The 70441-nt window shown below is 45.3% G+C and overlaps 2 protein-coding genes across 12 annotated transcripts in view; one reads left to right on the top strand and one right to left on the bottom strand.

Annotated features, from left to right (window-relative positions):
- Positions 1-4070: 4070 nt before the first annotated feature.
- MORC2 (MORC family CW-type zinc finger 2) lies at positions 4071-56306 on the top strand. 7 transcript variants are annotated; one of them, XM_053994299.1, is made up of 26 exons: positions 4071-4196; positions 10364-10417; positions 11870-11904; positions 12877-12945; positions 21297-21387; positions 22962-23070; positions 24277-24436; positions 24518-24629; positions 25872-25997; positions 30205-30284; positions 36135-36217; positions 37109-37194; positions 40119-40259; positions 40689-40843; positions 40971-41099; positions 42339-42444; positions 49611-49743; positions 50090-50164; positions 50277-50651; positions 51092-51232; positions 51326-51380; positions 52155-52296; positions 52622-52813; positions 52908-53001; positions 54351-54539; positions 55395-56306. In XM_053994299.1, exons 1-26 carry the CDS (start codon positions 4111-4113, stop codon positions 55461-55463), a joined length of 3087 nt encoding a protein of 1028 aa, XP_053850274.1. In that variant the 5' UTR covers positions 4071-4110; the 3' UTR covers positions 55464-56306. The 7 variants fall into 7 exon arrangements, with proteins under 7 accessions (XP_053850274.1, XP_053850275.1, XP_053850277.1 ...); XM_053994300.1 differs by having other exon boundaries at positions 24277-24427; XM_053994302.1 differs by lacking the exon at positions 54351-54539.
- Positions 56307-60168: 3862 nt separating this feature from the next.
- The window catches only part of LOC128816579 (coiled-coil domain-containing protein 81-like), a 13769-nt gene continuing 3496 nt past the window's right edge, over positions 60169-70441 (bottom strand). For 3 of the 5 annotated variants that reach the window (XM_053994312.1, XM_053994309.1, XM_053994307.1), the window contains exons 10-11: positions 60493-60698; positions 60169-60349 (exon numbers count right to left, since the gene is read on the bottom strand). In XM_053994312.1, the coding sequence (XP_053850287.1) occupies positions 60563-60698 (136 nt within the window). In that variant the 3' untranslated portion in view covers positions 60169-60349; positions 60493-60562. Of the gene's footprint in view, positions 60350-60429; positions 60699-70342 lie in introns of those variants that run through there. The other 2 variants (XM_053994308.1, XM_053994311.1) reach the window with 2 other exon arrangements.

A 70441-nucleotide genomic window follows, 5' to 3' on the forward strand; every position in this document is an offset into this window, starting at 1 on the left:
ATAAAGACAGGACCAGTAAATACCTGAGGATTACTGGTAATGTCTCAGATTTATTTTTCACTGCCTGCTTATTTCACTCTGACACTGAAAACCTAATTTCTACAATGCAAAGTTTTACATTTCTTCATGTACATAAACACAGAATAAAGCTACAAACAGTTAACTTGGGAGACCTCACAGGCATTTGAAAAAGACACTTTGCTGCACTCGATTTATGGCACTTGTCTGGTGCAGAATCTAGTACTTACCACTTTGATGACTCCGGCATTAAGTACTGGCTTAGCAGGCTAGTTTCTTAAAATATAGGGAGAAAAAGAACAATTGTTGACTCAAGGCCCACACAGGTGTAGAAGCAGTTACCTTCAACTTGCAGAACAATGGCCACATAAATAAATTCTTCAATGACCTCAGGTTATGGCCTGGACTCCAGTGGAAAGAGGCTTAACAAAATGCTATGCCAGAGTAACCACACGCAAGTAATCCAGCAAACACCACATGGGACAGCATGGGAAGTCACACCACAGCCTAGAAACATAGATTTTGAACAGTGTGGAACCAAAAGACTAGTTTTACAAGGGGACTTGGGGATTATTTCAGAATAAGAAACTCAGCCTTAGGGTTAAAGAAGAGCAGTACAGTTTGCCCCAAGCTCCACTTGTACAGGCTGGACAAACCACCAACTCACAGGTCATTTATGAGGAAAGTTATGTGCACCAGAGCAAACTGCTGCCTTCTACTGCACTGGAGACTTCAAAAATGAGGGGGTACTACCTGTGATACCTGAGCAGCCAGACTTGTTTTGCTCATTGCAAGATGCAGAGATCCTGGGACTGAACAGAAACTCAGGGAAATAGTGCTGGTAGGAGAAGAAAAAAAAAAAAAAAACAAAAAGGGAGGTTGCCTGTCATACATAACCAGTATAACTGAAACATCTAGAACAATTTAAACAAAGTTTAGGGAGACAGTTTCCAAGGAAAAACAGCTGCCGCAAAGGAGGATAAAGATGAATTTCCAGTGGGAAGACTTTCATGTCTAAAGTACTGAGAAATTCAGCAGTTTGCAGCAGTGGGACACAGGCCAAACAAGCCTGTTATGTCTCCATGCATGGACAGAGAGGTTCCTATCAAAGCATGGCTCTGCCATGGCCAAGGCAGAGCTGTGATGTAATCTAAATGCTGCTTTGCAAAAGGTTAATTCATTTAGCCAGTGAAGGTATAAATCTTTCAAGACTTGGGCAAGAGAGACCAAAGAATGGAAGTCAAGAACATGTCTGAAAGCTACTGCAGAACAGCGAGGGAAAGTGTAAGAATTAAATTCTCACTTCACTTTTGTCAAATTGATCACCACCAAATGGTGAGATGGTAATGAGCAATTTCCTGCCTGGGCTGGCCAAATGAAATAGAACTGCATTGTACTGGTCTTCTACCAAGGGCCAGATGGAAAGGACAGGCAACCAACCAGCCCATCTGCAAAACAGGTCAGATCCCATAGGAGCAGCAGGAAGGTGTTCAGCTGCTCTGTCCACAGAGCTGCAGTACTCAGATAATGTTGCCAACCTCTCTAACACCAGGAAAGAAACATTGGTTCCTCCCTGAAGGTAAGATGACGAGACAAAGTTCCTGGTAGGCACAGAGACACTCACTACGTAAGAGGACAAGGTTGATATGATGCATAAGTTCAGGCTCACGTTCCTCAGGAACACATATTTGGGTAATTACCTGCCCTTGCACTGATACAATTTATATTGCTTTTGAACATCTGCTGCTGACATTGACTACAATGTGACAAAATAAAAGCTGAGCACAGCAGATGATGCTATAATCTGTAATAGACTCACTGATTGTCATAAACCTAACACACCAAATCACAGTTCTCAGCAGTAATTTTCCTAATTCTTTCATGCAGTTCAATGTCCTGCTGTGTACAGCTTTTCAGACATAAAGCCTAAAAGAGCTGCTGCACACATGCACAGTGATTTTTTGATACCCTCACAAGAACACACAGAGAAATCCATGCCAGGAGGAATGATACAACTTGCTGGCCTGAACAGGCCAAACTGAGGGTAAGCAGAGCTAAATGCTGTTCTGGGAAATGAAGTTCTCAGGCCAAATCTGCAGACTTGTTAGCTCAGGCTCATACACAACTGGGGATGGGGGTCAAACAACTCAAATACGAAACCCAGGTTTTAGCCATTTACCAATCATGAGTAACAGATTTAAATTTAACTTTTCACCATATGTCTTGGATACCATAGAATCACAGAATCATGGAACGGTTTGGGTTGGAAAGGATCTTAAAACTCATCTTGTTATACCTCCTGCCAGGTGTATATACTCACCTACAGGTGCCCCTGTAGAAGGGACACCTTCTTCTAGGCCAGGTTGCTTCAAAAGCCCTGTCCAACCTGGCCTTGCACACTTTGAGGGATGGAGCAGCCACAGTTTCTCTGGGCACCCTCTGCCAGGGCCTCGCCACTCTCCCATGGAAGCTCTTCTCAGTATTCCAATAACCCTGCCCTCTGACAGTGGGAAGCTATTACCCCTTGTCCAAAGTCCCTCTCCAGCTCCCTTGGAGTCCCCCCAGGTATTGAAAGGCTGCAGTAAGGTCACCCTGGATGCTTCTCTTCCTCAGGCTGATTAATCCCAACTCCCATAGCCTTTTTTTTTTTCTCTAATGAATTAGATTCTATTGTTGGAAAATGATCGGATAAAATTAAAGTGCTTCTCTTTTTTTTTTAACAAAACCATTACCTTTTCCCCTTAGTGCCCTATAAATAAAGTATCAAATAATGTTTATCCTTTTTAAATCTGCAGATCTGCAGTCTTACATGCTTCATTCTTGCTGGACATTCTTCAAGAAGAAGTACATCACAATAATTTCTGCACAGACTGAATTCCTTCAGATTTTGGATATTAAGTTCAGATTCCTATTATCCAAGACACGGCCATGCTGTTTCAGTGTCCATTTCAGAAGAACGATTGGGAGTGTTTTTCCACCGGACAAGTTAGGTGCTCAGACAAGTATTCCTGGCCTTCACCTTCAGGGTTCCCACGTTCAGGCTGCATTTTGCAGGAGGATGGGGGAAATGATCGGTTCAGAACAAAGGTAAGACAGCCCCTGAGCTCAATCCTTTCACATTTCAAGATGAACCAAAAGCACAGAATCGAAGCAAGAATATTTATGAATTTATATACCCTTTACGTTGATGTTTTTTTTTGTAAGTACGGGCACTTTCAGGAGTCACTCCTCGGTGACTTCGCAGAGCCTTCACCAGCGCAGCAGGACCGGCACCCGCCGAAATCCGCGCGGAGCCTCCGTAAGAAATCAGCGGCGGGATCCTTCCATCCAGATGGGTCCTGGAGCCGCTCCCGACGTTCGGGACCGGCGGGCCTCACCCACTCCGACCTGGCATCCAGAAATCACCGGCACCGCGGCAATCGAGCCCCCCGGCTCCGGCGAGTTCGCCCAGGGTTGGAGGGGTCTCCCGCTCCCAGGCCACCTCACCGCGCAGCCCGGCCCCACTACAGCCGCTCCCCCGCCCTAGGAGGCCGCGGCGGCCGCTCCCGCGGCGCTGAGGCGCTCGGCTGCCACCGGCACGGAGCGCGGGGGAAAAAGAGGATCCCGCGAAGGGCCCCGGAGCGGCCACGCGCACCGCACTCACCAACCTCTGCCGCTCCCACCCGGCCGCGCGCGCTCGTCACGCGGCGGCGCAGAGCCCACATTGGCCGCGCCGCGGCACGTACATCACGTGCCTCTTCTTGGCCAATGGGGGGCAGCCGCGTGTCTCCGCCCCGCGGGGGCAGTTGCAGTGCCGGGTGCGAGCCCAGCGCGGCGGAGACAAAGCAGGCCCGCACCGCACCGCACCGCACCGCACCGCACCGCACCGCACCGCACCGCACCGCACCGCACCGCACCGCACCGCACCGCACCGCACCGCACCGCACCGCACCGCACCGCACCGGCGGGGCGCGGCACGGCATAACAAAGCGCAGCGCCGGCTGCTCACCCGGCGGGGGCCGTGACCGGCAGGGGGCGGGGCGGGGCGGGGCGGGGCGGGTTGGGTTTGAGGCGTACACGGCCGCCGGTGCATGCGGCGCGGGCGCAGGCCCGATGGCGGCCACTGCCGCCATGTCCCTGGGCAATTACAGCAGCCTGAACCGGGCCCAGCTTACCTTCGAATACCTGCACACCAACTCGTGAGTACCAGCTGGGGTAAGGCGGGCCCGCGGCACCCGGCCTGCTTGGGGCCCCAGCGCAGTGCGATAGGCCTGGCCGAAGCCACGCGGGCCGGTGGGCCCTGTCCCCGGCCCGGACGCTTCGTGGTCCTTCCGGGGACCGGCTGTTGTACCGCCGGCAGGTCCGCCGGTCACGGAGAGCCGTTGTGTGGGGACAAGAGGCCCCGCGAGGAACGGGGAGGCCCCTTGAGCAACCAAACCCGCACGGCTGGACCTCTGCAGGGCAGTGTATGCGCTTTCATGCTGACCACCATCCCTCTGCAGCATCTGGCTTTGCGTGTGACTGAGTGTTTTGCAGGTTTATTTTTAACAGGATTATGATACTCTTTTTCCAGTCAGGTTGTTGCATGTCGCCAATGAATCTCCCAAAATAACACCTCTTGAGAAGAGGCAAAGCCATTATTTAAGATGAGTTTCTTGTGGGCGCATGTCTAGAAAATGAGAAGCACCATCAGGGAGCAGCGCTTAAGTGGGGTCAGGCGCCCATCAACACCTGCCTGCTGCTCCTAAGCCTTGTAATAGCATGTATAGAAGAGATGGAAGAGCTCGTTCTGCCCAAACTGGAAGAACTCTGTGGAAACACTCGGCATTGCTTCATTTTGATCAGCTGATCATAGGCTTAAGGTTGTCTGGTGATGTTCTGTGGAAGAGTTGACTTACTGTTATCCATCAGTAGAAGAATAAATAAAGTGCAGGTTTATCTTTTTGTTTCCCTTTTCAATATGTGAAGGATCACAGTGGTCTACAGCAGTCTAAAGGAAGCACAGAAGCATGGGCAACTTGGTTTCAAAGGATTTTTGTCTCGTTTTGTTGGTAATGAGATACATCTGCAAAAGCAATGCAAGAGCAGTTAAGACTAATTTCATGTATGCGAAGACCATTACAATCCATTTATATTTAGAATCAGGAAAGTAATGGGCTTTGAACAGGGAAATAAACCTAGTACTGGCTCCAAGTCACATTTGAGTCTGCTCTTTAGTTTGGCTGGTAGCAGTTGTATATGGATTGACCAATCTGGTGCCTGAAGATGGACAATACTGAGCCATGTTGTGGTGCTGTTGTTGATTTGTGAAATTCTCATGTCCAGCTCCAGAAGACAATATTTTTTTATGGATAAGAAGACCATGCAGATGATGGCAGTGCTCTGTCAGCAGCTTGTGTTTGCCTGCAAAGCTCCAGAATTCTGTCCATCTTCATAAGAAGATAAAGCCTGTGCTAAAGACTGAGTTGTTGCTGCTGCTCTCAAGTATATTAAAGCTACTCCATGTTGTCATTGTGCTTATGCTGCTGTCTGCTTGTAGTGTGCTGCATGTGTGCAGTAATACCTGCATTACTGAATTATTGGAAAGAGCTGGAAGCCAATGCTTGGATAAGACAAAGCTGGGGCTCCTTGTCTGTCATGAACAAAGAGCCTTTTGAGGTTATGGGAATCAGTGCATAAGTGAAATGCTTCCCGAAGAATGGCAATGGGAGTAATGGAAGTCACTATAAAAACAAAGAAAGTACCAAACTAACCCATAACAAACAACTTCTCCTGCTCCTCCAGTAAAAATAAGCAAAAAAGAAAAAGAGCCAATCTCCAAATCAACCCAAGGCCAGTATAGGGATTTTGATAGAGGAGACTGGTCTCCTGTCTCCTCTGGACTGCTCTCTTGCTGAGGAAGGTCATCCCATCTTCAATAAATTCTAGTTCAATGCTGAGTGTGTTCTCATAGTCAAGGAGGTGGAAATTCTTTAAATTACAGTGAAAGACCAACCATCTGGCTGCTAGGGTGCAGAAGAAAACAATGCTTTTTTTCCTCCCCCCTTCCTTTTTAAGACCTTCTTTCAGAAAAGTTTCCATACATCTGACTCAGAGCACTCAGTCTGAAGTGCTTTACAGGAGACAGTTGATCAGGTCCCTGAGGTTGAGGACCTGCAGCAGTTCTTTCCAATAGCAGCTTAATGCTTACATATCTGATGGCACGTGGAGCCAGAGCATCTACAGCATCTACATGAATCGATTCAGTTGCAATATTTGTTAAAAGTAGAAATATCGCTGTGCTTTTCCAAATGCTTTACTTGATGAATAGCGGAGTGGAGACAGACTTTTTAGTAAGATCTATAGTGATGAGACAGAGGGCAATGGCTTTAACCTAAGAGTGTAGATTCACACTAGATAAAAGGAAGATGTTCTTCCCTGTGTGAGTGAAGGAGGCCCTAGCACAGGGTGCCCAGAGAAGCTGTGGCTGCCCCATCGCTCAGAGTGTCCAAGGCCAGGTTGGATGGGGCTTGGAGCAACCTGGCCTTGTGGAAGGTGTTCCTGCCCATGGCTGGAGGTGACCTTTAGATGACCTTTAAAGGTTTTTTTTCAACCCTTATGTTTCTATGCTGAAGTTCTTTTAAATCCTAGAATGAAAATCAGTATGCATAAGCACATGAAAATTACATGCGCATTGTTTTATGACTTTCCAGTGTCACCTGCTTGCCTTTCTATTGGTTTTCCTTAACAATTAAATGCTGTTACATTAAGATACTTCCAAAGTTATTCATTGAGATGATGCCAAATATGTAAGAGACCAGCCAATTTGTATTTGCATATTTTGAATATTTATAATAAAATAATTTAATGATTTTTTTAAAAGTTGAGGACCTGTAATTGTCTTCTAGCAGTAGGTAGCCTTTAGCTTGCAACTTATGTGTTGTTGTGTAACTAGAATTGTTATCCAACTGGTGAATACAGTTGGAGTGGAAGAACGTCACTCAAATAGACTTCAAGATGACTAAATGATGGACTTGAGGAAAACTAGTAATAACAGACCAACAATATTTCCCTACCCCCCTGAAATTCCCTCTTCTTGTGCTTTTTGTCTGTTTTGGACCGAAACAGAGTGCATTACTTAGAGAATGGCTGTTGTTCCTGATGCATGTGCCAAAATAAAACATCTTCCCAGATGTGCCCTCCTTCAGAAGAAAAGTGAAGTGTTAAGTCTCTCATTAGTAATTAGGTACTTGTCTGCAGAGGGAAGACCAACTAGGTTCAAGCAAGAGATTCCTGTAGGAACTTCTCACAAAACAAGTTTTTCTTCCCTTGGGACATTACTCCAAGTGATTTTTTTTAGAGGTGTTTGAAGTTGGTCGTGTTTTAGAGCCATCTAACGTGAGCTTTTGTCACCTATATATCAATAAATTGCCAGTGTTGGACTCCCCTTTTAGATTCCTTGTCAAGCCTCCAGTTCTGCATGGAGCTGGCTCAAATGGAAGATGCACATTGTGGGATGATCCAGGCCAGTCTTTGTCTACCCAGATGAGCTGTTGTTGACGCTATGGTTTTTGATATTACTTTCCTCCCTTCTGTATGGTGTTTCACCCATTGTATGGCAGTAATAGTTGTATTTTGGATACTCTGATGCATGTTGTTGCCTCTGATGATGCCTATCTAAAATAAGCTCACCGTGTTTGCAGGTTACTTGCAAGCTCTGATAGGCTTCATTTTGCCAACAGTTTGTCTTGTTTTTTTAAAGTTGTGTTGCAAGTAAAATAATCCCAAACTTTTTTGAGGAGGTGGAGAAATGGTCACTGGTTGATCATGATGGATGTGAAATATTTCAGGCACTTTTGACTGTAAGGCAAGACCACCAATGGGTTTGTTTGAGATTAGCTGATTAAATCAGGCCAAAGCACTTCATCTGACTTAAGTTAGATATTGACAAGTGTGTTCAAATTCATAAATGGAATAGAAGACTTTTATAGTATATATTAATTTCTGTTAGTGATAAATAGCTGGAGTGAATTTCACTGGCTTGTAGCAAGGTTTCCAGCAAGGTTTCCCTTTGCTTGTGTCAGCACAAGAGGTTGCAGTTTTGGGAGATGGTCGAGATCAGTAGTGTCGAGATATGTGGAGATATTTTGTTTTGCCTTTCTTATCATCTGTAGCTATGCTATCAGTTATTTCGTTCCATCATCTTTATTTGGAAATCCTTATTTGTATCTTATTTGCATCTTTGCTTTGAAGTATTCCTAAAATTGTGGAGTAAAAGGTGCTCATAAAGCATAGTTACTAGTGCTAAAGCATCCATTTGCTTATGGGTTACTTCCTAAATAAACTTCTGTGATGTTGACCTGTGGAACTGAATAGACACTAGTAAACTCAAGAGAACACTTGAAATCTCCAATCATCTTATATATCTGCTCACTTACCTCACCAGTGGAATGGGGAGGTGAATGGTACAAGACTAATACCCATGGGCTGAGATAAGAACATTTCAAATACTGGAGTGAAGAAATATACTATTATAATAACAGGAAAAAGAGAGAGAGGAATAAACCCAAAAAGTCAATTGATGCTCAATACAATTGCTCAGCACCTACTGACCCATGCCCCACCTGTCCCCCAAGAGTGATTGACCCCTCTTGGCCAGCTCCCCCGGTTTGTAGACTGAACAGAACATTCTGTGGTACAGAATATTCCCCTGACCATGCTCCCCTCCAGCTTCTTGTAGAGCTGACTAGTGCAGGACTCTGAAAAGTCCTTGACTTAGGTATGCGTGACTTGGCACCAGACATCGGTGTGTTATCAACATTATTCTCACACTAAATCCAATCACAACTCTAACACCTGCTGAGAAGAAAATTAACTCTATCCCTGCTGAAACCAGGACAGCAGGAAATCTTGTTCAAAGGAAGGAACACCAAGATTGTATTTCTGTGGAAGCTTTCTGATTGGGTAGATAGTCTTCCACACACTGTTCCCATTGGTTTTGTCTCTACAGGAGAGTGGAGATATGGAAATCTCTGTTCCCATGGTTTTAGTGGTAACTTTAAAGCCTGATGTGTTTTCTTCTAACTGGAGCTGTGTTGATGGGTTCAGTGTGATCACCCTGAAGATGAATATGAAAGCTTGTTTTATGGTTATTAACAATGTGGACAGCTATATATTTTATGTGTGGGAAGTACCTATGTGTCTGTTCTTGGAAGGCTGAAAATATGAAAAAATATCTTTTTGGTCACCCGTTGGCTGTATGTGAGGGTTTTGTGCAAACTGAAACATGTTGATAAAACTGGTTTCTGAGGTCTTGGTCTCTTCATTGAACAACCTAGAGGAGTAACAAATCCCATCAACTGTTTCTCCATGTCTTTGCTATTAACCTTATGGTGGATGTGGCTCATCTATGTTTGAAAAATTGTTAGATTTTGAAGTTAGGTTGCCAGCTTGGGCATGAAGTGGAGATACGGCATTTATGTCAACAGACAATGTATTATAATGATTTTTATTAGCTGCTTATGTTTTCCTCACTGTCTATATTCTTTCAATGTTGAGGCATATAACTAATGGCTTCCAAATGGGAACTGCTTAAAAGAGGTGGCAGTTAAGAGGCTGGAAACTAAACGTATCTCTTGAGATTGTGCTGAAGTCGTAGCTGGGTTCATTATTTTAGTGTTAAGTTGAGAAGGTGATATGGTACAGTGGTGTCAGAAGACTCTTTCTCTGGATTAGTAGCAGTTGTACCTGCTGGATGTTAACCAGGATCTGGAAGCATTTTTCTGTCACAAATAACTTCTGCAATGGGACTGTGTGCAGGGACTGTGCTTGTTCATAATGTTGTTCATGTCTTTTTGCCCAGAGCGGCTGTGGCTACCACATCCCTGGAAGTATTCAAGGCCAGATTGGACAGGGCTTGGAGCAAGGTGTTTCTACCCATGACAGGAGAATTGGAAATAAATTAGCTTTAAGGTCCCTTCCAACTCACACTGTTCTGTGATTCTATGACAATCCTCATCTGGCCATATTTACTTATAGGCAGTATTTAGTTGCTGTGAAAAGACCTGTCATTGTACTGTATAAGGACTTCCATGAACTGTTGACTAGGTCATAGGCTGGTTCATTGGATCATCATGTTCTCTTACCATATCTGTGTAGCTGCGATATATTTTAGACCATAGTGAGCTGCAATTTGGTGCAGACTGGCTGCTGCATGGCTGCCTCTGGCAGACAGTAAATCACTCGTTCTTAGTCTGCTGTCAGCCAAACCATAGTATTGTACCCATTTGACTGGATTTGTTTAAAATATAGTTGAGATTCTCGTTTATTTAAAGGTCTCTCTTTTTTAAGTGTTGGTGTAACTCTGCTGATTTCTGTTTCATTGCAGAACTACCCATGAGTTCTTGTTTGGTGCCCTTGCTGAACTTGTAGATAATGCCAGGTATGTACCTGAGACTGTCTAATTCCCAAGATAACTTTGGTTAAGATTTAATTCACCTACGTATTAGTTGATCTTAAGCAATTTTCACTTCTAGTAGACTTTACAAGAAAATAGAAGACATTGCTGCAATATTAAGTATGAGTATTTCACTTGCTTCTCTTACATTGCCACATCAACCCCTTAAAAAAATATTCCTGGAAAGACAGGTTTGAATAAATCCTGGAACAACTCGTATTGGAAAGGAAATTGATAGCAGACACAAGACAGATTTGAAGAAAAAACTGCCTTTTTGTGTAAAGAAATTGCTAAAATAAGTATTACAGGAGCTGTGACTCTTCTGATATCTAAAAATCATAGTATCAAACATGACAATGAAAATCAAATCAGAAGCGGGATGCTGAAAAGTAGAGCAAGAACTGCTGAAGGAATTTTGACACTTCAGGAGATATGGTCTTTGGAAATTGCAGGTGTTGGGTCACCTGTCTCACCTCTGTGTGGGGGAGTCCCTGCTATAGCAGCCTCCCAAGTCTTGTGTGCTTTTGTCTTGAGCTAGAGGAAGTACTGTCATGAAGCACTATGGAAGTATTTTGGGATTGTTTTCTCTCAAATGTGATTTGTCACAGTGTGTATTTTGTGATGTAAGGAGCTGAAACTGGGGCATTTTTGAGTTGGAAAGCTTCTATTTAGGGAATCAGCTCTGTGTGTGTGTGTGCATGCATGTGAGCTGGTGCTGTGTTCAGGGTTGCAACAAGGTAAGGAAAAGTAGGGTCTTTGGGGGTGGTTTTTCCTTCACCTCTTGATTCCCCTCTGGCTGTGGAGAGGTTGTCTTCTGGGAAGAAGTAGCTAGGCTGGGCTGGAGGAACAAAATTGAAACAAAGTGGCTATGGCATTTGTCAAGTGGGGTTTTGTTACAGCTCTATAGCGCCACGTCTCTAGTCGGCAAAGGTTGGTTTGGGAAGAGGGCAGTAGTGCTGTACATGCTGTACTTTCAAATACAGAGGAGGATGCAGTGTGTGAAGGGTCTCACTTCAGTGATCTTGTAATCACAGTTTCCTGTAACAATCTTGAATGTATTGGAATGAAGCTTTATGTGGAGTTAATAAACCTTTTGTAGACAGCTCGACAGAAAAACTATAGGTGTTGTTTGTTTTGTACAGGAGGGAGCTCAGAAGTGTGTACTCATTTGATTCCCAGCCCCAGAATGACTTTTATTAGAATGCCAGTGGTACTTCCTGTCACCAGAACTGTTTGTGTGCTAGCAATGTCTTATGCTGGAGTTTAGGTTCAAATAGACAAAATGTAGGACAATGTTTTCTGTCATTGATGACTATGGGGCCTCTGTGGACTTGATCTGTACAGCCAGTTATTTTGGAAATGCTTATGTATGCCTGGATTTTTAGCTTCGTTTCTGTTTAACGTTTGGATATCAACTGTGGTTTTATTTCTTTGTAGAGATGCAGATGCCACGAGAATAGACATTTATACTGGTAAGTCACACATGCTGCTTCCTTGCATGTCAGCAATTAAGTTAGTAGTTAACTTAGATTTAGGCTGCAAATGTATGTTGTCCTGGATTGAATGAGAGCGAGAGTGCTTATGCCCAATCTTGGGGTCAGTACTGGGCCCTTCCAGACAAGAAAGACGAGAAAGATATTGAGTGGCTGGAGCATGTCCGGAGAAGGGTAAGGGAGCTAAAGGAAGGGCCTGAAGCACAAGTCTGATGAGAAGTGGCTAAGGAAGCTGAGGGGCTCAGCCTGGAGAAAAGGAGGTTTGTGGGGGGCCTTCTTGCTCCTACAACTCCCTGACAGGAGAGTGCAGCCAGGTAGGGGTTGGACTCTTCTCTTGCTGACAGGAACAAGAGAAAACAGCTACAAGTTGTGCCAGGAGAAGTTTAGATTGGATATTAGGGAAAATTTCTTCACTGAAAGTGTAGTCAGACACTGGAACAGGCTGCCCAGGGCAGTGGGGGAGTCACTATCTACCCATATTAAAAAAATGTGTAGATCTGGTGTTTAGGTGCATGGTTTAGTGAACTCAGCTGTGTTACATTTGTGGTTGGACTTGGTGATCTTAAGGGTCTTTTCCAACCTGAATAATTCTATTGTTCTACCATTTTTTCTGTGCCATAGTGCCTGTTGTCTTTCAAAAAGGAATGCCTTTACAAATATCTTGGGGAAGCAATTAAGTCAACCTTCACCTGAGGTCAGGTGAAGTGAGTTGCTCTTTGTAGTGGATGCTAAAAAACTCCACTGACACAATACAGTTTTGTAGTGCAGTTTTGTAGTGAAGAAGTTCTTAGTCATCCTGTAACAAAAATCTGGTGCTCTTTCTTACAGCTTAGCCATATTGCACGTTTAAAAGTCCTATTTGTTGTGTTACTTTTGTTGTTAACACCAATCCCATTTTATGGAACTTTTAACTTCTGCTTATGGGAGCAGTGACTTACTCTTCTCTTGCAGAGCGACGAGAGGACCTACGAGGTGGATTCATGCTATGTTTTTTGGATGATGGAACAGGAATGGATTCAAGTAAGTGACAGAAAGTTACACCTGCATTTGCAAGCTGAGGTTTCATGTTGTGGTTTAAGTTGAATTAACAGCTTAGTTCCATTGAAAAGGACATGTTCCATGCCTGTATACATGTTTCTGCCTCTCCACTTGCTCTTTCACACCATATATACATATCAAACCATTTACCTCTTCCATTGCAGAAAGCTAATCTGGTCAAAAGAAAATTGTTTTGCTGCATTATAGAGTTGGGTCAGCCTGGCTTGAAGTTTCCCTGTACACTGAAGTTGGCCTTGGGGCTGAAGGGAGAATAGTGGAGCAAGAAGGGGAAGAACAAGCACAAGGTTTGATAGCATAAGCCTTTTCCCCATGTGGCTGCCAGATGATCATTGTATCTCCGCTCTAACCAGGTGTGCCGTGGCAGAAGTTAAGGTTCTACTTTGAAAACAGTTTGCCATTGTTTCATCATGGACATTGTGTTTGAGATCAATACTGGACAATATAAAACCTCAGTAATATGAGAATATAGCAAATGTATTTCTGCCTTGTAAGTATTGCTGTAAATTAGTGTTGTATCTGGCAGGAGAAAGCTAAAAGCTTTTCTGCTTTACTTTAGCATCAATGAGCAGCACCGTCAACCCACCTTTGAGTCTTGAGGACTGGTAAGTCATCCTGTGAGGAGTTCCGTGCAAGGCAGAAAAATTAGGTGAAATTGGAAGATGAATTTGTAGAAGACAAAGGAAATGGGTAAATAAACCAACAACTAACATTTTTGCACTGATTCCTCAGTACTTTAAGTTCCTCTTGTGATATTTTCATAGTTCAATCCCAGCTGGCAACTCAGCCCTACACAGCTGCTTACTCCATCTCCACTGGGATGGTGGAGAGAATCAGAAGGGTAAAATGTGAAAACTTAATGGCTTGAAATAAAGACAGTTCAGTAGGGAAAACAAAAGCTATGTATGCAAGCACAGCAAACCAAGGAATTAATTCCCCACTTCCTATGGGCAGGCAAGTGTTCAGCCACCCCCAGGAGAGCAGGCCTCCATCATGTGGAACAGTGACTTGGGAAGGCAAATGCTGTAAGGCCACATGTGCCCCTCTTCCTCCTACTTCTCCCTACTTCCCCAGCTTGTCTGGTGGGCACTACACCAAGTTGCATGAAGCTTGGAGCAACCTGGTCTAGTGGAAGGCTTCCTTGCCCATGGCAGGGGGTGGAACCAGATGGTCTTCAAGGCCTGTTCTAATCCAAACCATTCTGGGATTTTATGATACTGTTTGGTATCCCTTGGGTCAGTTGGGATCAGCCATCCCAGACTTGTCCCCTCCCAACTTCTTGTGCAATCCAGCCTGCTTGCTGGTGGTGCAGTTTGAGAAGCAGAAAAGACATTGATGCTGTGTCAGCTGTGTTAAGCACTTATGAAAACCCTGTGTTAGCAACACTCTTCTCTAAAATACAGTCCCATGTAAGTTAGCATGGAGAGATTGAACTCTGTCCCAGCCCAAACCCATATAGATATGAGCATTTAATTCAATTTAATTTGTGCTTTGATACACAGATTTGTGACTTCTGTGGATATTCTCAACTCAGAGAGAAAGAGAAAGGTTTTTCTAACCAGGCGAGAGCCTGGGAAGCAGTTGGGAAAGAATGTAAATAATTCTCTAATCTATCTTGTTGTTCACATTGTTTATAGATATGTTCTGCCACCGTGCGTCATTCACTGCACACAAATGGTGTGAGATGTTTTTACTCTAAGACCAGTGAAATTAGTCCACACAATGTTCTCTATATATAGAGCGGTACATTTAAAATAAATCAGTTCATTCTCTTTGCCTTCTAACTTGGAGTCTTTTTGTTCCCGTCCTGCTCAACAGCGACAACTTCCATAAAGGAATTTGGTTTGAACTCTAGATACCTTCTGTATATTCTTTGGAATGCAATTAAGGATGCTAAATGGGTCTCCCAAGAGAACTTTTTTGCCACCAGTTTAACTGAAGGAAACAGTAAAGCCCCATCGATAAAAAAAAGCTCTGAGATTGAAGTGTGGCCTTCTGATAATCCTTAGGATCAGGGAGAGGAAAATAGAACCTTCTCTGCCTGTGTTGAAAATTGCGTGTTTCTCTGGAAGGTGCCAGATGTTTGTTCTAATGCCACAGAATTTCACGGCAGCTTGTATACAGTTATTGCTTCTGTAGTGCTGGTATTGTGACAAAATGGGATTTAAGTATTGACTGTTGTCTTGGTTTAAAAAGACAATTTAAGGTGGATGCTCTGAAATGAGTTTTGTCCCCTTAGTTTTAACCAATCCCTTTCCACAGGAAATAAATGTGTAAAAATAAGTGAAAAAATGACAGTTTACTAACAAGCAAAACAGCAACAGGCACAAACTAACAGTAAATAGTGACTAGATACAAAACCCTTAAATGTCATGGACTCCCTGGGAACAAAGAGAAACTCAAAATGGCAGAGTGACATCTTTCCCCAAGATGACACTTGCCGTGGGCAACCGTGTGTGGGGAGACAAAGGCAAAATGGCGGCAGCCCCTCCCTCTTATCTCTCTGATGGCAGCATCTCCATCAGTGTATACAGCTGACACGCTCTGGCAGCTGGTACTCCGTCAAGGACTAGAACCTGTGGGAGAACTTCACCTTCATCTTGGTGGAGGATGGCAGGGCAGCCAGCTCAGACTCTGTGACTTCTCGCATCAGCTCAATGCTGCTGGCAGCTGCAGCAGCTGCAGGGACTGGGATCTCTTCACTCCTTCTAGTACTATGCTACAGCTGCAGACAGATGTTGCAAAATTCACTCTGAAACAGTTTTTGATTGTGACATAGAGTGTCCCATTTTGTAGCAACAGTTGCTACTGTTGTGAGCACAGAAAACCTACCTGAAACAACCTCCTCTGGAGGTCAGAGAGAAACAGAGGGAAAAAAATCCCCACAGTAGAGCCTCTGCCTTGAGCAAAAGCTATGAGAAAAAGGTCTGCCTGAATGCCTCGACTTTAAAGAGCTTGACACTCACCTGCCCCCACCCCAAACCCTGTGGTTCTGATTCTGGCCACACCACTGAGTCTTAAAGAGACTTTCAATTTTGGGCATAGATGGATATGAAATACAATATTTGGGTTACCCGGGACAGCTATTAAGTGGCTTCTTTTGACTAATCTTTCAGCTAAATGTTGAAGAATTTTATCCTGATAGCCTGAAATGCTCAGTAAAGAAGATTGGCAGATACTGTGTGTTGCAGGGGTTATTTCACAGCACTATGCATTGTATATAGCAAGTACCATGTTATTCATTCCTTTGACTGTCTTGATGCTTGACCAAGGGCAGCCAGGTGAAAGCTCTGTGTGCTGCACCAGTTGCCTGTCAGCATGGATGGAAGCAGCTAAGGAGAGTCTTTCATTTAAACTCGCTGCATGGGGCTCTCTGGTTCTGTCCCTGGCTATAGGGATATGAGCTTTAATTTCTCATAATGCAGGGTCTACCAGTTTTAAAGATATCCTGAAGATCTCCTATCTGACTTTAAGAGATGTCAGCATAAAACTTTTTATTGGACTTTTCTCCCTCCATACAGACTTTGCTTCAACAGAAATAATGGATCTTGGGAGTGTTTTATTTTTGTGCATGATAACTTTTATTAGAAATTGTTTTTATCGTACATAAAGCTGACATGTTAAAAAGAATACCTCCATGACTTGCTGTAGTGCTGTTGGAGCCCATGCTAGCATGGGATCTTCCCAAGTCAACTGGAAGGATGGCTTGGAAGGCTGCATATAGCGCCATCTGGGGATGGTGAGTGAATAAACACAGTTGCATTTGGGCACTTCTGAACTGAGGGAAGAGCTGAAGGGCTCAAGTTAACTTTTCCAGTAACACATTCTTTGTGTTACTCTGTCTTGTTGCTGTTCTCTTTGGTCTTGTTCTGTCTTGGGCTATTCTAGATTTGTCTGGCGGGCTCTGAAAATAGAAGGATATAGTGAGGCAGTTGGTCAGATTTGATTGCTCTGTCTGATGGCTTCTGATTAGCAAGCCAAATGACAACTCCTCATTTCTAAAAATTAGGGGTGTTTGTCAAGTGATTCCTGCTACAGTTGCATTCAGTACTCACTGCATTGGCTCTCTTAATGATCACTCTGGGTTGTGTGGTCTCAAGATCAAAATACTCATGCTGAAAACATCTCATGAGTTACCATAAGGTCCAAGGATTCAGTGATGTTCCAGGACAGCTCTTTTCAAAGGAACCATCATGTCCTGCAGAGAGATATCAGAATTATAGAATCTTCTGAGTTGGAAGGGACCCACAAGGATCATGAAGTCTGTCTCCTTGCCCTGCAGAGGACACCCCAAATTCCCACCCTGTGCCTGAGAGAGTTGTCCAAATGCTCCTGGGGTTCTGTCAGGCTTTGAGACCATGACCACTGCCCTGAGGAGCCTGTTCCAGTGCCGGACCACCCTTTTGGTGAAGAACCTTTTTCTAATTTCCAATATTAGTAAATATATTATTATCCAGTAAATACTCTCTGCCCCCAGTACAGACAATAATAGTACTGGTCCAAAACTTTGGCTCTTTTGTAAGGAACTACATAGGAGTCCATAGAAAACCAAACAATAGATCTCATGCAGCATATCAGATTTCTCATACTATCAGTGAAATCACTACTCAGGCTTGAAATTTTACCTAATGCCTGGCTCTGGAAGATCATTTGTTCCAGCCTTTCCTGAGAAAGGGAAGAGATGATTTAGCACCCTGTCTCTCCAGTGATGGGGAACTCCACCACATACCTGGGGAGGTTGTTCTAGTGATTGGTTAAATGACTGATTGATCTCTAAAAAATATCTTACTTATTTTAAGAAGAAACCTCTCCCAATGCAACTTTTTTTTATTGCCTCTTTTTCATGTGGCTCCTAGGGAAGGGTAGCCTTTGTAGCTACCCTTCAAGTACTGTAATACTATGATGAGATTCCCCCTGGGCCCCCTCTTCTCAAGGAAGGAAACCTACTTCTTCTCATAGGGCAGTTTCTGCAGCCTTCTGATCATCTCCTTTGCACCCTGTTCAGTCTGTCTGCATCTTTCCTGAATTGAGCAGACAGAACTGGGCACAGTACAGCATGTAGGGCCTGACAAACACAAAGTTGAGTGGGATAATCACATTTCCATCTCTTTGGCAATGTCCCTGTGGATACAGTCCAGGATCCTGGCTGTTGTGGGACACTGCTGGATCATACTCAACTTGTCCACCAGGACCCTTCCAGCAAGGCTGCTTCTCCCAACCTGCAGATTCCAGTCTGTACTGGGCTCTTGGGTTATTTAATCCAGGTGCAGGACTTTACAGTTCCCTTGAACTTCAGACACAATGTTGCTTGCCCACTATTCCAGCTGGTCCAGGTGTCTTAAGAAAGCATTCTTTATGTGCCCAATCGACAAAGCTGGTGAGGATTCAAAAGCACCCCTCTGTCCAGATCCTGTCTGGAGATGTTGAGCAATGCGAGGCACTTCTTACTGACCCCAGTATCAGTCCCTGGGGTCTCTGCTTGTGACAGCCTGCCAGCCGGAGTGAAAACCATTGATGATCACTTCTGAGCATGACCCATGAGCCAGTTCCCTACTTGTTTGGTATACTACTTGCCTGGTCTGTTCCCAGTTTGTCCAGGAACAGGCTGTGTTAAACTGTGTTCAACACTTTCTTGAAGTCCAGCCAAACAACACCCACTACTCTCTCCATATGGACAGAAAGTGCTGCCTTGTAGAAGGTGACCAAATCAGTCAGGTGTGACTTGCCCTTGTAAACCTCTGAAGACTTAGCCCAGTCACCTGCCTTGTCTGGCTTTTGATACTTTTTAAGAGGGCTTATTCTGTTGCTTTTTGAGAGATTGAAGCAAATAGATCAGGTCTTGCTTTTTTTCAACTGAATTTTTGAAGTTTGGAAGCTCAAAACAGCTTTTGTTTTAATGGAAGCAGTTAATTAAGTAGTAGTGTCTTGGTTGTTTTATTAGTATTTTAGTATTTAGTATGTGGCATTTTAGTAGTTGCTTTATTTGTATTTTAAAAACACTGTTTATCCAAGGCTCACAATGGTGAGGAACACTGTTTAACTGGAACTCCAACTCCTACTTTTAGAGTGTGTACACACTTGTGTGTGTGGACAGTGACTCTTGGGGGCCACTTTCAGGAGAGCAGTCTACACAATTCTCAGGAGAAAAATGTCTCTTTAATCTTGTTTGAGGTTAAATCTTTAACCTAAACATTGATATTTCCTCTAAAGTTAACAGGTTTTAAAAATAAATTACAGGAACATATGTCAAAGTGATTTGTCAGTCACTGTCTGTTTCCAGTCATTGCCCCATGTGGGGCTGGTTTCCTGTGTTTGTTACAGTGACAAAGGACCTCACAGCATTTCCCTTGTTCCCCTCTCCTTGGGAAAGTTCAACTTGGCTTTAGGCTAATTTCCCCCAGGTAATGAATTAAATCCTGCCATTTTGAGTGAATTTCTTCAGCTTGTTTTTTCTCTTCTTTGTTTTTGCATAGATCTCCCTCACCTATTTTTCTTGCTGGGGAGTTTGGCTTTTTTAAATCCAGTAACTCTGAGATACAACAAAACAAAAAGAGTGTGACTAAAATAGCCTTAAGTGAAACACCCTCCAGAGCTTATAAAGAGCTGGGAAAAAAAAACTGTGTCTTGATTCTTGGGAGGCTATAAGTATTAAATCTCTCCTAAAGACAGCCCGGAGAGAGGTGCTACCTCACATTCCCCTCTGCTCAGCATCACCTTCATCCCTCTGACCTGAAAGAAGAGTCATAATAGGGTGGTTTCAGACATCCAACATTGAGTGATAAACCATCTGGTCACCTTTCCTGAGAGGGGAAGTGCTTTGGATAATTACTCTTTATCCTTTTTAGGCTTCTAAAAGTTTCTTAAAAATAGATACTGAAAAATGCTTGTAGAGCAAAAAGATTCCAATAGTCCTTCTCTTTTTAATATCCCCTATCTACTTTCCTTACCAGGCTTTAAAAATAACATAGTAATAGTAGTTAGAGTAATAATAATTGGATGATGATGATGATGATCATCATCACCGGCATCCTTACCCAGATCTCAAATACAAGACATTCCAGTGTTTTCTTTCTTTGGCTAGAAAATGCTACAGTAAGCTGAAGGGAAGACAGAGGTACCCTTATCCAGTCCAAAGCTGTTTCTGGAATAGCTGTGGAGCTCCACTGAGAACAACTGCAGTTGAGGCAGCGAGGTGTTTGCACAGATGTTCTCCTGTATTTGTGTATTTGAATATAATTTCAACTGCAAATGGCATTCTGACACCAGCTCAGTGATGTCATGTCAGACCAATAGTGTTAGTACTGAATATTTTACTGTAAAACTGGTCAGTGCTGATAGGCCTGTGTGAGTCTCCCGCATGCTGAAATCTAGCTTGTCCATGGGCTCAGCCTCCCTGTAGTTGCCTTGTGGGGTGAGTGATGTCTTGTGCTCCCTTATAGCTTGTGTATGCATTTGTTTTTAGCCCTGACATTAAGGCACTTTGTGTTCCTTGTATCTGGAATTAAACTCGCTGGTAAAATGATTACTATCTCTTGGGGGAAGGGAAAGGAATCATTCTGTCCTAGTGGTGATGTTAAAAGGCTTTATCCCTTGAACAATAGAAAGGCTGGAACTAAAAATGACAGACCCTCTCAGCTGTAAAGACATTGTGTCCTTTCATTTTGTCCTGTGCTAATGAAATCCTCTGCTAATTGCTGTAGGACCTGCTTATGTTGACTTTCTCTCCAGCTGTCCTGCTGCCAGGGCTCCAGCAATCTCCTGCCAAAGTTAGCTTGTGTCCTACTAGTGCTTTAATTAACCAGAGTGTTCAGTTCAGCACTGTGAAGAAATAGCAGTGTTTATTCTGGATTCCTGACCTTTTTAATAGTCCTGACATATGCTCTAGTGCTCTCAAGTGTGTTGTGTCAGTGGGACATGGGATACAACAGACCCACTGCATCTTAGGGTCTTAATTTATGAGAATTAACAACTGTGGTGGACACAGTAGATAATTTTTGTGGATTTTTTTTTTTCAAAAAGAAACATCTTCATGCAGTTCAGATGGGACAGTGAACTAGGCTGAAACCTAAAACTCTTTCTGTCAGCATCATGGCACCTGTACAGATCTTCTGGTAACATCAATGCCCTCAAGCAGCATGTATCTCACAGGGCTCTGTAGTACAGCTTCAGGATGCAGCTTCATCTTGGGCTTCTGGCCTCTTTTCTAGCCTATTTCCAGTGGTGAAGGAGTTATCTTCCTTCTCTATCTAAAAGATGTGTCTGTGTGTGTCTGTACACTGAAATAAGCCTTTTTTGTTCCCTGTCTCTTGTTGCAGATGAAGCTGCCAGTGTTATCCAGTTTGGTAAATCGGCCAAGCGATCACCTGAGTCCACTCAAATCGGGCAGTATGGGAACGGCTTGAAATCGTAGGTACAACAAGAGCCAGCCTCCTGAGGTTGGGGAGGTCATAGTCTAGGTGATCGATGTACTTTTTGCTCAGAGGTGTGTAGCTTTTTTCCCAGGAGAAAAAAAAAAAAAACAAAAACAAACCAGATGAACTCTAAGATCCTCTGGTTTGGTAGACAGGAGCTCTCTCAACATCTGCTGTAGTTTTCCAGCAGCCAAGAAGGCTCTCTACAGCTGACAACAGTGATTTGGCACTATGTTTGCATAAGGCAGAGGGTACAGGTAAGAGCTTGGGGAAAATAATGGAAGAGCTTGGGGAAACAAAAGAGCTGGAAACAAAATGGTCATCTCCCTGTTACAGCCAGGTAGTAAAATTTGAGCAAAACAGTGCTGCAGCCTTCCAACAGGAAAGTTGTCTGGTGCAAAGCAGATGGACTTAAACCTTTTCTTTTTGTTCTTAAACCAAACAAATGCAGAGAGAAGGGGAATGATGGAAGCAATGTGAGGAAGAGTAGGATTAAGTGCAGAGGAGCACAGGTAGGAAAGGAATCCTACTGGTTGGAGTGGATTTGCTAGGAAAGATAAAGAAGTTTGCTGTGTTTTTGGGAAAGTTACAGGGCTTTGTGACTTATTCCAGCTGTTCTGCTTTGTGCTCACCCACGTGGCTTGATTATATGCATCCTATTGGGAAATCAGTGGGACTCTGTAACCTGGGGGGAAAAAATTAGGGGATCTTGAGACACTGTCGGTTCAGCTGCAGTGCAGGACAGATCCCAGATCCTGATTGTATGCTTCCAGGACAGATCTCTGTCCTTTCTTAACCTTGAGCAAGAGGTGTGCTTTATTACATCTGAGAAATGCTGCCTGAAGCCCCAGCATGCAAAAGGTAGGTTGTGGTATCGCTGTGGTATAGACTTAAGCCAGTCTGAAGAGAAATGCACTGACAAAACACCAATACTTCTTTCGATACAATGTTAATTGTTACCTGTTAAGGTGTTTTGAATGAGCTTGGTAACAGGATAACTTGGTAGAGAAGACAGAGAAGAGGCAAAGACACAATTTGGGATAGGAGAGTGGGGAGGAAGAGGGGACTGTCCCTTTTTGTGACAACAAGCTGCTAAGCTGCCTTAGCTGAAGTGTCAGTAAGGCTTTAGTTAGGTTAGGAAATTAATTTTCTGTCTCCAGACTGCTGCACTTGATTCTGGGTACAGTGAAATGAGGAATGTGCTTGCTTTCTCACTGACATTTCTGCTCAGAGATTTGAAGGTTATTGCCACATCTCACCTCAGTTGTCTTTTAATTTTTTTTTTTTGTTTAAATTTTCTACATAGTATGAGTCCACAATGGTGCGCACCTTTTAATTGTGACTGGTGTTAAATGTTTTGAAACATTGTGAAAATGCCCAGATTGATATGCCTTCTGAAAGGAATGAAATGTTTAGAGAGAAATGGTAGTTGCTGTTTCAGCCCTTCTGCCTAATTCTGGTTTTGGCATCTCATAACTGAACATAATGGGAAGAAAGCTCAGTAATGTGGCCTGCATTCTGAACAGTGTGGTACATCAGGTGTAACACATAGTTTGACCTCTTCTACAGCGGTTCCATGCGGATTGGGAAGGATTTTATCCTGTTCACAAAGAAAGATAGCACCATGACTTGCCTCCTCTTATCACGGACATTCCATGAGGAAGAAGGCATCGACGAGGTTTGCGTGTACTTCTTGTAATGAAATAATATAGTGAATGCTGCCTCATCTGAACTTGCCCAGCTCTCACATAAAAGTCTGTGTCAGGGCTGGTTTTGACTCTGGTGGGATCAGTGTATGGTTTTCTTTTGGCATTATGCTGTAGGGCTTCTGCAAAGTCAACAATTTTTTTTTTTCCTTTTGGTTTTAATTCTAATTGAGAAATCTCTCTAGAGGAAAGCAAGTTTGAAGGGCTTGTTTCAGTCACTTAAAGGTGTGCTTATGCTAAGTTCAGGACATGCCCAGACATCTTGAATTTTCCTTTTCCCACAAAATTTGAGTTTGAGAAGTATTTAATTTTACTGCTCTAATTTGATTTTGTGTAGAGAATTAAAGGTGTTCGAAGTTGCTACCCACAGGTCATTAACTGCAGGTGTGTCTTCTTGCAGATATTTTTGATTTTTAATAAAAAGTCAGTGTAGTTCTACCTATGAAAAACTTGTATATTTTAATAGATAACTCAGGCATTGTTGTTCCAGGCAAGGTTGATAATTTAAATTTGTACTGGGGTGGTATCTCAGAAAGCATCTTCTGGTATAAGGGAGGGATTGAAGGGAATTGTGCAGAGAAGCTGGGGAGGGGCAGTGCATGCTGGCAACCAGCCTATGACTGAAGCAGGTTGGGAAGAGTAAAGTAAGTCTAATTCCCACAGCAGCTCTGCCTACTTTTTTGGCTTGACCACAGTTCTGGAATGGGATTTGTGTCCTTGATGTGCAGCTGCAGTTTATAATTCTATCTATATTTTTACTCTAAATGGCAGAAACTTCCTTGCTAGCATCCTTTAAAAAAACAAAGACTGAGATCAGGATAAATATGAGTGAAGGATATCTGAGTTCAAGAGAGGAATTAAGCCAGAGTGGTTTTTTTTAGTGTTATGAAAGTTGCTACATGGGAAGCAGAAAAAAAGCCATTGAGTGTGTGAGTAGCCAGTATTATACATGTGACTTGGGAATGGTTCACTCTGAGATTGGTATTTTAAGAAGGCAACTCAGAGGCTGGCAAAGAGGGTCTGTGAGCATTTGACAGATATGCAAACTACTGAATGAGCTGGAAAGGGCTCTCATGGTGACTTAGGGGGCTGTCAGGAGGAGTAAGTCACTGGACCTGCAGGAGGGGCTGACTGGAGTGGGAGAACCTGAGTCACTCTCAATACAATGGGATTTGCAGGTCATCGTTCCTCTACCCACCTGGAATGCACGGAGCCGTGAACCTGTGACGGACAACATGGAGAAATTTGCTATCGAGACGGAGCTCATTTACAAGTATTCCCCTTTCAAATCAGAACGGGAAGTGATGGACCAGTTCAATAAGATATGTGGTGAGAAAGGTACATGTGGATGGTGCACGTCACAAGTGAGGTATTTGGGGTTTGGTTGGGATTCACCTGGTTGACTTGTTACTTGCTCAGGCACCCTGGTGATCATCTTTAACCTCAAACTAATGGATAATGGAGAGCCAGAGCTGGATGTGACTTCTGACCCTCAAGATATTCAGATGGCAGAAACACCCCCAGAGGGAACGTAAGTGTGACTAGTATAACAGGCCCTGATCAAATTTGGTGTAGGGCTTGGCTATATACTGTGTGCATGGGTATTTTTTTAAGATTCTCTTTTTGTAGTGAATTAGAGAATTTAGAAGATGTTTAGTTTGTTCTTAAGCAGTTTGGGGTTCATATATGCATCAGCCCCTGGGTGTTGTGGCTGTGTTTGGGGTGAATGCCTGCACTGCTGATCTCAGCTTAGCCAAAGCAGAAGACTCAGTGTCCTGTAGGCACCATAAAAAAAGGAGCCCTAAGCTTCATGTTTCATTTTCTACACCTATCAACGATGTTTTCATCAGAATGAGAGCTGGTTGTGAGTCAGTGCTGCTCCCAAATTGCTGTTCAGTTTTGTGGCAAAACATGAGGTGCTGTGCAGGTCAGCCTCTGTGGGTGGATGGTATGGAAAGCAGGTGGGGTGTATCATCACATCTGTCAGGGAGCAGGGAGCATTTCTCCCTGCAGAGGGGCAAGAAGGATGTGCTTAGAGAGCAGCTGGAAGAGCACAGGCCCCTGTTTAGAGAGAGCTGAGTGTTTGCTGAGTTGATCACCTGTAACCTGAAAACAAAAAACTGAGCTGAAATGAGCTAAATGCTTGATTAAGTCCCAGAGCTCCATGGGCACACCTAGCAAGCTTTACCTTTTTGATGAGATTACATGCTTCTTCCCTGCAGTGCTTGAATTTTCCATAGGAAGTTTCAGACCCTGTAAAGCAGCTCTGTTTATGTATTAGAGTGATGTCACTGAGCAAATTCTTGGGGCCCTCCAAGGGATATCAGCATCTTTAATGCCTGTTTGTAAGGCAGGCATAATTACCACTGATCATTGCCTCTTCTTTCTGGTGTTGTGGTACCGTGTGTGTCAGTGAGTAGTGCAAGTTCTATGGCAGTGTACTGCTGACTCACTGAAGGGTGGAAATGCTCTGGTAGGTGGGCACACCTTTAGTCTTAAATAGTCCAGTTTATACCTTTGGCCATTATTATCCAGATGTATTCAAACTCCCTCTTCAGGTTGCAGTAACATCAGTATCAGTGTCTTGTAGCAGTAGTTATGATGTACAGCTCAACAAAGAGTCTGGAGAAGCCATAGGTAGAAGAAAAATTAAAGAAAAGCTTTACTTAATGTAGCTTCATGGTAATTAAAACAGAAAGACCTTTTCTTTCACCTGTCTGTTTTGCTAAGGGTATCTCTTGGGCATATTCTGAAGTACATGGCTCTCTTGTAGCAAGCCGGAGCGCCGCTCCTTCCGTGCCTATGCTGCTGTGCTTTATATTGATCCCAGGATGAGGATCTTCATCAATGGACACAAAGTACAAACCAAACGACTCTCATGCTGCCTCTACAAGCCAAGGTAAGTGTTGGATCCAAGATCTGCAGGTGTGTGGCACCATTTGGAGTTAGAGAAAAGGTGTAGTGTTTTGCTCTCCAGGTGTATCCTGCATAATTCCATTTCTAACCCTACTGCCACAGAATCAGACCATAAGAGAATGGCACGTGCTGTTGACATTACGGGAAGAGAGATACATAGTGGAAAATCTAATGCCTTTGAAAATTGCATGAGTCATTGGTGCAATTTGGCTCCCTTTCAGAGCAAACAAAGAAATAAAGATCATGGTTGTATGAAATGCCATATTCACACAAAACTGTTGGGTAACTGTGTTGATGTTTTTGAGCGGAAGAAGGAAATGCATATGGTGAGTGTTAGGATTATTTCCAAAAAGAAACTAGACTGAGTGCTTTGAAACAGTTGCTTTTATATGTAGCTAATCCAGGTTTGAATAGAGGTTGAGAAAAAGCTTTCCCTATATTCCTTTTAAATCTCCTTAAACAAAAAATGTGACAGTGAGCTGGGGTGTGCTGTCAGTTGGCTGAACAGAGACTGGAAAAGGTTACTGGGATGGGAGGGGAAAGGGAAACCTGTATTTCAGTCTGCTTGAGGCAGACTCTCTTTGGGAGCACACAGTCTGCATTCTAGATACCCTGGCATAATTTATTTGAATCAAATAGTAGTAATTTTGTAGAGTATTTGTAGATTTTTTTAGTATAGCATTTTGGGCTCACTCTCAGCATACTAGGCACTGTTAGCAGCCACAGGCCAGGTGTCACGCCACTGACAGTGCCTGAAGAGCTTGACTGGTTTTTAACTTAGGCTTCCTCAGCTCCTTACATGAGACTGTGTGAAATGGTATCAGAAACCTGAGCAAAATAAAAGAATGTTACACCCAGTGCTCCTCATGCTGCCCAGGCCAGTTGTTTCCCTGTGGAAGGCAGGGAACTTACCACTGTAAATCCTGATTTGCTGAGTAGAGAATATCTGGATTTCTGGATTTTTGACTGTATTTTACCTACATGTGAGGGCCTTGTGCTGCTTTTGCTTGTGCTGTAGTCCATCAAATGTACTAGGGAGAGAAACCAGAGGAGGACACAGATTTTTGTCTCATCAGAGACAACCTTCTTGCGAGACTCATAGACAGGACGCCATCATTGTGAGTGATGTTGCCAGCATCATGACAATATTAGGTGTCCCAGGTTACCCAGGATGTTCATCTACCTCAGTGTCATCTCTTCAAGTGGTCAGTAGTCTATTCTAAGAAGCCCCAAGCTGATGTGTGCTAGTGGCAGGTGTATCTTGCAGATCTGCCTGTGCCACATCTGAGCAGATTCCTATAGATCTGCTTATAGTGATAGGCCAGTACAAATTCCTGAACATTTTAAAGGCATTTACATTTAAAATCCCTATTCATGCAACAGAGCAGTAAAGACTGTGCAAGGTCTTCCTGCAGAGCACAGTGTAAATCTTCTCAGACTTATGGCAATTATTGTGGCTTTACTGGGCCTCTTTGGAGAGTGTCCATACCGCTCCCTTCTGGCTGGACTTCCCAATGCCAGCTTTGGGCTCCAGAAGCTGCGTGGCCATCAGGACAAGCCATCAAAGCCTTCACTGTGGGTTCTGAGAGCCAGCACAGCTCTTGGGGAAGATACCATGCTGTCCTCTGGGCAGGTTGAGGAAACTCTTTTTCCTCAGGAGAGCTCAAATCTGCCTTGGGTGGCTCTTTCCAAAGGGAAAATCAGTAAATCAGTCCATTCTGAAAGTGGTTACTTTGCTTTTACTGCCATAGGTGTGGGGTTTTTTTACATTTTTCTCCCTGAACCTGCTGAAAAGGGTCACTTAATGCCCTCGCTTTCCCTTTAGAGCTGAAGTCAGAGCTCACCATCCTCATTTATCTACTAGGCTTTGAGTGCTCCGCAGGTTAATACTGGGTTAATCCCTTGCATTTGTGCTGGCACTGTTTTGTGTGTGAGTGCATGGGGGAAGGGACCTCCATTATGGTGCTCCTTTGGGGTCAGCTGATGCAGCAGTGATGCTCAGCTCTTTAGGATGGCTGTGTTTCTGGCCCATTAGCCTGGGCCAGGTAAATGTTGAACCTTCTTAGTCAAGCAAAGGGATGGGGAACAGACAGTGGAGGTGCTGCTGCCTTACAGCCTGCTTGTCTGGGACATCTGAAGGGCTCTTTTCTTTCAGAGGGGGCTCCCTCCTGCTGTCAGTCAGGTTGTCTTTATCTCTGAAGGAAAAGCCTGTACAGTGGCTTGTCTGCAGGTTCCAGTGTTGGTGTTAGTGGACAATGAATGGAAATCTGCTGTGGATTTAGGGTATGTAAGTGCCTCTACTGAAGAAAAGGTTTTGCAGCCCTTGCACTTTTTCAGGAATAACAGTGCATTTCCTGAGCAGGACACTTATTTTCTGTTCGTCAGCACCCATGTTTCTGTGGGAGAGGCTTCTCCTCACCTTTCTGGAGCTGATAATATCCTGGTGGCAGGGGCTGGCTGGTTTTGTGGGGATCCTTCACCAGCCTTTGCAGTTGTGTTACTACATTCCCAGCTTCCCTGGGAGTGGCCTGTGTGTCCTGCAGGATTGCTTCCATTTCTTCCCTGGTATCTGTTGGAGCTTATTTAGCAATATGGGCTGTGCAGGTAGAAATAGCCAGGCCACATGCAAGGCCTGTGCCTCCGTGAGGACACTCCAAGGCAGTTGGAATGAGTGTCTTGAAGCTCATGATGGTTCACAGTGCCATCATCTAGGACGCCCCAGAGTTGCTTACAGTGCTTCCTACAGCAAAGGAGTGCTGAATCTATGGTCCCCACCAAGTGCTGCCCTTGCCTGCTGAGCTGGGCATGAGGGGGATAATTCAGCTTCACTCTGCTTCTCAGTCTTTTTATTTTCCCCTTTGAAGTCAGGCAGATGTGGGTGAATTAATGTAGTTATGCCAACATGTTGAAAGCAGCCTGGCTTTCAGAGTATGCTGTCTTCTGGCCCCAGGTAGCTTTCATCAACCTTACATAGGTTAGAGATGATGCCACCTGACTCTTTAGCTCCTGACACGATGAAATCACCAACTGTGATTTCTGGAAGTCTTAGCACCTGCCTGCTTTTTCCCCAGGGAGGAAATCCTTATGTTTAGCAAAATATATTTCTGGGAACTGTGCTTGTGGTAATAATTTTCTAGATTTGGGATCAAGGGATTCCTGTTGGTGAGACTATGTCTGATGTCAGCACCAACATCCATGTGTGCTCACCCACAGAAACAAACCTAAACAAAACTTTTCATAAGTACAAGGTTGTTTCTCACAAATCCTGACAGTTTATCTGCCATTTGGGGGGAATTTTGTCTCTCATTAGGATCTAAGCATGATTCCAATCAGTTGGTCAGTCAAATGTTACATCCCCATGTGTTTTTACCTCTATGTAAAAACAGCATTTTTAGTGGCTTTTGCTTTAGCTAAATACTGGAAAAGTTAATCCCATCCATTTGGGATGGGATTTTCCTCTTGGTATATCCAAAACCTTGTGTCTTAAAGTGATCTGAGTTCCCGCAGGCTCTGCTTGTCCTAGGTGTCATCTTTCCTTGTGACGTGCTTGGAGGTGATGCACATTCATGAGTTTCTGCCTCACGAACACCAGTCTCTCGCTCTGCAGCAGTCAGTGAATTTGGGTCTGTATTTGGCATGTTAGCATGGCAGGTTAGGAAGGTGAAACAAGCTGCTCCATCTCTAGCACAATGTACAAGGTTATGAGTCAGATACAAAACACACAGAAGTGTCCTGAAACTTGAAGTTCTGATCAAATTGTTGTTTTGCTTTGAGATAGCCCTGTGTGAGATGGACTGATCAGACTGCATATGTGGACAGCTGTTCACAGGAAAGGTTATTTAGCTGTGGTGGGAAGGTTTTGAGAAGCTTTCCATATATATTCACTCTTCCTTTTTACTTCTGAAGAAATTATTTCTCTAAGTCTTGATATTTGCTACAAGAATATGGATATATTTCACCCCCGCTGGATATTGTGGTTGGAGCTACTATTAAAACATCTCTGACTTAAAAAGATTTTGCTTAGCTTCATCCAAAAATGTCCACTTCATGATATGTAAACCTCCTCTATTTATTGAATCTATTGGGAGGAGTAGAGTAGCATGTGGGGACCTTGTTTTCTCATGCAGTGATGAAATTTTGGTTTGACCTTACTGCTGAGTTTGCTGATTAATAAATTTTGATCATCACAGGATGTACAAATACACTTCAAACCGTTTCAAGACCCGTGCAGAGCAAGAGGTGAAGAAAGCAGAGCACATGGCAAGGATAGGTGAGTTGTCAGGGTGTGCATTCATCTGTTGCTAAGGGGAGGACTAAACCCTTGATTGGTGTGACCTGGGGTTGCCTGCCTCTGGGATCACTGGAATTGCTCAGGAACCGAATTATTGCAGCAACTACACATGACACTGACTTACATTCATGCAATGGAAGGAATTTACATTGTTCCCAGAGACCATTTCATCTGAGTAGCGGATGTACAGGATAACCCTTGGAGTCCCAGCAGTTTGCCCCCACTCCCAGCAGAAGCCTGGCTGAGCCCTGTCATCCTGCAGTTCTTCTCTCACCTTTAAGATACTATGAACTTTTGGTTGTGTTTTCGTTCTTCACCTTTCCTATTAAGGCAGTTAAAAAAGTAGATTTTTATTCTGTCACTTAATGTAAAGGGATTGGTCTGGGTGTACAAGGGAGCCCTGGTTTGCTTGGTTTTAACCCTTCCAGGCATACCTTTTGCCCATCTAATCTTCCTTTCCTGTTAAGTCGGGTAATCCTCAGGGAAAACTCAGTTTGTCATAATTGGATATTCAGCATAGAGAAATCACACAAGCATATAAATACAGCATTAAGTTGTATTATAACTGCCTTAAGTCTCCAGAAGTGTAACACAAAAAGCAATGTCCCTCCCTAACCCTTGATGCAAAAATACTGTAGTGAAGGAAGAATCTTGGAAGTTTTAAGTGATTTATATGTGACCTGTATCTTCTGGTAGGTTTCATATAAATCAACTACATAAATCACTTGGAGGCACGTGTCCTCTGTCCCTGTGTCAGAGCTGCTTTAGGCATGTCTGCGTGTGGCTGCAGGTCATATACACAAGTCACGGTGCCACATTCAGCCTGTACAGCATCACAGAGGGCAGTGTGACTGTGACCCTGCCCCAAAGAAAAGCAGCAGAGTGAAATGGTGTGAATTGCCATGTTCCCTGTTCCTCCTTTAGGAAGTACAGCCTGGCAAAATAGACTTGGTAAGATGAAGCTTAAGCAGATTTTATTGTGTGCCTCAATCCTCATAGGTGAATTTATTTTTTCATTGAGTCCTATAGCCAGGGCAGGTCTTAAGCACACACTCCCATTGCTTTTCAAGAAGATGCAAAGAGCAGGATTTAGAGAAGCTTCTTCCCTGAAGCAGTCTATGAGGCTTTCATGGCACTTAAAAGTGAAGTTTAGTACATGGCACTGAAAAATGGTGTCCATTGTTGTCCCAGTGCTGAGAACAGATCCCATTGACACTAAAATGTCACACATTTCCATCACCAAACCAGCCTGATGTTTTTGGGTGTGCAGGGATCACTGAAACTGGATGTGTGTGCCCAGGGGGCCAAGGAGGCCAATGACATCCTGGCCTCTGCTAGAAATAGTGTGGCCTGTAGGACCAGGGAAGTGATTCTTCCCCTCCGCCTGGTACTCATCACTGTTGAGGCCACACCTCAAGTACTGTGTCCAGTTCTGGGCCCCTCATTTCAAGAAGGATGTTGAGGTGTTAAGAGTGAGTCCAGAGAAGGGCAATGGAGCTGGTGAAGGGTCTGGAGTGCATGTCCTATGAGGAGAGCTGGGGTGGTTTAGCTTAGAGAGAAGGAGGCTCAGGTAAAACTACCTGAAAGAGGCTGTAGCCAGGTGGGGGTGGGTCTCTGCTCCCAGGCAGATAGTCACAGGATGAGAAGACATAGTCTGAAAGTGCACCAGGAGAGGCTTAAGTTGGACATTAGGATTAATTTCTTCACAGAAGGGATCATTAGATATTGGAATGGATTGCCCAGAAAGGTGGTGGAGTCACCGTCCCTGGAGGTATTTAAGGAAGGACTGAATGTGGCACTTAGTGCTGTGGTCCAGTTGACATGGTGGTGTTGGTCACAGGTTGGACTCCATGATCTCAGAGGTTTTTTCCAACCTAATTGATTCTGTGATTCTATAAACTGTCCCAGTGCTTTTGGTGTGCAGGAATCACCAAGCCAACCCAGTGCTTCAGGGAGTGCAGGGGTCACTGAATGGGCCTGGTGCCTCTGGGGTATGGTGCAGAGGATCACAAATGGGACATCATGCTGTTGGGGAAGATGAAATAGCAAGGCCCTATAAATATGATGGCCTGGCAAAAGAATCAGAGAATACAGATATCGAGATGAAAACAAGGTTTGAAATACCAAACCTTAATCACTGAGCATCTCGAAAACAATAATATAGCCAAGCTGAAAGCAATCCCCCCTTCTGATATATCCTAAGGTCAAATGGAATGTCCTGTCTCACCCCCCAATGTATGGTTCATCCCATACCTGTAACCCTCCCCTGAAGTATCAGGTATCTGCAACCCCATTGGCCCAAGTCCTGTCCCAGCCCACCTTGAAGCCCCCTGATAAGGTGTGGCCGAGGGACCGGACGCTCTCTCTTGGACCCTCCTGCTGGGACGCCCACCTGGCACCCTCTCTCTCTCTCTCTCTCCCCCCCCGCTCTCCCTGGGCCTGCCACGAGTTGCGGCTAGCAACTCCAAGCAGGGCCCTTCATCCTTTACAATAAACCATATGCTCTAAAGACCGGGCTTCAGAGATCCTTCGTTACCACCCATCCAAACCGTCCTGGAGTCCAGCAGTCCCCGCAGATGGGGTCACTGAATGGGCCTGGTGCCTCTGGGGTATGGTGCAGAGGATCACAAATGGGACATCATGCCATGAACAATATGATCAAGTGAAGCCAATTTTATTGTACAGAAGCCTATATTTATAATAAGTTCTGCTGTTCACGTGTCTCTAGCTAATACATGATTGGTTAATCCTAGCTGTTTATGCGTCTAAAATTAAATGCTGATTGGATCACCCGATTCTTTACTTGTCCTGCTTTGGTCGTCTGGCCCACCCCAGGTTCTCTTTTTTACTTTCTTGAACTTTGCTGGCAACTTTTGCCGACTCCTCTGACTCTTCTTTTTCCTGTTGTCAAGGATTCACTGACCCCGTTTCTTGAACTGGTTACTTTGTTACCAGAAGGCTGGATTGTGCATCTGCTGAATGTGTCCATTGTCCTGCAAAAAATCCTCAGCACTGGGGGAAAGAGGGTGTTGAGCAAAGGGCTTAGGACACTGTGGTGAAAACTCCCAGCTGACCTCAGACTGTTACTGCAAGATTGGAGCACACATGGAGCCTCCAGGACTAAAATATGCTCGGGGCATTATCCTCAGGGGCCTACGTCTCATTGCTTTACTTGTAGGAAAATACATTTAATCTGTAGCACCAAGCCTTTTTGTTCTCCTGCTGGTAGAAATGATTAATTTCTCATGGTCTCCAGTACTCCAGAGGGATCATCACCCAGGAATGATTTGCAGTTTGCTCTTTTAAACCCAGGAGTACATTGTGACAAATGGTGGGTCTCAGCTGAGCAAACAGCAGTTCCAGAATGCCAGAGATACCTGCCTACAAGGAATGTTTTGGAATCAGTCACACTGAGAGATTGCTGAGTATCTGGATATAGCTTATGAGCTTGTGTAATCAAAACAGGATAACCAAAAAATAGCTGGATGGGGAAGATGTGTGAGCAGCAGTGACATGGTGGCAGTTGGTGGCATGGCTTTGGCATATCTAAAAAGAAATATGGCTCAGGAGTGAAGACATACATATATTTAAGATGAGGAAAAAACACTTTTCATTCCCCAGGAACGAACTTCCTTCCTCATGCAATAAGCTGTAGTATCCAGATTCCTAAGTGAGTGAGTGGACTTAGGAGAAAAGTACCATTCTTGGGCAAGGTGGATGTGAAAGACCATCACTTGCTTTCTGTGTTCTTCTGAACTGAGACTGAGTTCAGAAGAACTGCACTGAGGCACCTTGGCATTGCCATTGCCTCGCTTCTGGAAATCCCCTTCCAAAGTTGGGTAGGCAAACAAATGGAAGAGGTGAGGAGACATGCAGATATCAAGTACTGGAAACTAACAGCTCTGTGCTGCTCTAGGTATTATTTCAGATTATTTTGGTGTATCCAGTGATGTGCTTGGCAGTGCCATGGGTACACCATGCCTGTTGTCACCTGGGAGGATGTGTATATGGGTTCCATCTGCTGTGTGCTCACTGTCCTGCATAGGAGATGCATCTTTACGCCTTGGGACCTCACCCCTGTAACTGTATCAGTCCCTGTCTGCTGGCTCAGTTGTCACTGCATTAGTGGAGCAGGTTTGACCTGGGTTACCTGCCCTTCTGGGTTACCACTGTTCTCTCCACTAGCCACAGATATGTTCAGCCCACCAGCAACTTCCCTACAAGCTCTGATTGAAGTGGACCAAATATATTAAGCAGCCTCCAGCCTTTGTTGGCTTGATTTAGCCAGACTGTCTCTTGATGACGGCTAGTCACACAACACAGTCCTTGGTAAGCAGCTGTGAACCCCAGACCATGCTGCTCTAGGAATGAGGTGAACGAAACTCCAATGGGACAATGTGTAGAAAGGAAAAGGGATTTGTGTTGTAGTCATCTAAGTGAACTGACTGGCTATAGACTCCAGTTTCCTTCTGTCTGGTAACCAAGTGCTGCTTTTTGGAGAGATACCGGTAATCCCTAGCTTGTCATCTTCTTGCTTACCTCATCCTATGTGAATCGTAGGCAAGGTCGCTCCTCCACTGGTGTGTTTCCTTGTTTGGAGTGTCTCACAGCCACAATTTATCTTCCTGTGAGGAGAGCAGGAAGGGAGATGGCTTCTGGGTGTGCTGTTAACCAGGCTGCTGCACCCCCATCTGTGGGGGTGCAGGCATTGTTTGCCTTGGCGTGAGCTACGCCATCCCTCAGCATGCACCCATTGTATTGCCAAATTACAGAATCACAGGATAACTTGTATTGGAAGGGATCTTAAAGCTCATCTGAAGCCTTCTCCAGGCTAAGCACCCCAGCTCTCCTATCCTGTCTCCAGAGCAGAGGTGCTCTAACCCTTGGAGCATCTCCATGGCCTCCTCTAGACGCCCTCCAGCAGCTCCACAGCCTTCCTGTGCTGGGCCCCAGGGCTAGAGGCAGCTATGCAAGTGGGGTCTCACCTGGACAGGGCACAGGGGCAGAATCTCCCTCTCCCCTGCTGCGCATGCTGTGGCATCAGCCCAGGGCATGGGAAGTTTCTGAGGGCCAGTGCAAACAGCTGGGACAGGTCCAGCTCTCATCCACCAGCACCCCCAATTCCTTCTTATTCAAGACTGTTCTCAGTCTGTTCTCCTTGCAGAAAATGAGGTTTATTGAATGAATCTTAAGGTGGTATGTGCCTCTCGTCAACATTCCTGTTTGTTTAGGAGAGAGGCAAAAAGGGGAGTTCCTTTTATGTTGTAAGTTTCTTGCATAGGAGGATCACATGCAGGGTAGGTTTTCCAAATGCTGGGTCCCATGTAATGTGTAGATTTGTCTTTTTTCCAGGCAAAATTTAGCAATTATCAGAGATAATAGCGTCTCTGATAGTAGTCCTTTCCCTTAGTCTTTGCAAAAAAATTACCTCTCTGGAACTCATTTTCAAGCCTGAACTTAATCCTGGTTTTGTGAGAACCTTTCTCTGAATCACATTACCAAGCAGAGCAGGCAGGGCCACAGGCATCCTTAGACTTTCCAGTTCCTTGCTGACTTCCTCACAGATCCTTCCTTCAAATGTGCTTTTGCATAGTATATCCCTGCTATTGTGCCACTTTTGACTGTGACCTCTGAGCATGTTTAAGATGCCATGTCAGTCGGACCACCCTCTCAGGTAAAGCTTGATTTTTGTACATTTTTGTGTTCCCTTTGTACCCTTTTACACATCAGTGCAGCAAAGGCTCTCTGGAATTGCTGTCTTTGGGTGAATGCCTGACAATGTCTGTCTGTACCAAATGGCTGAAGCATCCTTGTCCCTGTATGTTTCAGCGGAAGAGAAGGCTCGTGAGGCAGAGAGCAAAGCCCGTGCCCTTGAGCTACGCCTCGGAGGGGATCTCACGCGGGAGTCCAGGGTGAGCCTAGTGCTTTTGGCAGCATGTCGTGTTTTGGGCACCAAGGGATATTCGTAACACTGGCGGTGGAGGGATGCTGACTGGGCAGCACCCCGTGGCAGCATGCCGTGTGATGGTTAAGCAGGTGGTGGCTCCAGTTGGCAGTGAACTTCCAGCAACATTTAGGCATCTCCACGGCTTCATCACCACTGGATGCGTTTCACCATCTTCACATGGTGTGCAGCCCAAGTGAGAAGTGTGCTGGCATTCCCCTGCCTACACCCCCAGTATATCCTGCGTGGGAAGGTGACCTCCAGACTCCAGGTGCTGTTTGCCGACAGCCTCTGTGGAAGTGGCCCGGGGAACAGAACTAGAGCTACAGGCTTTTTGGCTGTTCCCTGCTGCCTGTGCAGCTGTCTCTGCAGCATTTGGGCAGGGGCTTTTGGAGAGAGCCTCTTTGCTTCCTTCCAGTGGGACTTTGGCTTTGAGAGGGGCAAGGCTGAGCCCTGGTGCCAGGAGTTGGGAGGAGGGCTGGCAGGGACACCAGGAAAGTCAGCAAGTAAAACCAGTTTAAAATCACTGAGCTTCCTATTGGTATGTCATGGAAACAATAGTATCCAGGTGTCCTGGATGTTTCCTTGTGCTCCATTGCCACTGTTTTCAATTTCCTTAATCCTTTTTTTACATGTAGACATTTTCCTCCAAGCAACTGTGTAGATTAAACAATGCTTATGCTTAAACAACCTAGCATAAGTTTGCCCTACATGTGGAGTCACACTGATTGTCACTGTCTACCAGTTGTGACTTCTTTACATTTAAAACATTTCTCAGCTCTTCCTGAAAGAGCAGAAAATCATAAATTGAGTGAATTTTATTAATTTCCCAGCTTGACTATGCAATGCCTGTTTGCAGGTGACATTGCGTCAGGTCCAGAACTCAGCTATCACCATGCGGCGGGAGGCTGACGTCAAGAAAAGAATTCAAGATGCAAAGCAGCGGTGAGTGCAGGGGCTTCCAAACTCTGGAGTACCTAGGCTGTTTGCTCCAGGTGCTCATATAGCTCTCCTCTTTTGCGTGTATTTTTGGTTCGCCTCAAAGCTTAAATATCCATGGGTGTCTCGTATGCTTGGGCTTTTAAACTGAGCAGCTGGGGCGCTATTATGGTTACCTCTGGTATTCTCCTCTTACCTGCTGGAAGACATGAGGGTCTCTGGATTGGGCTTTTTTTCTCTAAATGCTTACCTGGTTTTCACATCAGTTTTTTTTCAGTCTTGCTTTTTCACCTGCAGAGAAGATTCAGTCTGATGAACAAATGTTTGCAAATTACAATGAAACAGCTTTTAGGAATTTTAGGGATGCTTTCTAAAAACAGGCTGAGTTTTGGTGTAGTCAGTGCTGTGAAATCCCAAGGCATTCTTCTAGCTTAGTTCTGGTGGCAATTAACTTTGGTTTTTGATGTACTCACAGGAATATTTCACTCTTCATATACATTTGTTTTGCATTTCTCAAATGGAGTGAAAACCAGAAAAAAATGCTCTTAAAACAAATACTGAGTTTGAGGAAGTTGGAGATTTAGATACAGAACATCTCCATTCCCATCTATGTGTGTGCATGCCCATCTACATGGCTGCCTAGGTCAGAGCTATCCCAGACTTGTTGCCAGAGGTAGATCTAATGCATCTTAAGATGCTAAAAAGAAATAAATAAATACAGCTTTAATTTAAAAGTGCTAAAGCTAGGATCTGAATGATACAGAAGCTTGTGAGAGAACCTCTCTCCTTCAGCTTCCACATACTTTTCCATCTACACCTTTGTTCTTTAATTCTTGGGTTTGGTGACATTAGCGTGCAACGAAAAATTTTGTGAATAGTCTTCTGGCCTTCCTGCCCATGGGCAAAATACTTCTTCCTGTTACTAAGCTGACCAGCAAAAAAATGTTCTGGGCAGGTACATGGCTTTCTGTGTGTCCCTGCATTCATCACTAGTGATCAGCAGCAGTTCAGAGGATCATGCTGTTCCGCAGCATTGTACTTCATTCAGAAAACCAAAAAAAAATCCTGAAAGATGTGTATAATAGGATAGCTTCTGTACTAACCAATCCCTGTTGTCTGTTGGAAAATTCTTGAATTACAGAGGATGTCCTAGGACAGTTTTCTGCTGTTTCCCTGATGCTGGGTGCATCAATGAAAGAAGTGCTTTCTGGTTTCCAAAGGCTGTGTAAGATCAGGTTGGATCTGATTCCAGACAATAGGACAGGTACTACATTTCTAGTAATTAAATCCCTGGCTTTTGACCCACCACTTCATTTTCTGTGGTTTGGATGATAATTTTACTTCTTGTTCTCTCTGATAAAAATGAGATGTCCTCTTTGTTTTGTAGGTGAGTACATGCTATTACTTGAAGTATAAGGCTCTACATTCTTTTCCAGAAGTCAGAAAAAGAAAATTAGTCCCTGAGATGGGTGTTTTGCCACACTTGCTCATGCTCTTGAATCATGGTTTTCTACCTCAGTGAGCTGAGACCAAAGGGTCACATTTCAGCTCAGCAGTTGGCAGTGTTCAAAACCCCTCTTGGCAAAGGTTTAGATTTAAAATTACTAAAAACTGCTATTTCAGGTGTTTTCCCAATAATGTATTACAGTCACCTGTTTTAAATGAAGTTGTGTCACAGGGTACCATTGCATTTGTGTGAGGGGAAGATGGCCTTAAACAAAAAGTGAATATAAATTTTATTTATTTTGGGATTTATTTTGCAAAGTTTCACTATTGAGATAGATTCAGATCTCATATTTGCAGGTGATCATTGTGTAGAGTTCATGCATGCATGGCTCAGGTCTTCCTAATATTTGATATTAGTAGACAGTCAACAGAACATTTTAAAGAATTCCACTATCTTCAGCTAACCATTTAAGCAGAAGTCAAATTCCTCATTAAGATAAAGTACATAACTGCAAAGGACTTGATGGGGGCAGGTGGGCAATATAAAGCAGGTCAAAATTGAGAGGGGTGGGCAGAACCATGGTATAGGCTCTGCTTTGCAGTAGTTACTGGTTTGGACCTCACATTTGAGGATACCTTCATCCTGAGGCTAAGGATCCTTCTTACGAAAAATCTTCAGCATGGGTATCAGGAAAGCTGTGGAACCTGATTAATTTAGTATGTTGAAGAGCAGGACTTGTTTGTGAGACACAGGGATTTTGTTTGATTTATAGCACAGAGAGATCAAAATCTGAAGGTTTTTGGCCTTAATGGATATAGAATTCCTGGTAACCAAATATTCAGATTGAGAAATCCCTATGGGTTCACAAACGTACTCAAGGCCAACTTTTGTTGGAGTCATCTGCTGCATAGATAGAGAAATCATGCAAATTGATATCCTGACATTCCAGAAAAAATAGCTCTGCTTGGGCTGCATATTGTATCCTTCAGCTTTTGAACTTAAGGAGCAGCTTTGTGAAATTTGGAATTAAGAAAACTTTCTAGAATCAGAATATCAAGACTATAGTTTTGTATTGAAATCTGAATTTCCATGCTTTATCTAGAAAGGGATATGTAGCTGGAAAATACAAACCAAAATAGCATGGGAAAGGACCAGGCTGGATGCAACAGCGCTCTCATAAAACTAATTCACTGAATAAAAACATCTGAAGTAAAAACCAGAATCTGTTCTGAAGGAGAAAACATATTCAAATGAAAAATTATCTGTCCAGCCTAAATTAGTATCTGTATTGCAAAGGTTTTGTATTTTGTTCAGATTCGGTTGTAATGCTCTTTCAGTAAATGTTTTGTATTTTTCAGAAGTAGCAGTTTACCGGATTAATTTAATGCTCAAGGGTGTCAGATTTCCATACCCTCTCTCTAACACCAGAAAATAGTATGCTTTATTTTCAGCATCCCTAGAGGCTCTGTTTTGTCCCCTACAGGGCGCTGAAGGAACCCAAGGAGCTGAATTTTATCTTTGGGGTGAACATTGAGCAGCGCGACCTGGATGGCATGTTCATTTATAACTGCAGTCGGCTGATCAAGATGTATGAGAAGGTGGGCCCACAGCTGGAAGGTGGCATGTGAGTCCTGCAGATTTTTCTGCAATCTTTTTGCTTAAGCTTGGCATATTTCTATGTCTGACTTAGGCTGTACAATAACCATGTTTTGCATTAACCATTCTTCATGAGCCTGAGGCCTGCTCATTTTGTCAGCCTTCAGTTTGCATTCTGACAAATAAATTATATTTAGTAGTGCCTACTATTGCCCTGGTTTCTTGATAGAGAGTTCTTTACACAAATTTTAGTCATCCCTGCAGCAGTATGAGGTGCTTGGCATTTGGTGCTGATGAGTGCTGGTAGTACTAGTGCCTCATTCTAGAGACAGGCAAAATAGGTCTTGACAGCAAGTACAAATATCTGAGCCCATCTTACATTTTGCATGACAGTTCAGGTTTCCAGCTTGTCAGTTTAATCTGTGTCCCTCTGTGTCACTCTGTATCCCTCTTCCAGGGCATGTGGAGGAGTGGTAGGTGTGGTGGATGTGCCCTATTTGGTTCTGGAGCCAACCCATAATAAACAAGACTTTGCTGATGCCAAGGAGTATCGACATTTGCTGAAGGCCATGGGAGAGCATTTGGCTCAGTATTGGAAAGATGTTGCAATAGGTAATGAAGCTTCATAATTACCAGGGTCTGGAAGGAGAAATTTGGGTGGCTGGAGGACAGCCAAGAGTGCAGATGGTGATTTTGTGATAATGGCTCCATATTGAGCAGGATGTGGTTTGTTTTCCAGCCCAGAGAGGTATCATCAAGTTCTGGGATGAATTTGGTTATTTATCAGCAAACTGGAACCAGCCTCCGTCTAGTGAACTGCGCTACAAGCGTAGGAGAGCCATGGAGATCCCCACCACAATTCAGTGCGGTGCGTCTGATGCGACTGCTTCTCTCTGGGGAAGGGGAGGGACACTCCTGGCTGCAGAAGGAGACAGTTAAATGCATAGGAGATTTGGGATGGACTATAATTATCCTTTCCTAGGGCCTGTCTCCTCTGCAGTTTGCCTTTGCACTCAGTGGTATTCTGTGACATCCTGGTATAAGGCTCCTTTCCAGCACAGTTCACTAACTGATCTTCAGGTGCCCTGACAGTAACTGTGTTGAGAGCAGGCTTAGAAATGTCATACAAACTGGAACTCACCAAAGGCGCCCATCCCAGCACCAGAATAAGATCTGAAACATCCTCACAGGCAATGGGAAGTGGCCAAGTAATTTGTACCCTGATGCACTGGCCTGCACTATGTCAGCACAGAGGGAACCTTTTACAATTACCTTGGAATTTAATGCAAGTTCTCTTCTGTGCACCTCTAAACAGCTCTGGCTAAGCTCTTGTTAGAGTAATAGGAAGCTGCACACCATCACTTTGTCACCTGGTAGAGGGACACCAAACTCCCTTATTTTCTCCCTGGGACTTGAGGATGTGGTTGTAGGAAGGAATGTAAGGCCTCTCTTGTGAAATTATTTGTTAGGCTCTTCTGCCTTGATGGTTGTCTCAGTCTTTTCAAGGTTCTTCTGAAGGAGGAGGGGCTTTGCTCTCCTTCTTGTCTTCCCTTGTTGATATCCTTCCAGAGCCTGATCTAAGGACGTTTGGATTTTCTTGGCAGAACTTGATTTTATGAAGCTATTGGTTTCCTGGTAGGCTAGCAATACTCTGGAAGACAAATTTGTGTTCCTGGTTCATCAAAAATTTAATAGATTTTTTTTTTAAGGGGATACGCCTGTGATTTGTGTTACTTTGGTATCATTAAGAGACAGCCTGACTGCTGGGCTGAGCTGTGATGTCTGGACTGGCTGTTCAATTCAGTTTGTATATGTCATAGTTGCAGCAGGAGTGTGAGGTCCTCTGGTATTGGTCGATGCCAGGCTTCATTGCATTCTTGTCAGGGTTGTCTTTGAGGGTTTCATTCAAGCGTTTTGTGAGCACAAAGAAATAATTGACTCAATGTATTCTGTTACTGTCTCACTTTTTTTTTGGCCACTAGTCTTACTGTTGTTGGATACACTTTGGTGTGGTGCTTAAATGGCCTATGGAAAAAAACCAGGCTATGGGAAAAAATGATGTGTCTCAGGCTGTGTATTTCTGACTTGCAAAGTGTCTGTCTGACAGATGTCTGTCTGAAGTGGCGGACTCTCCCATTCCAGCTGAGCTCAGTGGAGAAAAACTACCCTGACAGCTGGGTGTGCTCCATGAACCCTGATCCTGAACAAGACAGGTAAGAATCAGTTAATATTAAGACTTTTCTGCAAGATGCTTTATCTGCACATTTGGAGCTGTTTTCTGGTCATCTGTTCTTTGAAAACAGTTGGAGGGATTCTGTACCTTTAAGTTATGCTCACAATCTGTGAAAAGGCAGCAATGGCAATTGTATAGGGAGCTGAATACTGGGTGGGTGTTTGCAATGTGCAGATTGCAGAGGACATCCTCAGTAAGTGACAGGTGACACCAAACTGGGAGGAGCAGCTGACAAACCAGGCAGTCACAGATCCCTCCAGAGGGACCTGCAGGTTGGAGAAATGGGCCAGCAGAAACCTATCCTGACATTCAGCCAGGAAAACACAAAGTCCTGTCCTTGGGGAGGACAGCCCCAGCACTGGTGTCTGCTGTCCATCCTAGAGCTGATCAGCCTCAGGGCATTCTCATCAGTGTATACAAACATATAAAGGCAAGCGGCAAAGAGGTCAGAGCCTGGCTCTTCCCAGTGGTGCCCAGTGGCAGGACCAGACACCAGGGGCACAAACTGGAATGCTGAAGGGTCCCTCTGCACATCAGAAATACTTTTTTCCCTGTGAGGGTGACCAAATCCTGGTCCAGGTTTCTCAGGGAGATTTTGCTGTCTCCATCCTTGGAGATATTCCAGGACGTGGTCCTGGGCTCCTGGTGCTGGCTGGCCCTTCCTGAGCAGGGTGGAACCAGGTAGACCTCAGAGCTGCCTCTAGCCTATCAACCTGTGGTGAAATTTGAATCATTGGTTGTTTTTTTGCACTGGCACTAGAAATACTAATTAGATTTAGATGATATTAATTTTGCCATGGGCAGGATAGATGGCAATTGGAAAACTGTCATGGTGCAGTCTGGGAGTTAGGTGAGTTCAGGGGAGCTTTGCAGTTGTCTTTATTGCTCCTACTGCTCCCACCCATCAGACACCAAATTGCAGCAATTCCACTTGGTTGGGATGAGCCCAGGAGGGACGTTTTGCATGCTTGAGGAAGCAGCACAATGGTTCACTTTAGAGCGATGTGTGTTACAGTTACAAAATGTAGATAGAATCTAGTCATTTATTTGAGTGAGGAAAATGATTGCTCTAGACTGCTTCTCTGTTCTTGTCTGTATTGTGTAAGGAAGGGAAGCTGCTCCTCTGTAATTCAGATCCCTTGGCTCAGGGCTTAAAGACAAAGGGGATGAATCCAGGCAGTAACTTTTGATTGGAATAAAACATTTAACATCTGTGGCCGAAAATACAGGATATTGATGCTATTTTGAAGTATTGACTTTCTGGCTTCTTCCTTTTGGTACATCCCAGTGGAAGAATACCTGCGCTGACTTCCATGTTTGCTCCATGTGTATGTAGAGTTCCTGCTGTAGAGCTCTGAGGAGTGTTGCAGTGCTGAGGATGTTCCTGGACAAAATTCTGGGGCAGGGCTGAGCCTGGAACCTAAAGGGCTGGCACATTCCCAGCCCTTCAGGTGGAAGGAGTAGCGAGGTTTGGAAGATGTTGCTTGTAGACACACACAAACACAGACAAATTATGTATGTACACACATCCAGCCCTACACAGATAGCACAGGTAGGCATGTGCAGCACACCCACAGACCACAGCAGCAGCTTCATCCTTTTCCCTCTTGGCTCGTCAGGATGAAGGACCACTAGTGGAAATACTCATGTCCATACCTGGCCTCCAGATCCTGTGCCTCTGGTTACTTCCACTGGGATAGATGGGCCCTGAGGCCTGCAGTCCCAGGGGGGAGGTGTACAGACATCTTCTGTGGTTACACATAGCACACACACACTCCAGACCTCCCAGTGTCTCACACTGGGGATCTCTCTGTCTTGATTGGATCGGGATCCTTGCTCTTCCCCAGGTTCTTTCTGCCTAGAGACACCCACAGTTCCGCCTACACCCCTATACCCATCTCCATCAGCTTGGCAGGACTCAATGGTGTGTCCAGTAATCAGCTCCTGCGGGTCACCCTTAGACATCCCCTCCCCTGCTCCCAGGTAGCCTCCTGGTTGGCTCCTTTGGCCTGACGTTCCTGTGGCTCATGTTCATTCACTTGCTTGTAGTCACAGCAGCTGGTGGCACTCAGGCACATGGGTATTGTAAAAATGCAGTGACCCTGGAAAGGGAAGAAATAATGATGTCTGGTTCCAGATCACAAGGCTGAAGGATAGCTTTATTAAAACTATATTATATTACATTAATATACTATTTAAAGAGATACTATACTATTCTACATACTTACTTCTTACCTAACTACCAAAACTTGTGACTTCTCTGCTGAGAGTCTGAGCCACAGCTGGATCCAATTGGTCATTGAACCCAAACAACCTTCACCAGAATCCAACCAAGCAATCACTTCAGGTAAACAATCTCCATACCACATTCCACATGGAGAAAACAAAGGAGCAGAGATAAAGATTGTTTTCTCTTCTCTCTGTGCTTCTCCTGAGAGACAGAATTATGTCTCTCTGTCCAGAGAATGTGAATGCCACACATGGGTCACTGGGACCGGTGGTCCCACTCCAGCTGCTGTCACTTGTACCCCAGTACACAGGTGCGCATGTGGAACAGAGTGCTTGCCTAGGAAAGGGGAGGTGAGTGCACAGAGGTGTACTGACCAGCCAAAGGTTTATGTACAACTGGCCCTTGTTATAGTCTATCTTTCCCATATTTATTCTTCCCAAATAATCTCAGTCCTTTCCTTTACTTGCTTTTGTTTCCTCATGTTGGTCCAAAAGATGTTTCAGAGGGCTGCCCCCACTGACCAGACACTGGGGTTGAGGTGGCTGTAGGACAGTCTTGGCAGGACCCCAAAAGGGGTTTCTATTCCTCTGAACAGATTTGCATTCCACAATTCCAAAAAGCCCAGTTCACATCCCCCTAGCTGCCTTTGGGCCTCTGGGCTTGTGGAAATGTATCCTAGATGGGCTGTTAGATTCTGGGATGGCAGTTCCTGGGATGGCCTGAGGGTAGCCATGGAAGGATATTATTCAGGTCCCCTCACCTGCCATTATATTCCTGCACTTCTGTCTGCAGATGGGGTCTTCATTGTATCACCTAGCAGCAACTTGATTTCCTGATGAAAGAATTTAGATTTTTTTATTTGCAATACCTTGAAAATTTGGGATGGGTGGCTGCTTTTCATGTGAGAACATGCTGAGGTGTTGTTTGGAGTCTGAGTACCTCCGCACTGCATGCTGTGCCATCCTACATCCCCCATGCAGGAAGCTGGGAAAGGGCAGGTGGGGCACTTGGCACTGGTGAGCCAAACTTCTGGTCATTTTAGCTTCAAAAGGGATCTCAGGAGTCTTACTCTGGGAAAAGAAATAACTCCAGGACATCTTTTGATTAAGTAGGCTTACATGTGCTTTCCAGCAGCGAGTGCAGTTGTGTCCTTTATATGAAGCAGAAGTTTCTCCAGCACTCCTTTGGCTTTTGGCTGGGACAAATTCCAAGTGCTGCACTGGTGGGTCCTTGTGCAGAGTTTGGACACCTTCATATCTGTGTCCTGACCATTACAGGTATCTGTAGTGTCTGAAGGATGACAGGATTTGAGAAGCACATGGGTGGCATCCTCAAGCTTGTGTACTGTGAGGCTTTGTGCAGGGTCTCATCCAGCCAAATTGGAAATGAAGCAATGTCAGAGCAATGTCAGGTGTTGAGACTCTCTGGCATCAGGGATCATATGATAGATTTGGCTGCCTCGGCACAGTGTCTACTATTGGCACTGAGCTGTTCCCCACCCTTCTGATTTGTCCACCTACACTTCAGTGGCTGCTTGTGGCATGATGTTCTGGTTTGAAAGCAAAACCAGTGAGAGACTCCAAGTCAGAAATACAAGTCAGAAATACAATTTATTGGGAAAAGGAAAAAAAAAAAAAAAAAAGACAAAAAATACACGCAATGATACAAAAGGAAGACCGCTGGCAAAGTCAGAATACAACCTGACACCCGCTTTGGCCAGTGTGCTGGTAGCAGTCCAAATTGGAGTGGCTGCAGTCCTCTTGGAGTGGCAGATGTGGTTGCTGTGTCTTCTCGGAAACCTGTGGAAAGGCTGCTTTTCTGTCTAGAAATGCCTGGATTTATCCAGGTGGGAATGCCTAGCTTCTCCCCCTGGGCGGAGCATCTCACAATGGGCTGATGTTATTTTGAGTCACAAGGTGTGTTCTTAATCACCTGTTAAACAGAACTGGCTCCTGGAGAGTGTTATCTCTGAGTCATGTGGCAAGACATTGATGGGCCCATTAACAGGAGATAAGAAAAACTGTCCAGATGCAACTGCTACTCGGATGGTAATAGGAAACATCTTGGTGCTCAGTCTTGGACATTATCCACCCCTTTTCCTATTTCCATCTGCATCATGATGAAACCTTACACATAGTCCTCACTTAAAACTAAGTTTCCTTGTGGTACACAACGGGTTTCCCCATCCTTCTGCATTACCCACCAAGTATAACCGGGTCCTTGAGCAAAAATAATCCCACGGATGGGTTTGTCTTTGCCTGGGGTGGGATTAATCCAAACAGTCTTTCCTAAAATACCTTTCATATGTACCACAGGGACTTTATCTCCATCCACTGTGTGCAAGGGTTCAGATTGGGCAGGACCAGCTCGATTGATGGACCCTCGGGTGTTGACCATCCAGGTAGCTTTTGCTAAGTTCAATTCCCAATTCCTGAAGTTTCCCCCACCGAGTGCCTTCAGGGTGGTCTTAAGCAGTCCATTGCATCGTTCAACTTTCCCGGCAGCTGGTGCATGATAGGGGATATGATATATCCACTCAATGCCGTGTTCTCTGGCCCAGGTGTTGATAAGGCTGTTCTTGAAATGGGTCCCATTGTCCGACTCAGTTCTCTCAGGGGTGCCGTGTCTCCACAAGACCTGCTTTTCTAGGCCTAAGATGGTGTTCCGGGCAGTGGCATGAGGCACAGGGTAGGTTTCCAACCATCCTGTGGTTGCTTCCACCATGGTCAGTACATAGCGCTTGCCTTGGCGGGTTTGGGGAAGCATGATATAGTCAATTTGCCAGGCTTCCCCATACCTGTATTTCAGCCATCGCCCACCGTACCACAGAGGCTTCATCCTCTTGGCCTGTTTGATTGCAGCGCAGGTCTCACAGTCGTGTATGACATGTGAGATGTTGTCCATAGTAAGGTCCACCCCTTGGTCACGGGCCCATCGGTATGTTGCGTTTCTCCCCTGATGACCAGAAGCATCATGGGCCCAATGAGCTAGGAATAATTCTCCCTTATACTGCCAATCTAGGTCTACTTGTGATATTTTCACCTTGGCAGCTTGGTCTACCTGTTCGTTGTTGTGATGCTCTTCAGTAGCCCGACTCTTGGGTATGTGTGCATCCACGTGTCGGATCTTCACGGTCAGCTTCTCTACTCGGGTGGCAATGTCCTGCCAGATCTCGGCGGCCCAGATAGGTTTCCCTCTGCGCTGCCAGTTGGCCTTTTTCCAGCGACTCAGCCATCCCCACAGAGCATTAGCTACCATCCATGAGTCGGTGTAGAGATAGAGCCTCGGCCACTTCTCTTGCTCAGCAATATCCAAAGCCAGCTGGACAGCTTTAAGCTCTGCAAGCTGACTCGATCCACCTTGTCCTTCAGTAGCTTGTGCAACTTGTCGTGTGGGGCTCCACACTGCAGCTTTCCATTTCCGACTAGTGCCTATGATTCGGCAGGAACCATCCGTAAAAAGGGCATATTGTCTTTCAGTTTCCAGTAGCTCATTATATGGTGGGGCCTCTTCAGCACGTGCCACTTGCTCCTCTTCTTCAGAAGACAATCCAAAAGTCTCCCCCTCAGGCCAGTTTGTTGTAATTTCCAGAATCCCAGGGCGATTCGGATTTCCAATACGGGCGCGCTGAGTGATGAGGGCAATCCATTTACTCCATGTGGTGTCTGTGGCATGATGTGTGGAAGGAACCTTTCCTTTAAACATCCACCCCAGCACTGGTAGCCGGGGTGCCAGAAGCAGCTGCGTTTCGGTGCCAATTACTTCTGAGGCAGCTTGAACTCCTTCATAGGCAGCCAAGATTTCCTTCTCTGTGGGAGTGTAGTTTGCTTCAGAGCCTTTGTAGCTCCGGCTCCAGAATCCCAGTGGTCGACCCCGAGTCTCCCCAGGCACTTTCTGCCAAAGGCTCCAGGACAAACCATTGTTCCCGGCTGCAGAGTAGAGCACGTTCTTTACCTCTGGTCCTGTCCTGTCCCCAGCTTCTTGGAGCTTTGAGTGTTCTTTAGTGAGAGCAGGGTTCGCCCTTTACTAGTAAGACTCACATCTGCAGGTTACCAGCTTAGTTCTAGTGCAGAGTGAGATCTGCTGCATCTCTTGTGTTGTAAAAGGGCTATCTGCTGCTTTCCTGGCTCAAATCATTCTTCCATGACTTTACCTCAGCAGTGCTGATTGTTGTCTGTCTTTCCATGACTCTGTGTGGTGATAGGAGATGAGCCTGGGCTCAGTCCCCTCTTCCTCCTCTGGCAATGCTCCTGAGGGCCAGCTGCTCATCCAGCACTTCAAAAGGGATGCCAGTCCATTTGAGAGAGTACTTCCTATCTCTGTTTTCCTTCTCTCTGAAGGACTCTTACAGGATTCTGCACCTGAGAGGACCTGGGAGAGTAGGATGCTCACCACTGTTATAGGCCATAGGCTGAACAGCTACAGGAAAGCAAAGGACAAGGCAAATAGCTACAGGATATTGCAAAGGACACTGTCTGGCCTTGAATGGCAAGGCAGAAGGCATCTGAGACTGGAAGGCTTGTGGTAACGTCTTAGTCATGGGTTTCTGGTACTGTGAAGGGAAAGAAGTCTGTAGAAAGAAGAACTGATATGAAGAAATAAGCTGATAGGAAGGAAAATTGCTGAAAAAGTCTGGAGTACAGATGCAGTACAGAAGCTGTCACAACTGTCACAGTTCCTGGGCCCTGAATTGGTGATTCCCAGCATAAATGCCTTTTTATTAGCAACTATGCTTTTGATCCTTAATTCATATCTGTTTTCCAAGATGAAAACCACTGCTTTTGAGATTGTGGCTACTGCAGAAAGGCAAGTGGCTTTCCTGCTGCATTTGGAATGGGATGTTGGGATAATCCTGCATGAGATTATACAGGTTCTGCTGTCCTTCCTGAGGTTGTCTTGCATTCCCTCCATGCTAGATGTGAGGCTGCAGAGCAGAAGCAGAAGTTACCACTGGGAACTCTAAAAAAAGACTTGAAATCAAATGAGGAAAAGCAGAAACAACTGACAGAGAAAATACGCCAGCAGCAGAAAAAGCTGGAAGCTCTGCAGGTGAGTCTGGAGGTCTCCAGCTAAGCAGAGCAGGTGTGATGGATTTCCTTGTGCAAAGGGCTGCTGCTGAGTCTGAAACCACCTATGCTCCTTCATGGGACTGGGGCTGTTCTAATAACAGAAATGGACTATCTCAGCTTGCATTTAATTTTCTGTTGGGAAAATGGAAATGGACAGCTGAAGGGATGTCTCTTGAAGGACACAAAACACACCATTTAATTGTTGGTTTTAGCCTGGAAAACTGCTGGGATGGGTTCAGGCAGCCCCTGGTAGCTTGTAAACATTAACTTTCTGATTTTTTTTTGTTTGTTTTTGTTTTGTTTTGTTTTGTTTTGTTTTTTGGTAGAAAACCACTCCAATTCTATCTCAGGCTGACTTAAAGAAACTGCCTCTGGAAGTGACCACACGGCCTTCAAGGGAGGTAAATGGGATTCTGCTGTAGGCTTTTTACTCTTTTGTGCTTCCTTAGCTGTTCTGAACAGCAGTTCCCCACTCTTCTACCCTTCCTCTCTCTCTACACTCCTTTGTTTCAGCACACCCGAACTCAGCGCCCACGATCTCCTCCTTTGCCTAGTGTAATCAAGAATGCTCCCAGCAGGCCACCAGGATCTTCACCTCCTCACAAATCCTGCACTCAGCTGAAAAAGAGCTCTTCAGATCGTCCAAATACCAGCTCCCCCAAGCTAGCCAGCATGCTTTTTGAGGAGGAGGCCAGCACTTCCAGGACACACCATCACACTGTGACAGCTGGGAAGTCTAACAGCACTTTAAAAACTCTTGCTAAACCAGGTACAAGCATGAAGTCACCCTCTGGCCTGCAGAGCCCCAAAAGCTCACGTGAGACACCCAATCCAAAAGTAGCCAAGGTGCCAACAGTAAGGAAATCTGCCTCTGGCAGATGTTTACAGGTAAGAGTCAATGGGATGAAACCCTCAACTCCTCACCCACTGTCCTGTAAGCCTGTCTGTTCTGTCTTGTGATATGTGCACTGTGGGCACTGCTCAGGACAAGAGAAATTCTACTTTACTCTTTGGTTAGGGTGCCATTTACACCCAAGAGAAGTCTGGTCTCATCTCTTTCCTGTTAGACCAGATTGTTTCCCCAGGGGAAAAAAAGTGTGTGGAGTGGTGGAGTGAGTGTTTGCATGATGATGTAGTACCTCTAAAACCTTCCAGAAAAGCTCAATAACTACCAAATTAAATACTGGGTGTTGGGTGGGTTTTTTTGTTTTTGTTATTTTGTTTTGTTTTGGTTTTTTTGGTTTGTTTTTTTTTTTAACTTGGCTGCAAGAAGGTTTTGTTTGGAAGCAGGCTGGAATTAATAGCTAGAGCTTGTTTGCTTCCTTCAGGCCTCCAACACTCGAAAGAGGGCCTTGAACATTCCAGAGGATGGGTCTGAGGAGGAGGGTGAGCCCAAAAAGGAGAGGACAAAACGAGGAAAATTTTTGGCAGTGAAAGAAGAGAAGGATTCCAGTGAGGTGGTGGTGGAGGTAAGAGTGTGCTGGTTTCCCCAGCAGAAGGTATTTGTCAGGTGTTTATCATCTTGATGGGAGGCAACTAATGTGAGCTCTCTCTGCTCCCAGCTCACAGACAGTGCTGGAGAGGAAGAGTTGTTGGAACTGAAAAAAGCACAGAAAGGTGAGAAACGGGTCCTTGGGCTGCCACCAGTATCTGACATAGAAGAGAACTGTTGTACCAGCTAAACGTGTGATTTCATGAATGAGATTTTTAAATAAAAAATACTGTAAATTTGAATTACAAACCCCAAGATTACTCTAACTTGCATGAAACATTTTGGCTGAGAACCATTTGATTAGACCAGTGGCAACTGTGGCGTGGAAAGGTTTGTGATCAATGGTTGTATCATGTTGTCAGGGATGGGGCTGGGCTGCAGGGTGTAGCTGATGGCATGTTTACCCATCCTGAGTGGATCATGCAGCCATGCCAGCTGGAAAATGTTCAGGACTGTATCCAGATCTGCTGCACTCCTGTGAAAGAAGAAGGACTGGGAGACCTCAGGAAAGGTGATAGCTGGGGTGGTAGTGCACAATCTGCCAGAGCAGGGCATCTTTTCAGCATGCTTCCAGAGAGCTGTCTGGAAAGTGGCCCACTAGGAACATGTGGCAAATTGTCCTAGAGCCCATCATAAGACTGTAAAGCCAACGTCAAACAGCTTGGAGTACAAGAGAAACCTTCTGTCTGGAATTGCCAGCTCATTTCCATGCATCTTCATGTTTCTCAGCAGGAGCTGACCTGTGTGCCCATTGTGTTTTGATAGTGTCTGTACTGTTTGAGGGCACTGTCACAGGTTCAGGTGTGCTCCCTGCTGAGGTGCCTGAATCTCTAGAGCTCCTGTAGAATGTGCTTTTCAGCAGCTGAATGTTTACAAACACCTTTGCTTCCCCCTCACAGATAAGGGGCTGCATGTGGAAGTGCGTGTGAACAAGGAATGGTTCACAGGCCGTGTCACGGCTGTGGAAAGGGTCAGGCATGTAATCCGGTGGAAGGTGAAGTTTGATTATGTCCCTACAGACACCACACCAAGGGATCGCTGGTAACTATCTCGAGCTACTGGATTTTGGAGGCCTGGGGTTTTTTTGGGAGGAAGGGCCTGTTTTATTGCCATAGATGCTGAAGACAAATATGCTGCTATCATGTCAGGAAACATGTGAGATCAGGATTGTCCATGGCTTCATAAGGAATGGGCATGACAGATTCCATCAGTCTGTCACTCTGATGCCTGCCCTGGAGGCAGCTGATGTGTGTCTAGAGGTCTGTGTGACACTTGGGTACAGGTTCTGATGAAACTATTAACCGTGTTTCAGGTATGTCCAATGTAAAAAAAAGATTCCTGACATTCCCTTAATACTTTTTCTCAGGGTAGAGAAGGGCAGTGAGGATGTAAGGCTTATGAAGCCTCCCTCTCCTGAATACCAGGCTCCAGACACACAGCAGGAAGAGGAGGTGGTCATGGCTGAACCTTCTACCTCGGATTGCGTCAGAATCGAGCCTGACACCACTGGTCCCAGCAGCAGCCAAGAAACAGTTGACTTGCTAGTCCAGATCCTTCGGTGGGTTCACCGCAGATCCTGTGAGCTCTTCAGTCTGGTTGCTTCAGTCCGTTAAACTCTCAACTCTGGCTTTGTATTTTGTTTTCCTGCACAGAAATTGTTTGCGATACTTCTTGCCTCCAAGTTTTCCAATCTCCAAGAATGAGCTGAGTTCCATGAACTCAGAAGGGTTGTTGGCATTTCCCTTGGTGAGTTCAGTACTTCTAGAAAAGTAAGTTTAAGTGTTTTCCCCACAAATATTCCATTCTTACGGCAAATGTGCGTCTTGCTAATGCAGGAGTGCACTCTTGAAAAGATACATTGGATCCTTGGCAGACTAACATAGCTGAGGAAGAGAATGAGAGCTCTGAGAGATGCCTTGATTCTTGTAAGAGTTGTCTGAGGATTTTTCTAATTACCATGCATGTGTGTGGGAATGCTGTTGGCTGCTACTATCTTAAATTCTTAACCATTGTTGTTAAACTTCTAAAAAAGAGAGACCAGGTTACAGGTTTGTAGGAGCAGGAGGTAGACGTATCTGTTTGTTTTGCTCCCAGCCTTATAACTTACCTAGAGACAATCTTAAAAATTATAAATAACAAATAATTGTCCCCAGATTTACAGAATATTCTGAGTTGAAAGGAAGCCACAAGGATCATTGAGTCCAACTCTTAGGTAAATGGCCCATACAGGCCATTTATAGGCCATTTACTTTAGTGTGAGAGGACATGGAAGCCAGCCCCTTCCCACTTCCCCAGGAGAGCAGGTTGACTGCCAGTAAGTCAGCTGTACACCTTAAGACTTTTGACCTCTGTTTATTTGAGCACAGGACAGGTGGGACTGAGCTTCCACCAGCAGCCTGGTACTGGGAGGACCAGTGCTGGCTGGAATGCAGGGCAAGGGAACTGGCCTCTCTTACTTTTTCCTTCTCCAACATACCACCAAGAGAGACCTTTCCAAAGAGGCACATGTAAAAAGCCACCTGCAGATGACCACATGACCAAAGCCAGTTCTGTTTTGCACTCCCAGACTCGCAGTGTGTGTATTGGCGGTCTCTCTCTTGCCTCCTCCCCTTCTGTTAACTCAGGCATCTGCTGGCATTTGCTGGAGTTACCATTCCTGCTTCTTCCATAGGACACCTTGGTTGTGTCTGGGGTTTTTGGTGAGTGTAGCTGTCCCTACCTTGCAGTGAGAGGCTATGTTGTCTGGGTGATCTCTAGCAAGGATACTCACAGTTTACAGGGGATGTCAGGCCTGCAGCATACCTGTGGGTTCATGCTTTTTAAAGTACACTGCACCCTTAATCTAAATTCAAGCAGCTTTGGGGGCAGTTCTGGTATTGGAAGAATGTGAAAAGCTGTGTGAATTCTGTGCTGGCTGGTGTAGGCAAATCAGATGTAAATACGAGTGTGGGCAGTGTGTGCAGGGGCACACTGCAGGGAAGATTTGATCATGGGGGTCAGGAGTTTGGATCTTCTACAGCCTGTGAGTGCTCATGTTTTTGTGATGCTTGATGCTTTCTCTTAATGTGACATCTGTTGTGTTTTGTCTACTACAGAAAGAATATTTTAAGCAGTATGAGGTGGGTCTGCAGAACCTGTGCAATTCATATCAGACACGTGCCGATGCCCGGGCCAAAGCCTGTGAGGAAAACCTCCGGAACTTAGAAAGGAAGCTGAGGGAAACAGAGGAGAAACTGCAGAAGTTGAGGACTAATATCATGGCCCTTCTGCAGAAAGTGCAGGAGGTGGGTGAGGAGTAGCAGCAAACCATGAGCTGTCTCAGAGTAGCCACCTGGCTCATCCCCTTCAGGCATTACAAGTGTTTCAGTCAAGCATCTCACTGAGCTCCAGCTTCCTCAGTTAGGAACAGCTTAAGGTGTCACTGCCCACTCTTGGGATCCAGGTCCTGGGAGTCTGATGTGGGTTAATTCTCACAAAATGATTTCTCACGGTGTGTATGTAATGCACAGGTTCTGTTTGTTCTCTGCTGTGAGGCTGTTTGAGAATTTCCCCAAGCATAGGCAGTGTTCATCAGGGAATTTTTGCCACATTCTTGGGCAGATTCTGAACTCCACATACAGAAATGCAAATCTTTAAACAAACAATATAAAAAAGTATTGTGGTGAAATTGATATATTAGTTATACTATGAAATTAAAATATATAAAATATATAATTAAAGCATTTAAATAAACTAACTTTAAACTAAAAAACTACTTTAATAAAATCAGGATCAACCTGGAAAGGCTACTGAAAGCATTTGGAAGCAGTTTCTCCCTGTTAGGAAAATGTGTTAAATCTAAAAGAACCCCAACCAAACCTGCCTCGACCAAAATCAGTACAGTAAATCCATCACTTGAGTGAATTGTTTGAGCATAAGGTGCTCTGATGGGTTTCCTGTGTTGTCTTTCAGATGCTGACAGGGAAAGCCAGGGGTGCTGTCACTGCAGCTGTTAGCAATTGGAGGGTGCTGGAGGTTGGGGCATAGAGGTTGAGTAGGCCAGATGTAACAGAAGGTGCTAAGCTGCTCTGACTCCTCTTTTCTTGCGCTGTTCCTCAATATTCACTTCTCACTGGTATTCCTTGTTGCTTTGGTTTCAGGACATTGATATTAATACAGATGATGAACTGGATGCATATATTGAGGACTTGATCATGAAAGGAGACTGAGGAGCTCCAGTACAAGTCCTGGAGAAGTGCAGAAGAGCTGGCTGCTGCAAAGGGAGATGTGGATCTCTGTGCAGGTGGACTGGGGCAGCTGATGAGGAGAGAGTTTTTTAGACAGTGTTCATGTTGGTGTACAACTTGTTCCTTTGACTGTACATGAGAAGCATTTGTGCTGTTGGCAGGAAAATTTATAACTTTGTAGTTCTCCAAAACTCTTCTTTTTGTTTATAAATATTTATTTTTAAAAGAAATGGGAACTGTGCCTGATACAATGGGTGTTTTTAGTGATGTAGAAGTGTGAGTACCCCTTTTGCAACTCAAGTATATTCATATGCTAAACCTGGGAGCTCGGACCACCCTGCTTAGCTTACTGGTTCTCCAGCAAGAACCTGGCAGCAATTAAAAAAATAAGCCTTGAGTTGTGGCAGAGGGGGTCAGGATTTTTTTGTGGAAGATACTGAACTTGAGGTAGAGAAAGCCAAGCCATGAATTGGAGCTATAGAAGATGTCCTTGTATGAGTGTGAGTAGAGGGGATGGAACCTTGGTGGAACTCGGAAATTTGGCACTGGCACCTGCAGTGAGCTTCCTGAACAGGAGGTTGCTGCAAGTGGGTGAAACTGTCTCCATGGTAATAGCTAAGAGGCTGAGGGTCCTTCTAGAAGAGGATCAACTTCTGGACTGCTCACAGTGGGCTGTGAGCATCAGAGGAATAATGCTGGCATTCGAGTTTTCTGCTTGCAGTCACTTTATCACTCAGTTCTGCTGCTGTTTCTTTGAGACATAATTACAGCATCAGAAGAACTCTTCGTCCACCTGGCAATAAAGTGACCCCTGTTCTATTGTCACTCCCTCAGTGTTGCTTTCTTCAATTTGCTCTACCAGGTAATTTTATTATTAGAGACTTCTAATTATTAGAGAGAGGATATTTGGAGCCTTTGGAGCCCTACACCGCTGATTGGCATCTGGCCCTGTGCCTGCAGCAAGGAAGACATCTGTCCCTTATCCTTCAGCTGCAGCCAGCTCCTGGTAAGCCACTTGTGGCCAAGGGGACTCAGTCAGAGTTTGTCAGCTGGCCAGCAGCTTCTCAGGCCTGATTGAGGACAAAGTGTCTGTGGACACATGTTCAGAAACTGGAGTCCCCTGCAAGCCAGATGGTTGTAAATACCGTGTAAAGCAAGAGGTACCCTCAGGGAGGTCAGGTGGAATGGACCCTTGGGGTTGACACCTGGATGTGTAATAGATGTTTTGCAGCAAACTTTTCCGAATTAAATATCTGTTGCACCAAAAGTCTTTGGCACCAATTGTTTATAGTCCTGAAGAACTCCCAAGTTTCTACACACCACAGAAGAGGGGAAAGGCTTTTGCTTATTACCTGAATTCCAGGTGCTTGGCACAGCACACAGTGAGACTGACTGCTTCCATCCAGAATCTGGGCCTGACATTCCACAATAAATAAAGGTAAGGAGTATTCCCCTATCCTCATACACCTCCCTGCACAGAGGGGCAGCGTTCCTTAAGCAAAGGAAAAGGCTCCACCAGTCTCCATTTCCTCACACATACTGGAGGTTTTTTAGTTGTGATGATACACTGCACTTTCTGATGAAAATAATCTGGAGAAGATGCATTTTTTATTAAGGTGAAAGAAGTCTTTGTCCTTCCCAAAAGACAGCAGACATTCTAAAGAAGGAGATTTTGTTACATTGCATTTCAGAGCTGCTGCTGCACATAGGCTTTAATTTCTGACACTCAGAGGGCACCAGTATGGGGCTAACTGTTCTTACATACTTCTTGAGCTTTGTGGCACAGTTTGATTCCCTACTTCTCTCATGTTAGGAAAGTGCAATTATTTTGAGGTTTGGTTTTTTTCCCCTCTGTTCTGTGCAACTTCTCATTTCCAATTTTAACTCTTGTTTTTAATGCATTTAATTTTTTTTTTCTTCTACCAAGGTTTTTTGCTAGGAAGAGCAAGCCAAGAACTTTTAAGTGCCAGTAAAAGAAGTTTTTCATTCTCAAACCCTTTTGGGCAATGCTCTGCAGGTGCTTTTTTCTTTTTCTTGATTTTGTTTCTGTAAATTTGTTAAGCAAGTCTGTGTGTAATATCAGGTTTTAGTAAAACCTCTAAAACCCATAGGCTCCAGAATACCTCCAGAGGGGATCCAAACTCCTGGCTTCTCCAAGTGGGGTATACTCCAAAACTTTATCAAGTGGTTCAGGGCATTTTGCTGTTGAGCTCTTATAATCAGGGGTAGAGACTGCCTCACAGCTCTGCACCACACACCACTCCCATGGGTGTTCTTCCCCTGTATCACAAAGGGATGTCTCTGTCAAATCGTGAGGGCCATTCTAGCTGCCATCAAGAACCTGTCCTCTGCCTGTAACCCTGTTATGACACCTCCGTCCTGCATTTAAGCCTCTTGATGCTTCAGATTTTCCCCTAAGTCTTCCTCTTCACTTTCAGCTGTTTCTTACAGCAGAAATACTAAGGACATGAGTTTCATTTTGCACAATATTCCCCTTCCCCTCTCTATGGCCAGCTTAATCCCTTCTTTATGCATTCCATATTTGAAATTTCCCCCAGAGCTGTCAGCTGGGTACTTCATGCCAGCACACTTCTTCTGGTGAGGCTGCATTTTTCCTTCAAGCTCTCTGCCACATTCCCTTTGCATCTGCTTCCGAGAGCAGCAGGAACAGCAGATGGCGGATGTTCTTGCCTGCAGGAAAGTAAAGACAGTGTGGCAGCGAGGGTCACTCTGGGAGAAACCAAGTGAGTCCGGGAAATTTGCCAATTCTTGATAGTTGCTGTGGACTAAAATGCTGTGGAAATGGAGAGGATGTCCTGCGTGCACAGCTTTGCAGAGGTGTAAAGTAACACTGATCTGGTTTGGATGGAGAATGCTGAGGAGTGTGTGCGTGTAGTTTCGGAGGTGTTCATTGTCCCTAAGAGTTCCTCAGTGGCCAGAGTTGCTTCTTAGCAATGAAATGAGGAGGACTGTGTGGTTCCTGTCTTTTCGGAGCACTTCTTGAAACACTTTTTGTGTCTCAACCAGAGCTTTCACCTTTTCTTGGTTTGAAAGACAGGTGTCTGCCAAGGAAGGTAGGAACATCCCTTGGAATGGAGACTATTACCCCCTTCCCTCTGAGTTATTTTAATTTTGAAATTAAGGGGCTTTCAGGCAAAGATATGGGAAAAGGAGCAGCCGTTCTTTACTAGTATGTATAGCAAGGCAAATAAACAACAGCTCTGGCATTAACAACAGACAGCCCCAGAGACCCAGTCCCAGCTTTCTCGGCCGCAGCCATTTCCCCTTTGGTGCAGTTCTGGGCACAGCCGGCAGGGGCGCTGCTGGCTCCGGGCCAGGCAGGGCGGGTGCGATGATTCCCCCGCGGCTGCAGGGGGCGCTGTGGTGCGAGTTTGGTCATCTCTCTCCTGTTGTAATGGTGGACACGCTGGCGGAAGGGATGGAAAAAGGGCTTGCTCCACAAATCTCAAGGGACAGCTGATCCCAGTGCCCCAACAGGAACCTTGGAAGTGGCATGCTGAAACAGCAGGAACGCACTCACTTGGGATAGCAAGCGAGGCAGCAGAAACTCAACAGCTGTAGCAGGAGCTGCAGGGTGTCCTGGCCGGCAGGGGGTGTGGGGTTACAGTCTTGCCAAAAAACCCTGGAGCAGTAGCAGAGGCACAGCAGGGGCTGAGCAGCAGCAGACTGGCTCCTAAACTGGGCCGGGAGAGGCTCCCTTGGAGGGGGAAGGGGCTCAGGGATCCCAGGGTTTCCCCTGAGGCACCTCAGCAGATGGTGAAGGGTGCTGTGTTTGCTGAGGAAGGGTGTTAATAAGGTCCCAGTGCAATGGCCGCTCTTATGAGCAGAGCTCCACTCAAAGGTAAGAGGCAGCAGAGTGGGTAATGAGAAACTGGAGAGTGGGTTCTACTCCGAGAAACCCTCTCGGAGTAGAGGGTAAGAGAAGTGCAGCCAGGTACCCTCCTCCCCTAAGCTTGGCAACTTCTTTTGTCTTTCTTAAGTACCAATCATTATATTTTCTTAGAGACAGATGGGACAAAATTCCATGAGAGAAAGAAAGAAAAGGAAAAAACACCAAACCCAAACACTCCCCTATTAAAGACGCAAGCAATTGCCATCACACAGAGCAGCTCCTGTGAGTACCGGTGTCAGTTTGGAGACAAATTCTGGGAGAAAAACGCTCTAAAATTAGTCTTTTTCTTTAAAGAGAGAGGGCTTCAATAACTCCCCTTTCTTCTGCCAATGAGAAAAATGGATACTGATATAAAATTTCAATAGCCAAACTGAATTGTATTTTTATATCTTTTTTTTTTTAAAGAAAGCAAGCAAGCAGCACTGGGTGGCTGGGGAGTCACTGCTCCACTAATGGCACACACCACTACAAGTTCACCAGAGTATATATACTGCTTTTAAGCCTACAAAGCATTTTCCAGTGTGCTTGTGTTAGTCCGAATCAGCAAATATCAATAAGCTGGGATCAGCAATTTCATAATCTTTCCAGGTGATCGTTGGCTTCCTGTCCTGCTTGTGGTTGTCTGGAGGGAGGCCTTTCACCGGTGTCTGCTACATAATTTTTGTCTGGTACTAGTGCCTCAAGCTTTTTATTATACATAAGCATTTAGTTGCTCTGCTGTAATATCCCTTAGCTTTACCAAAACTTCCTCTATTTTATTCTAAGCATCAGTTGTTTTTGCCACCTCATCTCTATACTCTACTATACTTCTTCTATTTTCTTGTTCGGTGCTTTATTTGGCTATTCGGTCAGAAAGTTTCAAAACCGTTCTTTGTAGTTATCCCAGGGAACGTATCCACTTTCGACTGATTCCATTGCCAGTTGACACGAATCAGAAAAACATTTTTCACAATATCTGGGGGTGAAAGTGAAAAAAAAAGCAATTTTTTATTAACAGTAGAAAAAAACCAATAAGGGTGCCCACAAAGCACAGGAGGAAAAAAAAGAAAAGGAAAAGGAAAAAAAAAAAAAAGTTTAAATCCTTCACCACACCCCCACCTTGCTGCATGGCCAAGGCAAAGATTGCAACCACCCTTCTTTGTCTATGGGGACGGGAGGAGAAAAGAGTTCACAGCTGTTGGATTTCTGGCATGGGTCTTCTCCTTGCAGCAGCCAAAGTTGGTGGATTTAAATGTCCTTTCTCGTGTCGGTTCAGCTCCTTCGAGGTCTCAGGTTTGGGGTGGTCCCGCTGGCTCCCAGGAGAGCTGAAGCAAGAAAAAAAAAAAAAAAAAAAAGCCAAGCCAAACCAGTTCACAGAAAAAGAAACAAATTGCCGAGACGATTCCTGGTACAGCCTCCAGACTAGGGGAAGAGAAGGTGTCATGGGTTGGCGCTGGCGCGGTGCCAGTGCACCCATGAAAATATATCTTTTAACTTCACAAGAAAACTCACTTGGCTGTGAGTGCACTCCCAGGGGAGCTCTCTAGGGGTGGAGTGTCATAGGTTGACAAGGAAGTGAGTTTTCTCGTGAAGTTATAGCCAAACCAATCAGTGGTCCAATTTGAATATTGACACCTGGTGTAACCACTGAAGACATAGACACACCTCTCAGAACACAGGGGTTAAGAGCACAGAATGCCCAGGGGAACTTTCTCTTTAGTTCCACTCAGTGAAGAGTTCAGACCTCCACTGGCCTAGCCACAGGCTGGGCGGGGGAGGGGAAGCCATGCGGCCTAGGAGAGGTAGGCCAGGAGCCCTGGACAGGGAAAGGGGGTGAAGGGAATGGAACCGGGCTGGCCCCTGCAGGACGGAGGGGTGGAGAAACACTGAGATGTCCCGGGCAGCCCTCCCAGAGAGAGAGAGGGAGAGCTTGGGCCACCTTGAAATTTGGTATCATGTGCCGGCATACTGCCAGCAGAGGAGAAAGAGAAGGAGGGGGGGGAAGGTGCCCAGCCATGGGAGTCCTGGGCAGGCTGCTGTGAGATTTCAGGCGTCCTGGGGGCAGCAGAGCCCAAGACTTTAACCCTTTCTTGGACCAAAAAACTTTGCAAAACACTAATCCTCCTTGATCTGAAAGAGAAGGGAGACAGCCTGGGGCCTGAGATGTCAGAAGAAGATGGGAAAGAATCCTAGGTGGGAAGAGATGATGGAGTAGCCTTTGGCTGGACTTTTTCTGGTATAGCCATAGACTGAACAATTTTCCTGTGATACAGAGACTGCATTTAGGGGGATGCAATGGCTTGAGCCAAGAGAGCGACCTGCCAGTGCAGGAGTGAGAGTGACCTGCTGGGGTGATGTCATGTGCAAGAGTGAAGTGAACACAGAAAGATGAGGAGGGTGTGGTGGTGTCCTCTGTCTTCAGGGAAGAAGATCTCTGTTCTCAAGACCCTCGGCCCCAGGGGAGGAGAAAATGGGGGGGATTGTTGTCCCAGAATGAGAAATTGTTGTTTTTTGGTACTTGGCAAAGCATCCTTAAAAGGAACCCTATAAGCAGTTTTGGTCCATGGATGGTGGCGAGAGCACTGTGACCTGGAAGGAGGATGTCACGATGGCAGATTTTCTCTGGGCAGTGCCATGTGTGACATGGAAACATAAGAGGTTTCAACTGTGTTTTCTGTGGGAGACTATGGTACAAGAGGGACTCCTCTCTCCCTTGATGAACTGAGAATTGATTATCTGAGAGGTGGTAACTTGATTGAGAATCCAAGGTTTTGTCTCACTGTGCTTTGGTGGAAATAGGGTAGGAGGAGGAGAAATGTTTTGGAAGGTTTTCATTCTGTTTTCCTGTGTGTTCCTTTTTTACAGTGTAGGTTCATAAAGTTTTTTCTTTATTTCTAAGCTTGAGCCTGCTCTGCTCTGTTTCTGGTCACATCTCACAGCAGCCATTTGAGAAAAATACATTTTCATGGGTGCACTGGCACTGCACCAGCACCAACCCATGACAGAGGGAAAAACCCTTTTGCTGGGAGCTAGCTGGGGGGGGGGGGGTGTGTGTGGAAACAACAATCCAACAAAAGGAACAATGTAGCGTCCTGGTCCACACTGTCAGGAGAACCCAGAGAGAGAGCTTGAACAGAGCCCCCACAGGAACCCAAGGCTCCCCACCCCACCTCTGGATCCATATTAAAGCTGCAGCACTCATTTTCTGGACATAAAGCAGACGATTAGGGAATAAAGCATCATCATAAAATCACCCCAAGACAGTACCAAATTCCCCAAAAGACAAGACACGTTGGAGGAAGGCACAATGAGTGAGGTTGCCTTGTGTGCTAGTCACTTGCCTTTTTCTGTCTTTCCTCTGAACACTCCTTACCAGGTGATTCCCTGTAGAAATGCATGGTGACTAATCAGACTAGTGATCAGATGCAAGGCTCTGGGTGGAAAGAAAGTTGGCCAGAGTTAGAGAAAAGCAGCTTCTTGCACGTGAGCAAAAAGAAATAGTCCTTTTCCAGAGCTGTGTGTGGAGGGGTGAAGGAGAATGGCCACCTCTGCTGTGTGCTTGGATTATAGGTGAGAGCTGGGTCTTTTGGGTGCAGAAGAATACTTTGTGAAAAGCCTTTCTTCAGCCACAAGAAGCTTTTCTTGTCCATCGGCATCTGATTTCTTTGCAGGCCTTAGTGAGGGAGTAACTCGATCACAAAGGGTCCTGTTTCCCCTGCAGAAGCTTTGTGTGGCCTGGCAGCAACCAGCCAGTGTCAGGGTGGGGGGAGCTCCAGAACTTGGACAACACCTGCTTCATAAGCTTTGTCTTGCAGCATTTGATATACACTCTGTCACTGGCCACTGCCACTTGCTCTCCTAGAGGCAGAGCTGGTCCTATGAGTCCTTGCTCGGTCAGCTCTGAGGGATGGAAAACCAGCAGTGACTCTAGGAAGATAGCTTCTAGAGAAAAAGTGAGACCTATCTTTGGGTGTTATGTTCAGAAAAGGTTTGGCAGAGCATAGGGAGCATGTTGTTTGATTTCATAAACTCATGGAATCCCAGTTTGGAATGGACCTCAAGGATCCAGCACCAGCCTTTCCTGGCAAAAGCACAATCTAGACAAGACTGGTCCAGCACCCAGTCCAGCTGAATCTCAAAAGCATCCAATGTTAAGGAATCCACTACTTCCCTGGGGTGATTATTCCAGTGGCTGATTGTTCTCATTGTGGAAAATTTTCCTCTGCTTCCTCCCCAGGAGAAACTTGCATGCATAAACGTGCCATGCTCAAAGTTTCAGGGAAGGTCATTCCTAGCTTCCTGTGACTGATGAAGTGCATTTGAAAGGATGTTGTCATTTGGATTTCCCGCTGTTGCCAGAAAGATGCTAAAATGGGGGACATGGGCATCCTGAATCCTCAGCATTGCTTCACACCTTGTTTCTGTAGTGCCCTGCCACTGTGCTAAGTGACATGGTTAGTCACTGGTGAATGATGAAGAGGGGGGGAAAAACCCGAACCAAACCACCTCTGAAAAGACACATCAGGTGGCACCATACAAAATCAATCAGAAAATGGTGTGGGATTCTATTAAAAGATGGAATTTTATGGAGGAAAAAAAATCATTCCTTGTTTGTTAAGGAACGATTTTCAACATTTTACAACAAGTAAAACCGTATAAAAGAAAGACCTTGTAAAACATAGTTCAGGCCTTGCTATTCTAAGTAAGCTAGCCTGTTAAGTTCCCATAAGAAAATAATTATAAGAATGAGAATCAGTTTGCATAACAATCTATTCTTGCAAGAAAAGAGTTTGTACATACAAAAATAAGAAGTCCATCCCGTGAGAATCCGTGAAGAAAGAATGTAAAAACATCTAGAAGGAAAAAAGTTTGATGGACATGTACACCAGCCATTACCAACCAATGAACTGTTCACTGGATTGCTGGCCAACTAAATTCAAACACAATGCCTTCTGATAACCACATAAAAATGAGCTGTGTGCAATAAAAATTCGGCTATTCTGCACAAAGAAAGAGGTGTCTTGTCTGTATCAATTGCAACAAACCTCTTGATATTTTGGCTGTGATTCTAGTTCTAGATGCAATAAGCCTTCATTGTCACAAAGGCACCGACACACCAGACTGGAGAGCACAGAGATGTGTTGGTGCCTTTTCTGCCCAGGGGAGGTAAAGGCCAGGACCTTTCAGCCCTCACACATTTTGTGTGGGATCAATCCCTGCACGTGTTCAAATTTTGGAGGTAGTATCTGAATTTGGGAGGTGGGCTCATGAAGGAGAAGGACAGTGCCTTCCAAATTGTTTGAAACCCCTTTTTGGGATCAGGTTGGTAGGGAAATTTTGAAACAGGGAGACCCCTCCCTCTCAAAATTTACCTATTTGTCCCTCCAAATTCGTGATATTATTAAAAATAACTATGAAGCACCGCCACAGCCATCGCTAGATAGATCAATCCCCAACTGTGACCCCAGTTCTACAAATCCTGTTCCTCTTTCCTTTCCCTCTACCCCAAAACCGGGAATTCTTAGACGAGCATCCCGGCTAAGCCTGCAGGATTCTTCTGGCTCCTTTAAAAATTCCCGGGACCCCTGTCAGAACAGTGCAGGCCACACTGCTCTGAATCCTTCCCCTATCCCTATATCCCCACTCTGTTCAGCCCCATCCAATGTTAGTTTTAATTTTCCTGACCCTGTTTCTCAAAAAATTCCTTCCCCTCGGAGGCACAAAATGGCGGCCGCCATGTGGTGGCTCCGGCCATGTGCTCTCTTCACCATGTGGCACAAGATGGCGGCGGCCAACATACAGGCTTCTCCCAACATACAGGCTCCTTCTTCCCACAATCCTTTTCGCGTTTCTTCCCGAAACCTCTTCCGGTCTCCAAACCCTCCCCCCGATCCCTCCTCCCCTAATGAATCATGCATGTCCTTGCCCTTCGACTCCACCCCTTGGGGGAGTTCATCACCAGCCACTCCCCCGGTGCTGACTCAGCTCCCTCCACCCCCTCCCCCGATCCCCGCAACCTCTCTCCCGGTTCCCACGGTCCGGGCTCTGGGGGGGGGGGGGGGGGGGGGGTGGGGTGGGAGCCGCGACCCGCCTCATTCCCTGCCTACCTTCACTGCTAAGCTAAGCCTAGCAGGAGAGTCAGGCAAGGGAGCTTGGCCGGAGTTCGAGTGTAAGGCTCGGCAGGACGTTCGACCTTACCTCGGCAGGGAGACCAAGCTTCCTAAGCCTAGTAAGAAGGTTAGGCAAAAGGCCAAGTAAGAGTTTGGGCCGGACTTAGCAGGGGTACAAGCCTAGAAAGTCCATCAAGAAGTTCAAAACTTAGGCCAAAGAGCAAAAGAACAGAAAACAATAGATGAGAGTGTGACTAGTGATTGTCCTGGCCAAGAGACAATGTAAAGTGCCAAGAGGGTAGGACCAAGAGTGGGAATTTAGTTAAAAGAGATTAAGTTTAGTCAAGTGATTCAGAATGCTAAGTTGGGAGGGGCCAGATGACCTTTAGCTGCCTGACAGTATATTCCATTTTAGATAGAAGCACCATTTAAGGTATATATTTTTTTGGTTTTGAGGCCTGAAAATGGGAAGAGGTTATAGTAAAGGAGCAAATCCTTCCAAAGCAAAGAGAATTCCCCCTTAACAGCCCCTTGGGGCAACTGTTAGACCAATGGGATTCTTGGGAGACCACAAAGGGTCTAGACAAGAGTAAGATGATACATTACAGTATAGAAGTATGGCCGAAGTTAGAATTACAGGGAGAGTGGCCACGGTATGGAACCCGAGATCAGTGGATGTGTAATCAGTTAAACCAACACAAAACAAAACAAAAACAAACAAACAAACAAAAAAACAAAAACCAAAAAAACCCAAAAAAAGCGCAAGAGGACCTTGATATAGAACAACTATCTTATGCAGCTTGCTGGCTGGAGAATTCTATAAATAATGAGACTGAGAATATGCAAGTTACAAAGAAATAGAGAGGAAGACAAAGAGAATAGAGAGGGGGAGACTAGAAAAATAAAGGAAGGGGACCCCCTCGATTACCTGCCCCCTTCTGCTCCTGTTACTTCCAACAGTTTCCGCAGTTGGTCCTTCAGCCCCTCCTATTGAGTCCCTGATTTCTTTCCCCCGTTTTCCCACCTCTGTTCCATCGTCCCTTCCCCTAGTTTCCTCAACCATCTCCCCAAGTCCCTCTTCTCCTTCTCCAGCTGGAGTTTCCTTGCCTCCTCCCACTTGGGAGCTGAGGCCACCCTTGCCCAGTGTTGGTTCACCACCTGGCATGCCCCCTGGCCTCCAGGGTCTGTCTCCACTACTATTTCCCTGCCTGGTGTCTTAGAAAAAGGGCCGTATTGTAGCACCCAATCCAAAGCACCAAGGGTGGAGGGGCTCTTTCCCCTTAGAGGGATTCCTATGGGTAGAGCAGCTGGGGGAGTTAGGTTTGTGGCTGCACCTTTGGCAGCTTCCGAAGTCCGGGGATTTGGGAAAGAGCTAAGAAATTTAGTGGAAGACCCCGTTGGAATATCTAGCCAGTTGGACCAATTTCTAGGGCTGAGTATTTGTACCTGGGGAGACCTGAGCTATTCTAAGCATTCTGTTCTCTCCAAGAGAGGTCCAGATGATCCGAGCGGCAGGGGTGAAGATATGGGAAAGAGGGGGTGGACTGGGGCCCCAAGGGAACCAGAGGATGCCCTTGGTGGACCCCAACTGGCGTCCCAGCCAGCAAGAAGGTAGGCAAAACATGGGAGACTATAGGGCCCTCATGATAAGAGGGATCAAAGAGTATCCCTAGGGGAAGCAACACGAAATTGGCCTTTGATGGTACTCAGGAGAAGGATGAGACCCCGGCAATTTGGCTTAACCGACTAAAATGAAATTTCCAGTTGTATTCAAATATAGACCCAGATAGCCCAGAGGGTCAAGTCCTCTTAAAGGTCTAGTTTGTCACCAAATCCTGGCCCGATATTAGACAAAAACTAGAAAAGATAGAGGACTGGCAAGAAAAGAACATGAATGAGTTGCTCAAAGAAGCCCTAAGAATGTATTTAAGCGGGAAAGATTAAAAAAAAAAAAGCCAATAGCCTACCTCTCAAAACTACTAGACCCAGTAGCCAGAGGATGGCCAACTTGCCTGCAAGTAATCACAGCAGCTATCCCGATAAAAGAAGCCCAAAAGTTGATCCTGCAAGGGAAAATTAAAGTACAGACATTTACTAGTGATCGTGGATCACCTCACTGACTGGGTGGAGGCTTTCCCAACCAAAAAGGAAACTGCGCAGGAAGTTGCAAGAATAATCTTAGAAAACATACCACGATATGGGCTAGTCAATACCATTGACTTGGACCGAGGTCCACATTTTGTCGCTCAAACTTTACATCAAGTAACAAAAGCCCTGGGGATAAGGTGGAGGTTGCACACCCCATGGCATCCTCAAAGCTCTAGAAGAGTGGAAAGGATGAATAGAACTCTTAAAAATGTGATAAATAAATTAATTGAAGAAACAAAGATGAATTGGCTCAGGTGTTTACCTCTCATTCTCTTGTGCATCAGAACCAGACCTCGGTCCGACATAGGGGTCCTCTCCCTATGAAATAATGTTTGGACTCCCTTTTTTTTTAATCACCCCTTTCAGTACAGCAGATTATCTGAAAGGGGAGGCAGCAACTCAGAAATATTTAGAGGTCATAGGAAAATCCCTAGAAGGCCTCCGAAAGAAGGGGTATCTCTCCGAAACTTCCCCTCTGGACGCCAATGCCCACAACATCAGTCCTGGGGATTGGGTGTTGATAAAGTCCTGGAACACTACCACTCCATTAACCCCCAAATTCGAAGGACCTTTCCAGGTGCTACTCACCACACACACTGTGGTGCGGACCCAAGAAAAAGGCTGGACCCACGTCACCAGAGTCAAAGGACCAGTGCCAACCCCAGACGCCAGACCAGACCCAACAGTGTCACCCGCCTCTTCTTGTGCATGGACAGTAATTAAGAAACCAGAGGACTTAAAATTAACTTTAAAGAAGACTTGCTAGAGGCTGATATACAGTAAGGTGTTAATAACTGTTTCCGAGTTAAAGTACCATAGAAAAGGTTTAAGTACTTGGTAATTGTTTAATAAGACTAAGTGTCCTTTAGCCAAAGGAGTTAACTGAAAAAAAATTTAATTAGAATATTATTAAGTCTTACTTGGTTTCTAAAGAACACGAGAATTACCATCAGACATGAGTAAAAGCATACAAATGCCAAAAGAAGTTAGCCCTCAAAAGCCAAAGACGGAGGGATTTGTAATTAACAGTTTCCACGTGTTCCCCAGAGACGCGGGCAGGGCCTTCCTAGTTCCCATGGCAACACTAAAAAAACTACTAACTCTAGCTAAGTACCGATATTGAAATGCTAATTAGCTAATTGCTCTGTTTGTTTTCTCTAAACTACCTGGAGATAACTGGCACCCACCCCTCCACACTGCCATTCTGGGACTAACATGCAAATAAAAACCCCTTAGAATCATGGGAGTATTTTTAGGAGATAAAAAGGACTATAAATCAAAAACTGAACACAGTAGAGGAGTCTAGACAAATGCCCTAGCTGAGGAAGAGGGAAACACATCCCCTGATTGACTTTTACCCGTTGCCATCATCTAAGAAAGAATAGACTAGGTTAGGCTGTGAGAAGCAGGGAGACAGAAGCAGAGAGAGAGAGAGAGAGAGAGAGCCCTGATGCTGCCACCACAGAAGGAGTGGGGACAGCTGTTGTTTCTGGACTTTCAGCAACAGACTCTACACACCACGCCTTCTCACCTCTGGCCACCAGTGTGCCACAAGGAAAGAAGAAAGGACAGCTGCCGCTGCGCTGGACTTCAGTGACAGACTCTGCACGCCTCCTTCCTTTCGGCCGCCTGGGAAAGCTACAACTGCGGGGGCGAGCTCTGCATCGAGCCCCCTGCCCAGCTGATCTTTTTAATAAAGAGCTGAACATTAATAATAAAGGCATTAGCCCTGTTCATTTCACTGACCTCAATATTTGCAAACATTGCAGGATTTCTCCAAAACTACAGATGACAGCAACTAGGAACCTGTGTGGCCTTAAAGCCCCAAACCCCAGCTCTAAGTTGATCCCCAGAGTCTGGGGACATGACTTCTTTTTCCCATGGAAAATGGCCTCTCTTTGAGGCCACTCCCATTGGCCCACACTGGCATCCTGACCTCAACATTTCCAAACTTTGCAGGATTTCTCCAAAACTACAGATGTCAGACACTAGGAACCTCTGTGACCTTAAAGCCCCAAACCCCAGCTCTAAGTAGATCCCCAGAGCCCGGGGAAATGACTTCTTTTTCCCATGGAAAACGGCCTCTCTTTGCAGCCACTCGCACTGGCCCACAGTGGCATCCTGACCTCAATATTTGCAAACATTGCAGGATTTCTCCAAAACTGTCTCCTGCACTGCTGCCAGTGCCCCCTCCAGTGCTCCCAAGTGTGCCTCGCTGCTCTCCAGCGCCCCCCCTTCCAGTGTTTCCCAGTCTCTCCACTTGGATGGTGGCACTTCACTGGGCAGTGACATCCCAGCAGGCATCAATGGTCCCGTGGGTGATCATTGCTCCCCAGGCACCTCTCCCTCTTGGTTCCATACCACCTGTGCCAGGAAATGCACTCTGGAGATCTCTCAGATGTCTGGATTCTCCTGTCAGGTACCAGGGGAAGATGGGGGGCTTGGGGGGCTGGCACAGGTCCCACATGAGGACCAGGGCTTGTGAAGGAGCCTCACCTGCCTGTTCCTCCTGAAGAGCAGGTACCTGCAAACATGGCACCCACCTTGGGCTATTCTGCTGCTCAGTCCCACCCTGAGCAGGAGGCAAAGAGGCAAACCCACCTCCTCACCCTCCTGAAGAGCCCGTGTCCCCCCACAAGGCCCCCCTCCCTGTCCCAGCCCCCGTGGTCCCAGCCGTTACACAGCTTCATCACCAGGCCTAGGCCACTCAGTCCAGGTGGGAACAGAGGTATTTATTTTGTATCCACAGGTGGACCTCAGCAGGTGAGCAGCCTCCCAGCCCCATCACCAGCAGCCTCTGCTGCAGCCAC

This window comes from Vidua macroura, chromosome 18 (genome assembly GCF_024509145.1).
Source record: "Vidua macroura isolate BioBank_ID:100142 chromosome 18, ASM2450914v1, whole genome shotgun sequence".
Lineage (NCBI taxonomy): Eukaryota > Metazoa > Chordata > Aves > Passeriformes > Viduidae > Vidua > Vidua macroura.

What these genes read in the sequence shown, in the direction of transcription:
- MORC2 (XM_053994299.1), top strand. Translation starts at nt 4,111, where the DNA reads ATGGCGGCCACTGCCGCCATGTCCCTGGGCAATTACAGCAGCCTGAAC. An exon ending in CCTGATCCTGAACAAGACAG is followed by an intron (nt 42,445 to 49,610) that starts GTAAGAATCAGT and finishes CCTCCATGCTAG; the next exon opens with ATGTGAGGCTGCAGAGCAGA. An exon ending in AAAAGCTGGAAGCTCTGCAG is followed by an intron (nt 49,744 to 50,089) that starts GTGAGTCTGGAG and finishes GTTTTTTGGTAG; the next exon opens with AAAACCACTCCAATTCTATC.